The following is a 72,089-nucleotide window of genomic DNA, read 5'->3' as shown; positions in this document are numbered from 1 at the left end:
CTCCACCCCTATTCTTGTTCTCTCTAACCTCTCATATTTCAAACCCCCAACTAACATTAATAAAAGAGTTCAAAAAACAGGTTTCTGGACTTAATTGAAATAATGTACTTTCTAGAGTGTTGGCCTCAGTCAAAACATTTGCTTTGCTGTTACTGTTGCTGCTTAGTTTTCCTATTACCCAAGTGAATCTTTAGGCAGGTGGCAAAGGGTGGAATAGAATCTAACTTTATTGTCATCTGCAGTTTTATAGTATAAAAACAAACAAAACCTTATAAACCTTTGCTACTCATTTTAGGGCATTCCATGAAATATTGTTTGTTATTTTGAGATAAAAATCGAAACATAAATAATTGTAGATTCTTATTTCACATATGGAAAAATTTCTCAGATATCATTATTCTCTTAAATCCCAGCTGACCTCCCTTCATGAGACAGTATTGATAAGCAAATTTAGATCCATATTTCCCCCACCTAGGACTTTGCTTCCTTGCTCACTGTTTTTTTCTATTCATGGTTATTTTCACCCCTTTTTTTTTTTTTTGGTCCGGTTGTGGGGCCTGAACTCTGGGCCTGAGCACTGTCCCTCAGCTCTTCAGCTCAAGGCTAGTGCCCTACCACTTGAGCCACAGCGCCACTTCCGGTTTTTTTTTTCTTTTTGCTTATGTGGTGCTGAGGAATCGAACCCAGGGCCTCAGGCATGCAAGGCAAGCGCTCTACCACTGAGCCAACTTCCCAGCCCTATTTTCACCCTTTTTTATTTCTTTAAAAAATTTTTTTGGGGGGGTCCAGTCGTGGGGCCTGAACTCTGGGCCTGAGCGCTGTCCCTCAGCTCTTCAGCTCAAGGCTAGCACTCTACCACTTGAGCCACAGCGCCACTTCCGGCTTTTTTCTTTTTGCTTATGTGGTGCTGAGGAATTGAACCCAGGGCCTCAGGCATGCAAGGCAAGAGCTCTACCACTGATCCACCTTCCCAGCTCCACCCTTTTTTTCTTTCTAACCAGAACAAATAAATAAAATGTCCAGACATAAAAAGACTAGGCCTTTCTCTCTATTCTTGTCAAGTTTAAGATTTCAATCTATACAATTGTATAAGAGTTTAGTAAAAGTTATGGGAAGGGTAGCTGTGTCTTTTCTTTGAAAACTAAGTCTTCATTATGCAGATTGATTCTGACATTTGACATTTCTCTGCCCTTCTCCCTGTTCATCAAAATCTCTATCCACAAAATTCATCTCCTCCTTGCTCACCACTCCAAAAGGCCAACATCCTGATATTTCATAAAATGTACTGCCAAGATCACACCTCATATTCTACAGTCAAACATCTCTACATGCTCCTTGTATGTAAATACTGCTTCTCCAATGAGATCATGAAATCTCAGAGATGAGAAAACTATCCTTTAAATCAGCACATTGTGTGGCTCAAAGTACAGAGTAGAAACAGAATGGCCTAAAGGGCCACAACAAGTCCCCAAGGAGAGTGTTGGATGCTTCTGGAATGACCTAAATTGCCTCTTTACTTTCAGTTTTCCAAGTGATTTTCCAAAATGGATACCCAAAAATAACCCATTGGGTTCAAAGTAGGTAAGAGTCAATGAACACATTAAAACATAAAACTCCAAATGAAATCAGTGAAATAGTTCTATATTCTTTCAGTTATCTGACATTTCCTAAGTCCATGTACATTTATTTCTAGGAGTAAAAAAGGATAAGTAAATAATAAAAAGGAAAAGCTAGACATGTGTCATCAATTTAATCTTTTTAAGTTTAGTTTGTTATTGTTATTATAAAGGTGATATATAGAGGGGTTTATAGTTTCTTAAGTCAGGTAATGAGTCCATTTCTTTTTGGACAATGTCATCCCTTCCCTCACTCTCTCAGGCTCTTCCCTCCTGTTCTCATTCACAAGTCGTAGAGTTCATGTTCAACATAGTACCTACTAAGTACCACTGCTGTATTTGTTCACCCTTTGTTCCTTCAAATTTAACCTTAATCATTATGATCATCAGTTTGAGTTTATTTTGGTGGCAAAAATATACAAACACTTTGAGATTATCACAGTGGGTTAAAGCATAATAACCCATATAGAAAGCCATTGCCTTTCTGTGTTTACAAAGAATGGACCACAGTTCAAATTATCATATATTGGGTTGCAAGTACAGCTCAGAGGTAGAGTTCCTGTCTAGCAAACACAAGGTTCTGAGTTCAAACCATGTTACCACCAAAAATAATATCATTAAATATTGAACACCCAGATGGCAATGATGAAATAAAGAGTGTCTATCCATGGGATCATTTAAATATTAATTTGGCCCACTGAGGCAAAAAAAACAATTGTGTACAGTCAAGACAATCTTCATGGCTGAAAAATGCATTAAATTTCTTTATCTTTGAGCTGACTTACTTCATATGACTCTTTAAACAGAGTCACCACAAGCCAATGGAAACAAAATAAAGTAGAGCATGTTATTCTGCTTGCTTCTGCCCTTTGGGAATCAGTTCAGATCTGGACATACTGATGAAAGCTGTCTGGCCCTGGTAGCTGCTGGGGATCAATGTAAAGGTGTTGATGGATTCTGCAGAATCTGGTCGTGGACTGAAATCAGAAGGAAAATAGGCAGCAGCTAACACAAACTTGTAGGTGGGGAACAAAATGCTAGCAATACAAATTACTGATTATCTCACAGTGGTGTTTGGATGTTAGTAAACCCTTCAGGACAGGAGTAGAATCTGAAGAAGTGGAATCAATTCTACATTTTAGGCACAAACAGGGCTCTATACAGGTCCAGAATAGTCTCTCCAGAATGGTCTTAGTCTACGTAGTCCATCAGGCCATACATTCTTTTCAATAAAGTCTCCCTTCAAAAATACCTTTTCAGAAGAGATTTCTGGACCTGTCTATAACTTCAGCACTCACTTGAAAAAAAAAGATATTGTAAATGTGATGTCTGGAAGGGATACAGTCAGATAATGAGCATATTTCTTTTTGATAAGTGTTACCTCTTCCTTCGTTTTCTCCTAGTTGTTTTCCTCTTGACCCCCATCCCCTACAAGCTCATTTTTAACATAGTGTCTGGCGAGTACCACTGCTGCATTAATTCACCCTTTGTCTCACCATTTCTGGGCTCACTTCTACTACTACTGACCCTCAACTATGCTTTCAGTCAGAATAATCAGGGTTAAGCTGCCATAACAACCAATCCTCAGATCTCAGTGGAGTTTTCTGTTTCTGTCTCTGTCTTTTGTCTCTCTCTCTCCCACCCTCCTTCTCTCTCTTTATCTCTATCTCTGCCTCCCTCCTCCTTCTTTTCTCTCTCTCTGTCCCTCTCTTTCTTTCTCTGTTACACACATTTGTTACCATGGATGTCCCACCCAGAAAGTCTGGCAGGCACCTCTCCACTGTTAGTCCTTTTCAGTATGAGCAAACTCACTTGCCACAGCAAGGGAAAGCGAGGTGAAATCCAAGGCCAGGAAACAAATGTTTCCACCCAAAGCACACAGATTCCATCCACTCCCATTGCATTGGCCGACACCACACTAAAGTACAATCCAAGGGAATAGAGTAATATCTGGCACATGTCACTTTACTTTTCCTTGGAACACTTGTCACTCAATATCACACGCTTTGTTATTTTTCCCTTCTTACTAGAATAGAAGCATGGTAAGGGCAGGAACCTTGTGCATGTATACTAACTGATGTTAGAACAGAGCTTCTTGACAAATGTTTGTTGAATGAACAAAGGAGAAATTCCCTTTAGAAAGGGAATTAGAAGCCCAAACAGCTAAAGGATTCTGCCGTTAACATAACATAATGAGTGAAGCCAGCAAGTTCAGAACTGTGGCCAAGTAGAGAGATCATGTCACTACCCTAAATCTGCCAATGGCTGCCTCCAAGTACTCTGGGCAAGGGTAGGTACATCTATTGATTGTTCATGAGACTTTAAAATATGGAGTTTTAAATGAAAGCTCAAGTTTCCTATGTGCTTCAAAAGTTTTCAGAGCTAGTTGGGCACCAATGGCTCTGGCCTATATTCACTCAGGAGGCTAAGAGCTAAGGATCACAATTCAAAGCCAACTCTGGGAAGAACAGTCTTATCTCCAGTTAACTAGTAAATGGTCAGGAGTGGAGCTGTAGCTCAAATAGTAGAGCTCCAGTCTTGATTTAAAAAGCCAAACAAGATTGTGATACCTTTAGTTCAAGTCCCAGTGCTGGAGTGTGTGTATCACCCCCCACCCTCACCCCTATACACGTAGGGTGTACCAACAACAATGCTAGTAGACTGTGCCTTGGTATTGTTCAAAAGACTTTAAAAGTGTTAAGAGATTTACAAAAGACAAGTGGAGAAAGAAGAGGAAGAGAGAGAGGGAGAAAAAAATAAAATCTCCACATCCATCTCTTTATTACCTAAACTGTGATTTGAGGGATAGCTATTCTATCTCTTTGTCTCTCATCCCTATCTCTATTTACCCAAGAATTTAAGGAACTCCCTCTTTTCATTTATAAAGTAGTTTTATTTATTTACTTAGGAATCCTTGTGAAAAGTAAGAAGGCATCAACCTTGCCTTCACAGACACTACTAGATGCCTTACATAACAGTATCTAATTAAGAAATAAGTAAGTGACTATGCTAAATGTCTCTTAGGTGGATATATTTGGACTAAGGTGGATATATTTGGACTAAAGACTAAAATGAAGACATCAGTATCTATTTCCTGTGACAGATGAGCCCCCACCAGGATCTCCTCTTCATAGCCAATAATTTGATCTGATTACATAATGATGCTTCTTTCCTTTGCTTTAAGGTTGAACTTTGTATGTAATGGGGCTGCCAAACACATTTTCACTGTAAAGAAATGTCTTTTTCCAGTTGTATCCCCCAAGAGGATTTAATTCAAATAGAAATGTCCTAAAAATCAAATTTCTGTGTTTCTTGGGACTTGGGATGGGATGATTTAGCAAGTCATGTACATCCTATTTTTCTTCTCCAGGGGGAATGTGGCTAAGCAAGGTCAGACCTGAAGTGTAACTGTTCACTTTAGAGGTCCCAGGCCTACACATAGGAGCCTTCCAGCTGTGAAATCGATGGAAACGCCCCAACACTCTAGTCAGAGACATAGTGCTGGACTCAAGCAAAGGGCTTTGCTTTATTATTATTTTATTAGTATATCCTTATTTTATAAAGTGAAAGGTTTCATCTTGATTACTTCTATATGCACACATAATAACCGCTAACCATATTCACCTATTACTTTCTTATCTTCTCTCGCCCCAACTCTCCCTTTTCAAATTTTCTTACAAAATTTGTTTTGGAATGGATTTTCATTTTGTCCTTTTCATAAGTGTATATAGTGAGCTCCAGCTACATTCTTCTCTGACAAGCTCTCTTTGTCAAACTGCTTTTCTGAAAAAAAGTGCTTGAATTAAAATGAGTTTGCTTTTCCTTTCTTCTAGAGACTTCTTCCTTCCTCCACCAGACTCCCAAATACCTTGAGGCACTGCTCTTACTGTAGGAAACTGCCAGATCTCTTTTGGGATAGTCTGTCACACATAGGCTTTAACTAGCTTTTTCCCTGTCCAGTCCCTTTCTGTAGTTGAAATCTTCACTGAGGTGGACTTCTGCTGGACCTCTGACATACCTGCACTGACCTTTACACTGGATCCACCCATGTATCATTGGACATCATGTAGGTTTTAGTATTATTTCAAAAAATAATGCCTCTAGTCCATGATTTTAATACAAATTTATTGACTAAAATTGGAAACCTTGTCCCCATAGAAGCTAAGAAAAATATAAAAAACCTCTGAAGAGAGCCAATGAGCAAAATAAAATTACTTTATAGAATTCTAGAAGTCATTTATTTTAGAAACTGAAATACTGACCTGATTCTGAAAATAATTCACGGTTCCTTTTCAAAAAAAAAACCCAAACTTCAAAATGTTCTTCCCCCCCATACTCACACTGCAAAAATCAATTTTAATCAAGATGGTATTTTAATGTTATGCTTTGATACTGTCTTTTGCACATACATACTTGCTGCCAACCAAACAGAAATTGAGACATGTCACTGACTTGGTGTATGGCTATATCTTCAACACTCCCTAAACTTGTTCAGATTGTATGTTGTGTGTGTGTATGTGTGTGTGCAAGCATGCAAGCATGCATACACTCTAGGGCTTGGATTCAGGGCCTGGGTACTATCCTTGAGCTTTTGTGCTTAAGACTAGCTTTCTACCACTTGAGCCACAGATCCATTTCTGGTTTTTTGGTTGTTAATTGGAAATAAGAATCTCAGGAACTTTCCAGCCTGGGCTGGCTTCAACATGGTGATCCTCAGATCTCAACCTCCTGAGTAGCTAGGATTGCAGGAGTGAGCTACCAGCACTGGGCTTGATCCAGACATAATGATCCCAGCTAACTACATGATAGCAGGCATGAAATGAATCCTGAATGAGAAGAGAATCATGAAGGTAGGATGGAGATAGGGGAAGAACTTAGGATACCTGAAAAGGTTCCATATCCAAGTCCTTAAATATACCAGGAAAGAAAGATTTCGCACTGGGAGATTGATTCAATACAGATCAGTTTAGAATGGTGGGGAAATGATTTTAAAAAGTCAGAACATGTGTGTTTTTATGTTCTGCAAGTGGTAAATAAAAGAAAAAATTAAAACTAACAAGAGACAATGAAACTCAACAGGCAGAAATAAAGCAGTAACAGGCAAACAAGAAAGAGATAAAATCAGAAATTAGATGAAAATGAAAAACATAGCTAAGATTTAAACCACCAGTTTAGTAGATTGGACCAAGACTGCAAGGCTGTCCTGAGGAATTCACCAGGTATGCAGCATGAAGAAATAAACAGGTTAAAATTATGAAAGAGAAGCCCAAACCCTTGAAATCTAACACAATTCATCTCAAAATATCTATGCTGATTAAAATATGCTTGACCAAAAGTGCACAAATTGCATGATTCCATTTACATCATATGCTAATATGACATCTCAGTGCTGCCTGAGATGGCTGGAGTTCAGATGGGAAGAAGGGGAAGGTATACAAAAGGTCAGCAAGCAACTTTTAGAAGAGATGAATAGATCCACTAACTTGATTGTGATGATGGTTTCACAGATTCACAAACAAATCAAACATGTGCAGTTCCTTAGTGTGTCAGTTTGCCACAATAAAGCTACTGTAATTCCCCCCTCCTTTCAAGGAAACAAAGAAAATGCTACAGGAAGTCAAAGTACTTAAAAGCCATACCTTGAAAAGATACATCGGGCAAGCTCAACGAAGAAAAGAACAAATAGAAAACAAATAAAACTCAAATATTTAAATTTAAGATTTAAAAAACCCTCATAATTTGGATGTAATAAGATGCAAACTAATATAAAAGAATTAATTTTGGGGGGCATCAGTCATGGGGCTTGAACTCGGCTTGGGCACTGTCCTTCAGCTCTTCAGCTAAAGGTTAGCACTCTACCACTTGAGCCACAGCACCACTTCCAGTTTTCTGGTGGTTTATTGGAGAAACGAATCAATTTTTAGTGGTATATATACACAATGGAATTCTATGCCTCCATCAGAAAGAATGACATTTCCCCATTTGTTAGGAAATGGAAAGGCTTGGAAAAAATTATATTAAGTGAAGTAAGTCAGGCCCAAAGAAACATAGATCCCATGGTTTCCCTTATTTGCAATATCTAGTATAGGTATGAGTCAAGCGGAAAAGGTCAGATAATGTGATGTTAGGAAAACGAACCCTTAAATATGTATTTTAATGTTTTCGTTTCTTTCATGCATGTGTTTCTAACGCATTTATAAGATTATTTCTTTGTTGCTTTGCATGTCCCTCCCCCACAGTGTAACCCCCGCTTTCACTATATTTGATGTCAGTATAACATGTGGAGGAGATGGGGACAAACAAGTCGTTTAAGGATTCAGGTGGACCTGTTGCAACAATGAGAAGTACAAAATGTCATGTCAAAACCAGCTTTACAATGTCGGTGTGGGGGGGGAGGGGGGTATGATTGGGTGGGGGGGAGGGGGGAGGCTGGGAAGGGAGGTGAAGGGTAAACAAAGGAGGAGGCTGCAATGCTTGGTAAGAAATGTATGCATTATCCTGCCCATGTAATTGTAACCCCTCTGTACAGTATGTTCTCAAATAAAATAAAATAAAATATAAAAGAATCAATTTTTAGAGAAGTAAAATTATCAGAGTGATTAAAAAGAATGTAGAAAATGTAGAAAACACAAGGAATATAGCAACCACTTACTTGTTATTGATTGACTGGGATACAAGAGAGACAGAGAGAGAGACAGAGAGAGACAGAGAAGATGTCCTAATTCTCAGTATGTAGCCTTATTTGGAAAAGGGATCTTTTTTAGAGGTAATCAAGCTAAAATGAGATTTTGGTAAATAACTGGTATCCTTATAAAAAGGGAGAGGCTGAGTCTATAGCTCAGTGGTAGAGAATGTTTTTTTTTTGTTGTTGTTGTTGTTGTTGTTTTTAGCATGCAAGAGGCCCTGGTACAACCCCCAGCTTCCCCTCATACTCCACAAAAAAAAAAAGAGGGAGAAATTGTCTATGGAAGGCAAATGTGCAATGTGTGCAGAGAAAAGAGCCAACTTCAAGTCTCTTGAATTCCATGTCAGGAACATGGAGACTCTTGTTCTGTACCCAGTATTGTGTAAGGGCCCTTACATGCTCTTAGATCATAGACCCAAAGCAGGGAGACTTCTACTGTGAGCATAAACACAATGAGTTTCTCTTCTACTACACAATAACACCATACATTGTTATTTATATAGATTGAAATATTTGTAAGTTAGGAGATAGGAAAGCATACATTGCTACCAAAGACACTAATTTGCAACCTGCAATGCTGTTCACAAAGCATCCTGCATACCAGCAGATGACTGGAGCCTCATTCACATTGTTTTTTCCTTACATTCTCTGTGTAGGCATCTGTGCTTTGACCAGACAGACAAGTTGCTGAGGCCATGGGTTGAAAGCCAGTTGCATGTCTCTCATGATCTACCTGTTATGCTACCAGGTAGTTTACTTGGAAATCACCCTTATTCCCTGTGTCAGCAGGGAAGAGAGCTAACCAATCTTGGGTGACTACAGAAGAAATTCCACTTCTGGTGATGTAAACCAAAAGCAATTCATGAATATCATCCTAAGTCTTCAAAAATCACCAAAAATCAGATTTGAATGAGTTTCCACTGAACAAAGCTAGAAAAGTGATTTTTATGGTGTACAGAACATTTTATTACTTCAAAAATCTGTGGCTAATGAGCTGTAGAAAACTTGTCTTTAAAAGGTAAAATTGGAAGAGCTTTTGATTGCTCTTACATAGACCACAGCTGAGTTTCAAGCTAATGAAAAAAGAAAATGCGATGCACAAGCACAAGCTACTAGTGAGGAAATAACGTTTGGATACACTAGCATATTTGAGCAAGCCAAAGCTAATCTCTTAAAACTTCAGGTCAGCCATGATAGGAAAAGTATCTGCAATGATAGAAATGTTCTAATCACTATTCTCTCTTCTGCTTAGGCAATAGATGCATGTAGCAACAGTTAGTGAAGCAATGTGTGACTGAGGAATTGAGGGGTTGTTTTTTGTAAATATGATTTAATTTTAATTTAATATAACTTTAATTTCCAGAGCCACATTGTCTAGTGGCTTCTATTTGGGCAGGGTAACTTGGGTCCATGCATTGCATGCTAACTGAAATAAATTAAGTAATTGTTTCATTGTTAGTAGAAGAAATGTCACCAAGAATGTAAATATCATAGTAGCATTTACACTTTCACTATTACTCCTTGCTTCTCTAGGCAACTGTTTGAGGTCATTGGGAGGTATATGAAATTATCTTTCCCATGACAGAGGAGAAAACTGACACTCTAAGGCATATCACATGATAGATAGGACCTGTAAGTCCAACTATTTGCTCTTTCCACAAAACTTGAGAAATTGTGAATGAAGAGGGTCACTTTCATGGAGCTTCCCAATAAGCTAATCTGAAATAGACCTTGAAAAAACTTGGAAAAGGAGAGAGAGGGAAAGTAAGAATGCAAAACAAAAAGCCAACAATGATACTGTGGCAAATAATGAATGAGGTCAGATTCTACCTGAGGATGCTCTATGGCTCCCAAAACCTAATAAGGGTTTCAGAGAAATGTGAGGTTCATGTCAGAACCAAGCAGTACTGGTGATGTTTCAGCCTGGAAAAGCTGGAGATTCCTCCCCCCCCCTCATTCTTCCAGTGGCTATACTACACTTTTTCTCTGTACTATGTGATCTCAAGTCAGAAATTTTACTATTTTATTGAAATGGAAATTCTTATACCACAATCGAATCAACCAATGTAACACAAAGTGGTTCTCTTTGTCTTGGGAAAATGTGTTGGAATTCTCAAGGAGAGAGAGAATAAAAAAAAATTCTTTTCAGAATTAGCATGATGAAATATTCTACACTGAATATGTATGTGGGACCCTCGCTTGAAGAAAAATGAAGTGTACTTCCTACAGTCTAGTCACTTTGCAGACGTATTAATGAAGAGCCTCTAAATCTGTTTTTGTGATAAGCTCTCATGCACCACTCTGCTGGAGAGATGGGACCGTGTTACTGAGCAGAACCCAGGTCCTCCTGAACAGCTTATATTTTATACATTTGCCTTGGAAAGGCAAATGTTGAAATGGGTCCATCTAAAACCTCAGTCTGTGGTTTCATGGATTCTAGATAATTGAAAACAGAACCCCAGTACACTAAATTCCCTTCTTCCGGGCTCTTTGCCATGCATGCTCCAATCTGAAAACACTTATTTTAAAAGACACCTCTTGTCCAAAGGCAGGAGTAAGAGAGACAGAGAGAAAGAAAAATTACCATCAGTATAGAAAGCATACTTGTCACTGGATAGAATACACTTTGCTCAGGTTGCTCTAGTAGTCTATCTAAGCAAATAATAGGGATCCTAAGCCATCCAGCCTGCTTTTGCAAACAGCACAAGAAGCCATCCAAGTGTGTAGGAATGGGGCTACTAATTAACAATCCCCTCAAGGGACCCAAATTTATGAACCTGGAATGTCTGACTGAAGGAAGTTTCTGCTCTAGTCAAACAATACCAGAAAGTATTGTTTTAACTCCAGTGGCTAGAATATTCTACCAATACCATAAGCTATTAAGTGTTGGGAAAAGAGTATTTACTCCAATTAGAATAGCTATCATAAGGAAAACTGACAAGAAAAAAATGATGGTGAGCATGCCAGGAGGGGTATTGGCACATTTGTACCCTGTTGTTGGGAAGGTTAAATAGTGCAACCACTGTGGAAATCCTTATGGAGGTTCCTCAAAAATTTATAAATAGAACTTTCATATGACCTACCTATACCATTCCTGGGCATATATATGAAGATATAAGGTGTAAGGCCACAGCCAACCATCATAGAACAGCAAGTAGGTTACAAAAGCAAAGCACAGAAAGTTTATTGCAGCAAAATTTTATGTGACATGGGAGGCTTAGGAAATGCCCATCCAAGTAATCAAAGACTACTTTTCTATTGGGGTTAGATAAAGAACAGAGCGCCATGTAGAATGTGGTAGGATGAAGGGGTAATCACATGATCTAATGATATTAGCTTGAGGGGGGAGTCCCAGCAAGTTCTGTTGTTCACATTCCTCTGGCCTTTCTGTGCCATGTTTCACCCTCCTGGTTACCAACAGGACCTTCTAGAATGAGGGTCTTCATGAGAAGTAGTAGAGTGAACTCCCAAAGGTTTAATGGCTGGCTGGGAGATGGTGGGGGTTGGGGGGGATTTCTAGTGTCCACAACTTGTCATGGCGAAGAATTCTTGTTTCTATGACTCACTTCAGGAGAGAAAAAGGGACTGAGAATAGACAGATGGGACAAAAATGAATAAGATCTTGCTACGCTACTAAGGTCTATAGTCTCCTACATTTCAATATACTCAGCATGGCCCTGTCATGCTTTGGGGTATTAGGTTTTGAATCTCAGTCTAGGGAATCTATAGTTTTGATTGGAAATACCAACAAAATCCCATCTCTGTTCTCTTATTTGTTTTAGTGAAATACTTGTGTTTGTTGTTAATTCTATCATTTTTAATGAAAAAAATATACAAACTCTAACATTATCATATCTTTCAAAGTTGGATTTTTTTTGGTGCCAGTACTAGGGCTTGAACTCAGGGCTTCGATGCTGTTGCTTAGCTTTTCTGCTCAAGGCTGATGCTCTACCACTTGAGCCATGGCTTCACTTTTAGCTTTTTGGTGATAAATTGGAGATTACAATCTCCTGGACTTTCTTGGTGAAACTCTCTTTAAACTGCGATCCTCAGTTCTCAGCCACAGGCACCCAGCTCCAATTCTTTCTAGATCTTTTCAGAAATCCTTTTCCCTCTTTCTCCCTCCCTAAATGCAATTATCATTAAGCAGGTATCCTTTATTAGATCTTATAACTTTTTAACTAAATATATGCATAGCCATAAAATAAATGGCATTGTTGTGGTGTCTTACAACATCATGTTGTAATTATCCTTCTGCAACTTGATTTTTATGGCCTCCTTTTTATGTTTGAGGGATTTATCCACCTTGATAACATAATTCTTTGCTGGAGGGCATTCCATGGAATTAGTGAACCATAATTTATTAATTCATTCTCCCACCAATGGGCATCCGGGCTGCTTTGATAATTGCTAGCAATGCCACACAAACATTCCTTGAAGATGTCCTTGTGTACATGGGAAGTGATTATCCCCTACTGCCTGGACTTACAGGACAATCCAGGATGCACATCCTTAGCTTTTCCAAGTCTAGATACTGTCAAATGCTACGGAAAGCGGTGTCTTCCATCCTAGTGTCCTTGCAGTCTATTCAGTGGAGCAGCCATATTGACCCAATAAACACATGTCACACCAAGTCATTGCCAGGCTTTCCTATGTAATGCAAAACAGCTTGGAAGCCTAGAAATAACCTCACTGACTCTATGTCTTTCTTTCTTTTGTAGGCAACACATCAACCCACTCTGCTTTTATGCTCTTTTTTTTTTTTTTTTTTTTTGGTGAGTCCTGTGGCTTGAACTCAGGACCTAGATACTATTCCTGAGCTTTTATGCTCAGGCACCTGTCACTTGAGCCATATCTCTACTTCCTTCATTAATTGGAGATAAGGGTCTCACTGACTTTCTTGCCTGGGCTGGCTTTGAACTGTGGTCCTCAGATCTCAGCCTCCCAGGTAGCTAGGATTACAAGTATGGACCATTGGTGCTCAGAACCCTTACGGTTTTTATTCCAGCCACCTTCTCAGCTGACCTGTTCCCCCTTAACCAACCCTTCACTTTAAGTCTTCCATAAAAATAAATAGCTGGGTGCCAGTGGCTCACGTCTGTAACTACTACTAGCTACTCAGGAGGCTGAGATCTGAGGATCATAGTTCAAAGCCAGCCTGAGCAGGAACATCTATGAGACTCATCTCCAGTTAAACACTAGATAACCAGAAGTGGTGCTGTGGATCAAAGAGGTAGAGCACTAGCCTTGAGTGAAAAAGCTCAGGGACAGCACCCAGACTCTGAGTTCAAGCCCCACGACTGACAAAAATAAATAAATAAAATAAATAACAAGAAAATAATCCAGAGTAATTAGGCAAGCAAATTGAATATTGAAGTCTCAGCAGGAGAGATACAAATAACCAATAAATAAATAAATATCCAACATCCTTAGTCATAAAGGAAATGCAAATCCAAGCTCTCATTCCAGTTGGGTGCCTGTAATCCTAGCCACTTAGAGCCTCAGATATGGAAGTCTGGAGTTTGAAACTAACCCTGACAGAAAGTCCACAGGTTCAAAAAAAACAGAGCTAAACTAGAAGCATGACTCAACTGGTAGAGCATCAACAGAGCAAGCTAGCTGAACTAAATGTGAGTTCAAATCCTAATATTAGCAAGCAATGGGCTGGCAAAGAAAGAAGGTTGGACCAGGGAGAAAGAAACCCTTATACACTGTTGGTGGCCCTGTTATCTAGTAACAACTGCCATCGCTGCTTGAAAGAGGGGGTGAGGGAGGGAAGGAACAGACACTGGTGGAAGGGGTGAACTTGTTCCAAAGTGTACTGTGTACATTTATGGAAATATCACAATAAAATGCTTCATATTTTAAACGTATGTTGGCTGAAAAATAAAATAAATATGTTTCACCTTTACATTAAGGTTTCCCATAAATTCCCCTTCTGGTGCATGCTGTTGGTCTTTACTTACTGGATTTTTTTCTTTTATAATACTAACACTCTTTGAATGCATGATTTATATCAGTTGTTTTGTTTTGTTTTGTTGGTTCTAGGGCTTGAGCTCTGGGTCTGGGCACTGTTCCTGAGTTTTTGTGAGCCACAGCTTCACTTCCAGGGTTTTTTTGGTGCTTAATTGGAGATAAGAGTCTCATAGGCTTTCTTGTCCAGGCTGGCTCTGACATGACCTTCAGATTTCAGCATCCTGAGTAGCTAGGATTACAGATGTGAGCCATCAGCATCCAGCTGAATGCATACTTTATTTGATGTACTTTCTAAGTGTCTTATCTCCCCTAGAACATTAGCTCCATAAAAACAAAGATCTTTGCTCTGGTGTGTTCACTGGTGTACCCAGAGCACTTGTGACACAATCTGATACAGGGCAGACATCTAACAATATACTATCTAGGTGAATTGATATATGTTATATATTCCAGAGCATTAACCAAAATGGACAATGCTGCCCATTAGCATTGGGATTGGTAATAAATGGAACTATTATTTGAAAAGGACTAAAGTCTTTTTACCCTGATCTCTCTGCATCTTCTTAGTGCCAGAAAGCATGCTGGGCATACCTCAATTTGGCACACCATTCATTTGATAGAGGAATGAATGAATATGAACAAATAAACATTTCCATTAAGAAGCTTACCTCAGAATTTGAGAGTTAATTCTTTTGTAAATTTAGGTTTTTTTCCCCCCCAAAGATTTGTGATTCAGGAATGTCCATCAGACAAAGCTATAAATTGCCCTGTTGGAAATCTTTTCCTCCTAACAGTTTTCTTTTAAAATCCCTTGAAAGGACAAGAATGGTGATTTTCTGAATTGAAGATGCCCTAGTGAAGTGTTTCTTGCATGTACGGCATCATAAGACTCTCTTAGAGTCTTACTGCTGGAACCTAATGCTTAGATCAGAAGCTCTGGGAGAGAAGGTCCCCAGGAACTGTAATGAGCTGGTGAGTTAGGGAAACAAAACCTTAGTAAATGAGGTGCTGGACAAAGAGCAACAGGGGGCCTGAAATATCCACAGCAGGGGAATTAGTGCCTGTTTTAAACTGTGCTTGCCATCATCTGTCCCTGTCCTTGCAGGAACTGACAGAAGGAGTTTCAGTGTTTGATTTGGATCTCAGAGCCTCTCTTCCAGGCCTACCTAACATGGTCATCAGGGGCTTGCGGAATTTGGGGTGACTCATAGCCCTGTGTTTATGCATTAGTCATGGAGCGCCCAACCAAGAGAAGGGCAGCTGCTGCCCACTAGCTAAGATCTTGCTCACTTGTATCACATGGCTTGATGGAGCAGAAAGAATATGAAGAGAAAAACACAGTAGAAACACGAAGAGGATAGGTCCATGGTTTTCCTTATCTATAATAACTAGTATATGTCTAGGACAAGAAGAAGAGGTCAAAAGCGATGTACATATGACCATATAAGCTGATGGTAAGTGAAATGAACCCCAAGATAGGGACACAAGAGGTTTTATCTTTCTTGCTGCCCTTTTAATGTACTTACAATGTACTATGTGATTTTTTTTTTTGTTTCTTTGTATGTTCTTCCCCTATAGTCTAATCCCTGTTGTCACTGTATTTGATTCCGGTGTCCTGCACCTTGTACACACATTTTTCTATTTGGGAGAGGGGACGAGAAACAACAAAATGCTGAAATAAGGATACAGGATGACCCACTGTAACAACAAGATGTACAAGACTCTATGTTGAAAATGAACTTTACAACTTTGGAGGAGAAGGGAGAAGTTGGGGAGGTAAGAAGGAAAGGGATGGTAGGGGGAAAACAAAGGATGGGGTAACAATGCTCAATAGGAAATGGACTCATTACCTTGCTCATGTAACTGTAACCCCTCTGTACAGTATCTTTTATATAAGAAACACAAGGAGGAAAGATGGAGCGAAGTGGGTTCATGAAGGAACATGGCAAGGATGGTTTTAGCATTCTGCAAACATATCTTTCTGCATAGACAGGTGACTTGGTAAGAGGACTTCCTCTATGCAGTAAGTTCTACCAGTGATGAATACAGGCAGATCTAACTACAGCCAATGTAATCCTTACTGCCTGTACACTTCACTTGGGCTCCATCAAAGTTGCTGGTAAAGTTGGACTGTGGTTGTAGTTTGGGTACTTCAGCTTTCAAATATCATCTTTCAAGAACTTTCCCAAAAGAAAACACTGCATTAAAACTTATGGTAAAGTGGGGAGTGGAGAGGAAGAGACCTATAATTTGATCAAATGCAAACTTTCTTCATTTTTAAATTTGGCATATCTCTTAGACACTCAGATATTTGGGGTCATTTTAGTTATTTAAGTCCATCTTCTTCCGCCTGCCCCCATTTTGGCAACCAAGTTGGATTTCGCTTCTGGGATGACCAAAGAAGGGTACTCAAGAGACCCTGTAGGGTTTCACAACTCTTTGCCGAAATCAGCACATATTTATTAAGGGTGGGCAGAAAGCTTCCCATCTGTTAGCTGTCTCAAAGTGCTGACAAGGGCATTCTAAGCACACAGGAAAAAACAAAAAAATAGCTTGAGTGCTGGGATTTTTCCCCCTTTCTCTTTCTTAGTCTCATCTCTATTTACCCTGAGAAGGTCATCAGTTGTGTTCAAAGAAGATGATGCTTGAACTCTTCTAATGTAATGTTGTAAGAAATGGAACTACCCCAAATTTCAGGCTCAAGGGTATTTTCATCAACTTGCAAAATACATGTAAGACCCACTCAAGACCTCCTCCCAACGCTTGTCTTGACCTTGTGTGGCTTCTCATATTTCTGTCATAGGGGAAATGCAGACCTGAACTCACAAGCCTTGCTTATAAGTATGGTGAAAGGAATATCATGCCTATGATTATACACTTTTACATGGCAAAAGTGAAAGGAGTTTGCAGATGTAATTAAGGCTCCTAATCAGTCAATGAGTTAATCTAAGTGATATCATCTTGGGGAGGTTTGATCAATTTAGATGAGCCCTCCAAATGAAAACCCTGAACATGGTACAGCAAATTTATTATACCAGCCCTTGGGAAGCAGAGACAGAGGCAGGATGATCTAGAGTTCCCAGCCAGCTTGAGCTACATAGCAAAACTATTCCAAACATCTAAATAAATAAATAAGAGTTCATATTTTTCCTAAAGTCTGAGACACTCTCCTATGAACCTTGAGAAAGTAAACTGACCAGATTTTTACAGCTATATGGGAATATTTTCTACCAACAGACAAATTTAGAAGACAACCCAAAGCCAACAGTGAGTCCTGGCCAATGTCTATACTGCATCCTCAAAAGATCATGACCAGACAACCCAGCTAGCCATGCCCAGATCTGAGCTACAGAAGTATGAAGTCATAAATGGTTGGCAACTTGTCTTACAGTTTCCAATCAAAACCTGAAACACTCTCACTCCTCTAAACAGGAAAAGGTTTGTATTGGACATTGAAAAGCTCAATTAGTACTTACCAAAAGACGCATGACTGAAATAAATCACTGGCTGGGTTACAAAGTATATATCCAAGTTTAAAGGGAAATTTCATAAGGATAAAATACAAAGCAAGCCAGCGTGGTGAGTCTGGCTGATCACTTTTGAAGTCAGTCTCCTACCTGATAAAAGGGATCAGGTGTGAGCAGAGATGGAAGGCCTTTAATAAATCTTCCTCAGATTTGTGTCTGCTCTTAGGTCAGCCTGATGAATTTCAAATGGTTCTTCAAAACCTTCCTGCATTGACTGAACCCACTGCCAAGTAACTAATGCTCTCCACTGCCACCCACCATGGTCACCCACCATCACCCACCTCCTGATGTGAGAGACCACCTGTTCTGCCACATCGGATTCAGCTGTCAGCTGGGGAATGGTCTGGATCATTAATGCTGGGAGAATTATCCAAGCAAAACCCAGCAAACTCCGGGATGGGCTCATGACTCAATAAGAAGCAGTGTTTCTCCCTGATTCAGCCCCAACCTGGCCACATCTGAAGGAAATCATGGCCACGAGCTCAGCCATTGCCCACTGCCTGTGGACACATGGTCTAACACTGTCTCAGATGAGAAGACACTGTCTGCTGATTCACTTGCACCTGGGAGTTCCTGGCTAGACATCTGGAAAAGGCTTCTCTTGCAAGCTCAAGTTTTATTTATCCGAAGCAATCTTTTAAAAGTCATCTTACATTTCTTCAAAGTGTCTGGACACGGTGTGGAATGTGGTTTCTTTTGCCCACATTTCAGCAGACTGTATAGTGTAACTTGCTGAATTTTTAGGTCTTCCATCAAACTACAAACAGACATGAACTTGTGCTGAGGAGCAATGGAAAGCTGTTGGGGGGAAAGAGAGAAATGAAGGCTCTGCACATTGCCATGCCAGATTAAATGCATGCACAGTTGGCCTCCATGTACCACCCTGGCACTGCAGAAGTCGTAGATTATCAATCCAAGTGTAGGTTCAAGTGGATGGCATGAAATTGGACTGGTTTCACCGAGCAAATATTTCTTTCCTATGCCCAACAGTTTATAAAATGTTGTATATGCAATGGATCATTCCCTCTTACAGCAATGCAGGGAAATAGGAAGGGCATGTCACTGTAGCCCTGTTTTGTAGATGAAGGTAGAGAAACACCAGCATGCTGTGGAAAGAGAATTATATCAGGCTTGGCATTGCCATGCACTGGCAAAGTTAGCCTTGTGAGCTTCTACTTCTTCACCTGGTAAAGACAGTTAATAGTTTCTTTTCAACAAGGTTATTGTTAGAATATGAACATAAGTAGGATTCGGGATCCACCCATTCTACTGTGCAGTTCAGTTTCTTGAACCAAAGGTTCAAAGATGTTCCCTTCTCTACTCCATGCATTCTTTTTTTCTTTTTTTTTTTAAATTTAATTTAATTTAATTTGTGAACATACTGTACAGAGGAGTTACAATTACATGGGCAGGATAATGCGTACATTTCTTACCAAGCATTGCAGCCTCCTCCTTTGTTTACCCTTCACATCCCTTCCCAGCCTCCCCCTCCCCCCCAATCCCAATCCTTCTCCTTCCCCCCTTCCCCCCCCCCCCTGCACCAAAGTTGTAAAGTTCGTTTTCTACATGACAACTTGTACTTCTCATTGTTGCAACAGGTCCACCTGTATCCTTAAACAACTGGTTTTCCCCATCTCCTCCACAAGTTATACTGATATCAAATATAGTGAAAGCAGGGGTTATACTGTGCGGGAGGGACATATAAAGCAACAAAGAGATAATCTTATAAATGCATTAGAAACACATGCATGAAAGAAAAAAACATTAAAATACACATCTAAGGGTTCATTTTCCTGACATCACATTATCTGACCTTTTCCGCTTGACTCCTACATATACTAGATATTACAAATAAGGGAAACCATGGGACCTATGTTTCTTTGGGCCTGGCTTACTTCACTTAATATAATTTTTTCCAAGTTTTTCTATTTCCTAACAAATGGGGCAATGTCATTCTTTCTGATGGAGGCATAGAATTCCATTGTGTATATATACCACATTTTCTTGATCCATTCATCTACTGAGGGGCATCTGGGTTGGTTCCATATCTTAGCTATAGTAAATAATGCTGCAATAAACATAGTCGTGCTGGTAGCTTTAGTGTGGTCTTGTTTGTAAACATTTGGGTAAATGCCCAAAAGTGGGATTGCTGGGTCATAGGGGAGTTCTATGTGAAGTCTTTTGAGGAACCTCCATACTGCTTTCCAAAGTGGTTGAACAAGTTTACATTCCCACCAACAATGAAGTAAGGTTCCTTTCTGTCCACATCCCCTCCAGCATCTGTTGTTGTTAGAGTTCTTGATTTTTGCCGTTCTAACTGGAGTGAAGTAATATCTCAATGTTGTTTTGATTTGCATTTCTTTTATGGCTAGGGATGTTGAACATTTCTTCATGTGTCTATTGGCCATCCTTCTTTCTTCTTCAGAGAAGTTTCTCTTTAAGTCTTTAGCCCACTTATTTATTCTTTGAGGATTTGTTGTTGGGGGGTTTAATTTTTTGAGTTCCAAGTATATTTTAGATATGAGACCCTTGTCCGTTGTATGGCTACTAAAGATCTTCTCCCAATCCGTGGGCTTTCTATTGATCTTGCTAGCTATGTCATTTTCCCTGCAGAAGCTCTGCAACTTTATGCAATCCCATTTGTCCAACCTTTCTTTGATTTGTTGTGTTTCCGGGTCTCTATTCAGAAAATTTCGGCCTGAGCCAAGGAGACCTAGGGTTTCTCCTATTCCATCCTGTAATGTTTTCAGAGTGTCTGCTTTGAGTTCAAGGTCTTTGATCCATTTGGAGTTGATTCTGGTGCAAGGTGATATATAAGGATCTAGCTTTAGTTTTCTACATGTAGTTAACCAATTTTGCCAGCACCATTTACTGAAGAGGTTGTCTTTCTTCCATTCTATTGTTTTAGCTCCCTTATCGAAGATTAGATGGCTATAGGTCTGTAGGTTCATTTCTGGGTTTTCAATTCGATTCCATTGGTCCTGAGGTCTGTTCTTATGCCAATACCAAGCTGTTTTGATTACTATGGCTTTATAGTAGAGTTTGAAGTTTGGTATTGATATTCCTCCAGCAGTGTTCTTTCCATTGAGGAGCGTTTTTGCTATTCGGGGTCTTTTATTGTTCCATATGAATTTTTGGATTGCCTCTTCTATTTCCTTGAAGAATGAGGTTGGAATTTTGATAGGTATTGCGTTGAATTTGTAGATAGCCTTGGGAAGTATTGCCATTTTCACGATGTTAATCTTTCCAATCCAGGAGCATGGGAGGTTTTGCCATTTTTTAAGTTCTGTGTTGATTTCCTTTTTTAAGATTTTAAAGTTTTCATCATAGAGGTCCTTCACTTCTTTAGTTAAGTTAATTCCTAGATATTTTATTTTTTGTGGGGCTATTACAAATGGAGTTGCTTTCCTAATTTCAGCCACACTTTTCTCATTGTTGGCATACAGAAAAGCCATTGATTTTTGGGAGTTAATTTTATAACCTGCTACTTTGCCAAAGTTTTGAATCAGCTTGAGTAATTTGGGAGTGGAGTCTATGGGATTCTTTAAATACAAGATCATGTCATCTTCCATGCATTCTTAAATCCCTTTTTTTCTGGAAATTTCTTTCCAGATGTTTAGGATATATTGTTAAAAGTATGAAGCAGTTTCAAAATGGCACATTTTAGAGGAAGGGTACTGTGCTTATAAAGAAGAATAGAGTGATTACATATAGGGAAAAGACATTCACTATGTATGAGCATAATGGTGGAGATATTTGGTAGTGTTAGGAACAATTTTTATTGTAATTTTTGCTTTTCTAGATGCATTGCTTTAGTAATAAGTGGAAAAAATCCTTATTCTCTTAGTGTCTCTAAATTTTCCTTTGAACAAAGATAGATCTTTTGTCTTGGCATCAGAATCAGTTACAAACTGACTTTTAAAAAAATATTATATTCTCTGCAGAGAATGTAACATCACTTTCCACTCTTAAAGCCTTCTTAAATTTCATTCTTCTACATTAATCCATACGCTTTAAGAACCTGACGCTTTTTAAAGAGCTCAAGTCATGGAACCAGCTGTCAGCTTTTCCACTAAAGGTGTTAAATCCTTCCTGAGGTTAAAGGGGGGATTCTGATACTTGCCTCTGAACACAAGAAGCCCAGCATGGAAGATGTCATTTCTAATAAAGCCTCTCAGTATGTGCTAGCTCTCTGTCACTAATGTTCACTAGCAAATTATGCATCCTGATTTCTATTCTTCTCCCAGAATGCAAGAAGAAAAAAGAGATGTGTCTATCTTCTATAAATTTCAAGACTACATGTATCTTGCTTAACATCAGATGTATTTATGAACTGTGAGTAAATTATGCCTTGGCAAATTAGCAGATTGGAGTGTTGACTTTCCACAAGCCCAGACTTAAAGTTAGCCACCATTAACTTTCAATAAATATTTCTCCTTTCTCCTTTAAGGATAGGGTAGTATTTCTTACTGAGGACTTATTTAAGCCAAATTTATCATTTTTAGCTCCAACTAACAGAAATCAACCAGCTGGATAGCCAAATGCCTTAGTGGGAAGCATTTCCCAGATTTTCTTCTCTGTCTTATTTAATTCCCTCAAAAGTTGCAGATTTGGAATATAGCTCAGTGGTAGAGTACTTGCTCAGTATGAAGTAAGGAGGTCAGGTCTGGCCAGCACCATATTGGCCACATGGTAGATGGGTCTGGGATCTTGTCTTCATGCTGGGGGAAGGAAACGCCCCCACCCATCACCTGCCTCCCAGGTGAAGGGTGTGCCTGGAACCCTGGAGGGGGGCTGATAGGCTGCCAAATCTGTCACTTCAGTGCCTGGGACTGGGAATTTCCTGTGGCCCTGCCCCCCGTGCTGACCCTATTTAGGCCAAGACCAGCACAGACATACCATGTGTGGCTCCATGATCGTGTCCTGTGTCCTGTCTGCTGGCTTGTCTCCAGTCATCATGGTGTCCCAGTTCAACTTTCCCTCAGAGCTGAACTGGTTTGTGGGTATTGTTTTTGTTCTTTCTTTCCTCTCTGGCTTTTTACCTAACATATTATGTGTATTTGGGGGCTGCAGGCCTTTGTAACAATGGGCAGCTGCAGCCTGCTAGTATTGTAATAAAGACTCCAATATTCCATCTTCCAAAATGTGTCTTCTAGGATAATTCACCTTACAACAAGTATGCACAAATTCCTGGAATTAACCCCCAGTATGAATGGTGCAGGGGTGGGAGAGAACAGTTGAAAGCTGTTTATTTTCAAAATTCTAAAAAGTTGCCTATTCTATGTATGGCAGTTTTACACACTGAAAGCTGTCGACCACAAAGAAGGAAAAGTAGAGGTGCTACATTAAACTGTCTGGTTAACTCAATGGGTGCCACTTAGGCTGCTTTTAAGGAAGGTGTTGCTATGAACCAATGAAAGAGGGAAAGCAGAGCAGCTGTGACATGGGGGGAAAATACATATCTAAAAATATTCTGAAATCAACAATGGCCTGGTATAAGAGTTAGCAATGAGTCATGCTTCTTGAGAAGCCACATAACAGAGCTTCTGTCGTCGAGAGCTAATGGGCACCTGACTGCTCTGAAGATGTATTCCAAAACTATGTAAGTTTCAGAGCTAAGGAGAAGAGAAGTAGCCTGCCCTAGACAGAGTAAAGTTAGTAGTCATCTGAAAGCCATGTTTTATGGAACGAAGACCCACCCATTTATAGATCATAAGGCAGAAAAATTTCCTTTTCATTATTAGGATCAATCCTTGAAATTAAATAGCATAGATTGGAAGGATTTTAGTTCAAAGCTAGCCTCAGCAAAAAATTCATAAGAACCCATCGCTATCAATAGGCTGAGCATGGTAGGTTATACTTATGATCACCATTCAACGGAGGCATTGGTAGGAGAATCATGATACAGGCTTGCTTGAACAAACAATAAAATCGTACTTGAAAAATAACTGAAGCAAAAAAGGACTAGGGTTTGGCTGAAATGATAGAGGGCCTACTTAGCAATGCAAGACTCTGAGTTTAGACACTAGTACTGCCCACTCACCCTCTCCCAAAAAGCAAGCTCTTATTGACCTTTTAAATTAGATGTATGTAAGTAAGATATAACCATCCCTTGAAATCTTATCACCAGTGTTTTATCAAGTTTACCTACTTACCAGTCACCCATCAGGAATTTGATAGCCACAGTCAATTTTGATGGCACTTTGAAGAGCAAAATGCTGCCTGGGATGAAGATGTCAGGTATGAAAGATGCTCACCAAAGAACCAAAGATCTTGGAAGTGCAGATAGCAAGAAAGCCTCAAAGAATATGGTGCCTAAGTTGGAAAATGTGGAGCCAAAAGGGACAGGAATAGAGGTACCAAAAAGAAGTTTTACCTCATCATCAGTTTTGCCTGGATTAGTATCTGAGAAATTTCTCAGCAACTGAGAAATTATAACAGAAGAAAAGGGAAATGGGAGATACCAGAAAGGATTTTGATACTTGGGAAGAAGTAGATTCTCCTACTGTGGATCTATTTAGTCTATTGTGATTTGTGTCCACATGACAATGTTGAGAAGCAAGCCCTGTCTTTTCTCACTATGAATTACATTGTATTGCCACTTTCTCTGCTATAGGAGGGTCCTCTCTTGTACCTTGGCATTCTTCTATCAAGAATCTAAAGTCATGAGGAAGAATTATGAAAGGAATGATATTGATCAAAATGCCTTGTATTCATAAACTGACATTGTGAATTGAAACCCCTTTGTAAAACTACTTAAAAAAATCAGCCAGGCACCAGTGGTTCATGTCTGTAATACTAGCTATTCAGGAGGCTGAGATCTCAGGATCACGGTTCAAAGCCATGCCAGGGAGGAAAGGCCATGAGACTCTTATCTCTAATAAACTACTCAGAAAACCAGAAGTTGCACAGTGGTTCAAGTGGTAGAGCACTAGTCTTGAGCTGAAGAGCTGAAGGACAGCATTCAGACCCAAAGTTCAAGCCCCATGACAGACAAAAAAAAAAAAAATCATCTGGGCACCAGTGGCTACGCCTATAATCCTAGCTACTAAGGAGGCTGAGATCTGAGGATCTTGGTTCAAAGCCAGCCTAGGCAACAATGATTGATAACTTGCCCATGTAATTGTAACCCCTCTGTATGGTATTTTCACAATTAAAAAAAACCAGCCTAGGCAGGAAACTACACAAATAAACTACTCAATAAAATACTCAAAAAAAACAAAAAACAAAAAACCACAAGCGTAGCTGTGACTCAAATGGTAGAACACTAGTCTAGATCAAAAGAAACTCAGAAATAGTATCCAGGCCCTGAATTCAAGCCCCAGAATGGGGACAAAAAGAGAGAAAGAGAGAGAGAGAGGGAGAAAAAGAGAGAGAGAGAAGGAGAGAGAGAGAGAGAAAGGAAAGAAAAAAGATCAAATTGAACAAAAAGTATCCAAATTCAATAGCAAATTTTCCCATAATATTCCAGAATAGTTGGCCAATCAGGCTGGCAGGGCCTACTGAAATTAAATATATAATCATTCTAGATGTTTCAGAATATAATAGACATGATCAGCATGTATGTTATATAGAATATGAACAATTAACTTTTTAAAAAACTTAGTTATTAAAAAAATTTTAGAAGCCAGGTGCTCATTGGCTCCTACCTGTAATCCTAACTACTCAGTAGGCTGAGATCTGAGAATCAGGTTCAAAGCCAGTTTGGACAGGAAAGTCCATAAGACTCTTATATCCAATTAACCACCAAAAAAGCCAGAAATAGAGTTGTGGCTCAAGTGGTAGAAGGCTAGCCTTGAGAAAAAAAGCTCAGGGATAGTACTTAGGTCCTGAATTTAAACCACAGGACCAATGTGCACACCTGTACATGTGCACATACACACATACATACACACACAATACTATTAGAAAATCATTGTGGCAATCATGGCTTTGAAAGTTCTATTTGTTATTCTCTTTTACTTAAGTAAAAATAAAATGTTTACTGAAGACATTAATCTATGCTATCATTAGTCAACTGTGTAAGCCATGCTGAGAAGATCCCTTTTAGAGAAGTTTCTTTCATTAGCACCTTGCTTCAAAGCTTCCCAAATGACTCACTAAAATGAAACTGGGTGCTTTGGCCTAAGAGAAATTGCAAGGTGAATGACTAATATTTAACAGTCAAGAGAGAATGGGAAATTAACTCCATTTATTGTTGGAAGGAAATATTAAAGAATTTCAATAAAGCCCTAAGAAATTCTTGAGTCTAGGAAATATTGTTCACTCATGGAGGTATCTCAGTTTCTAAGTGAGAATTGGATAGTGTTCTCATAATACACAGTAAAATAACTGACAAAAGTCTTGGGTTTCAACATTTAAAAACACAAGAGCCAGGCACTAGTAGCTCAAAGCTTTAATCTTATTTACTTATGAGGCCTCAGGATCTCAGTTTGAAACTGCCTCAGGCAGACAAATCCAAGGAAATCTTAACTCCAATTACACAGCTAAAAGCTGGAAGTGAAGTTGTTGCTAAGTGGTAGAGCAGAAAAGCCAGATAAGTGGTTCATACTTAAGTACAAGCACATGAAAAATAAAACAAAGAAAAAACAGAAAAAAAAAAGAAGAGAAAAGAAAAAAAATTGAGTCCTTAATTTTATTTTGACCTTTTTGCTCTGGTCAAATGGAGTACAATTAACAAGATCTTCCTAAAAATTACAATTAAGTGTGCTACCTACAGCCAAGCCAACAGTAAAATTTCTCAACTATACACATGCTATTTCTTTCATAAAGATTTAATTGAAATTCTTGCAGAGAAAGGTGGTATACATTCAACCATGATAACAATTCATGAAACATAATGGTAATCTAGCCATCCTTGCCTTCTACAAAGTGTCTGTATTCAGTACTATCTCAAACTACAGGAGCTCAATCCCTCCTAAACAAAACCCATTATTTTTTAGATATATTGTTTCCATTAGGTCCAGACTTATCCAGTTAATCCACATCAAGTGCAAGAAGAAATGTTGCAGTTCACTTTTTATTGATTTTGATGAGAAGATTATTCATAAAATAGCAATTTCTCTTGCTTACAGAATTCAGATAGTCTTTTCATCAAAGAATATTTCTTTTTTTTTCTTCATGTTCAGCATTTCTCCATGAAACACCTCACTGCAAAGTGATAATAACTGTAGTCATGTATCAGCCAACTCTTTATTGTCTTTGCTATCTTGGAGAAAGCCTAGTGAAATTACATCTGCTGTTCATTCCAAATTACACTTTTGTTGAGGGTTAGCATTCTTTTTCACCAAACCTGGTGACAGCATCTGAAAATATATCTTTTATTCTCACCTTTCTTTTTTCCTTTTCTTTTTAGATTCACAATTGTCAAACAGTCAAATGGGAAACACAGATTCTCTAGTATATTAGACCAACAAATAATCCAAGCTATCATCTGATTTTCTGTACTCATTAGCATAATTTTATTCAATACTAACTAATAGTTACTGTTGCTTCAGATACATATCTGTGAGCTACATACTCTGTTCACAAGAATTTTTCTCCAATACTCTCTTTTATGTGTGAATAGGAAACAAATTCTGATTTTTCAGCTTATAGGCCAATACAGGATAGCAGCCACCCTTCATATCTTTGAAGATTGGTTTATACACAACTTACTAGGGCAAAAGACAAACCTATTGTAATTTAGATTAGAAGCAGAACCAATTTATCAAAATGAAACTGGAATATTTTTACTTCTCTACTTTTAGATTCTTTAGATGATAAAATATTTAAGGTATCTATTCATGTATATGCTCAGAAGTGTGAACTTAAGACTAGATCTCTAACAAAATTATGAGTAAGTTATCTCTCATGTAGTCTCCTTTTTTTTTCTCTCTTCCATCTTTCCAAAAGAACAGCCATGGCTTTATACAGAGGCAATATCATAGCCAGTCTCCTGTGATTATTGCCAATTGAATGTCCAAAGTAGTAACCCACAAAGTAAGCTCTTTAGAAACTGAGCCTCAAGTATATCTAATCCCATTCTTTATCCCACTTCCTCAGAACTCTGTATTCTAGGGATTTCCTCACACCTTAGAAGGCTGATAACAAAAATATATAAGTAGATGAATACCAGCAAAAATGCTGAACCCACCATTTTTCTTTTCCTTCATGAATGTGCTGGGGATGAATTGGGGTGTGTCATGAGGTATGGTTCAGCTTATTTGCATTTTCACATTCTCCTAGCTTTCCTCTTTACCTTAACCAGTTGTTTTTTTCTCAGCCTACAGTCATTTCTACCATCTCCTCCTTCTTAATTTTTTCCTCAATTACACAAGTTACCAGAAGTAAATGAAAACACTGGAAACTAAACTCTCTGTTCCTTGTGTAGTGAAAGAACAGAAAAGTAATCATCCCAACTGAGAGGATCATGTGATTTCCGAAAAAAATAACTGTATTTTAGATTAGCTGGTTGCTCTGAGGGAGACAAAATGAAGAACTGGGAGGTCTAAGACAGGAGAACTAAAAGATTTTAAGACTTTCTGTCATAGTTCATAAGGTCAGCCTGACCTACTAGCACTGCAAAGAAATGCTCATCCCCAAAGATTTCAATGATAATCAGACAAAAGATTCTGTGAACGTGTGAACTTGTGATAGTGATATTTCTCGGCTTGCACAATGGTCCCATTGCCAGCGATTCAAGATTTGCTGGCACCACAAGGAGCTATCCTTCTAACATTTCCCAACAGTCCAGGGAGACTCTGTCCAGCCTTCATAGGTGTTTGTACTACTGACTCCCTAAAAGGAAAAAGAAGGGCATTTAGTCCTACAGCAGCAGCCCACATTCACCCACAAGTGACATTACGTTACAAAACAATTTTGGAAATTAAAGGTGCAACTGAGAAATACTACATTGCATGGGAAATCACTGCCAATGTCAGTGACTAGTTACAAGGAAACACATTTAAAGAGAGTGTTGCTAACATTTCGTTCTCATCTCTGACAGCATTCCTGTCATGGATGTAAGGCTGATGTTAGGTTATTTTTATATTATACTTTAAAATCACATCTGGTAACTTCATCTCCGGGAATATGTAAACCCTCCTCTGCTAAGTGACTTTCCAAGTTGGCAGCCTTTAAAGGATGTGGAAACAATACAAACCAAATACCTTCTCTGGTTTTCACACCCAAGAGGTGTTTTCTTCCTTCCCCCTAGTGTTTTTCCCTCCTACAGTGGCCCCATAGCCCCAGATGTGAGAAGGTATAAATGATCACTTGTGTGGATGATGAGGAATTCAACAGAATCCGTGCGAGTATCCTAAATGAAAATGCCTCCAACACTGCTTTGAGGGCTGTGTGGAAACTCGATGAGGTGCCCAGTGGATGTCCAAGGCACACTAGGGAGAGTGGCTCTAGTCACTGTCCTGGGCCTTCTGTGTGCTTGCTTCCCTCCTAAGAGGAAAACCAGCTGTTGTGACACATGATAACAATCCCAGGGTAATCATGGCTTTGGAAATGAAGGTTGAAAAAAGAGTCAATGATGCCAGTTTGTTTTTTTTTTTAACCCAAGGACACCAAGATTTCTCAAATGTAAAGTTGTTGGGTTTTTTTTTAAAAATCATTTTCATTTAATTTTTTTTTTAATGTAATGGGACTCCAAGCACTTTCATCTATGGAGTCAACTTTTGCTCTGAGCTTTTTGGGCAATGGCAATACAAGAGTTAGGAAGAAAGCCATAGAATGCAGTGTCTTTTCTCAAGGATTTTTTCCCCTCTAAACTATGACAGGTTGCACCAACAATTGCTAACGTAAGCAGGAGACCCCTCAGATTAATGCCTTAACTGAGACAGCAAAACGGATGGGGAATTTGTGAAAAAAATATAAGAGGATCTGAAAAAAAATTACCACTCAGAAACTCTGAGGTACTCAGCCACAACAGAATAATAGGGTTTGGCCATAAACACAGTAGGAGTAAAAAATCAGGAAGAATTATGATTCTGTACAAATTTTCTACCAATGCCTAAAATAGTATACGTCGTCTCCAGGGGAGAAAATGCAACTTGAAGATAACTTCAGAGGCATAAATTGGCATGATGTTGAGGCTCCCTGGCTTTGGCGTAGCTTGTGTGGCCTTTTCAGTTCATCAGGACAAGTTGTACCAGGACAGGTGCAATCACAAAGAAGAGAAAAAATGGATGTTCAAGCTGTATGTAGACACCAGGGTGTTGGTTGGTCAAGGTGTCGTGCCTGTTAATCAGGTAGTTTAATCAGGCGAAACGTTACAAATCACTGTATTGAAGGAACGAGCTTCAAGCTCATTCTGCTTTATTAGCTACTAGTAAATCAAGGGGCTGAGAAGGGAGAGGCATGGAGATGTAGAAGAAGAACAGAGGCAGTAAATCTAGACAAAGAAGTGGTCTTTTGAAGAAAAAAGACATTTTAATACAGTCTGAATCTAATGGCCAACTAGGATATCCCTTCAATTCCAAGCTGTGATCATCACTATCAACACAAAGCAATCTCATGGCCCTGCCACCAGCCTTTCATTTCCATCCAGCTCATTCTCCAGGTCTGGGTGTTGCTCTTCTATGTAGTTCAATGCATAGGCTGTGGTCTCTAATACACAGAATGTCTTCCACAATGACTTAGTCCTGGTGCCTGGCATCCCAAACTATGCTTAATGGTGATGATAGGATACTCTGTTACTTGGTCATTTGGGACTTAGAAAAAAAGAGTCCCTAACCTCCACCACTGTTTCCACATGACCACCACAGGCTGATCATCTTTTCCCATCTCTTACTATAAGAGGGACCTTATCATTCTAGTCACCTGGATGATAGTTATAAAAAGCTTTAGGGAGTCTCTGTCTCAAGGTATCCACAATTACTCTCTTTCTGTCTTTCACTTGTAGACCATTTTTGCTTGCAGATCACACAAGCCCATGATGAGAAAACCAAATGGAGCTGCTTTGCAGAGCAAAATGAATGGAGCTATTAAAGTAAGATAAATGAGACTACATTCAACTGCAAAATTTGGCTTAGAGACTCTGTTATCTCCACTTTAACACTGCCTATCAACATTGAAGCTCAACTCCTAGCCTTAATTATTATACAGACATGGCTATACCCGAGCATCTTGAGTCAAAGTCTGCTTTGCCTGTTGGCAGTGTTAAAGAGACTTTTAAAAAATCACTCTAAATATATTCTGAGATTTCTGTAGGAAGCTTAGATTGGTTAAAGACTGCATTTTCAATTTTGCTGTGAGCTAGGTTCTGAACAGTAAAACTTTTGTTTCTAGCAAACACACTTTTAAAAAAAAGTGCTGAATACATTAAGGGAGTTCTTGAAGACTCACCTCTCCCAGGAATTCCATTGTCTGAACAAGCAATCAGTCTGTGCAGCCCCCACTTGCTCCATCATCATTTCCAAGAGCGTGGTGATAGGGGATGTATTACCGGATGAAACAGAAACAGCTATTACCCAGGGTTTTGAGTTATGAGTTTGGTGAACTGCTCATCGCAAGAGATGTCTAGGTCACCTGTCCATTACTAAAACCATATAATAGTGAACTTGACAGATCCTGACCCTAACCGTAAATGCAATGTCTGCTAGTACTGTGGTAGCCTTCTCAGGTCCCTTAAGAGATCTTGTCTATTCATAAATATGATGCAATAAAACAATTCCCCTACGTTCTCACTCTGCAACAGCAAGGTAGAAGATTATGTCTATGTTCCTATAATGACTGAAGTAATCTATGCATGAATACATTCCTTTGTCCTGTGTCTTTACCATCTGGCACCATCAAAAGCATTCATGGCAGCTTGTAGTAACAAAACAGCATGTACTGACACCAAAAAAAAAAAAACAGATTAATGACACAGAACACAAGAACTAGAAGGCAGCATATATAGTCATCTGATTCTTAACAAAGGTATAAAAAGTATACACTGAAAAAAAGACAACCTCTTCAACAAATGGTGCTGGGAAAAACTGAATAGCCACAGAAGACTGAAATTACATCAATATAAATATCAACTCATAATTGATTAAGGACCTTAATGTAAGACCTGAAACTTTAAAACTACTAGGTATAAATAATGACATTTAGAATAAGACTTTAATTGCTCAGGAAATAATAGCAAGAATTGACAAGTAGGATTCTATCAAATTAAAAGATTTTTTTGTACAGCAAAGGAAACAACTACCTGAGAGAAGAGACAGAATGTGGGAAAAAGTCTTTGCCAACTATCCATTTGACAGCAGATTAGTACCCAAAATCTATGAAAAACTTCAAATAAACACCCAAAGAGCAAGTAATGTGAGTCAATAGATGGGCAAATGAATTGAACTTCTCAAAATAAGTACAAAAGGCCAATAGATGGATGTACAAAAAAGAGAATATCTTTAGTCATCATGGAAATACAAATAAAAATTACAGTGAAGTGCCACCTCATCTGTAAGAATAGCCATCATCAAGAAAATAAGCAACAAATGCTGGTGGAGATTTAGGAGAGAAAAGAACACTTATATACTATTGGCTGAAAAGTACTCCAGTCTCTATGGAAATCCATATGGATGTCTCTAAAAAAAATAAAAATTACCATATTAATCAACTAGGAGGAGTGTAAATCAACATACAATAGAGACACTTGCACACCCATATTTATTGCAACATTGTTTACAATAACCAAGTTATAGAATTAGCCTATTGGCAAAAATAGCTGAGTGGATAAAGAAAATGTGGTATATGCATTCTGAAGAGTTTTATTTAGCCAGGAAGAAGAAAAAAAATTATGTAATGTTCAGGAAAGTAAAAGGAAATGGAGATTGCCATGTTAAGTGAAATAAGCCCGATTCAGGAAGAAAAATGTTGAATCTTTTCTCTTATATTCAGAATCAATGGTGTGTGTGTATGTGTGTGTGTGTGTGTGTGTGTGTGTGTGTGTGTGTGTGTGTGTGTGTGTGTGTGTGTGTGTGTGTGTGAGAGTACCAATCCTAGAGTTTAAACTCAGGGACTGGGCACTGTCCCTGAGGTTTTTGCTCAAGGCTAGCACTTTACCACTTGAGCCACAGCTCCCTTTCCACCTTTTTAGTAGTTCATTGGAGATAAGATTTTCACAAATTTTCCAGGCTGGCTTCAAACCACAATCTTCAGACCTGAGTACAGAGGCAAGCCACTGGAACCCAGCTAGAATTGAAATAGTTTTTCTAAAAGACATGAAAATTGAAGAAGTACTCTTTGGATGTACAAAAGGGACCAGCAGGAGAAGGGAGAGGGACAAAAGAAGGTAATAAGAGGTGGTTATGACCAAAGTACACTCCACACATGTATCTAAATGACATAATGAAGTTCATTATTGCATACAGTGAGCTTATACTAAGGAAATGAATTTGTTTTAAGTTACCATTGACTTTCTAGGGCTAGTCACACTCATTCCTTGCTTTCGAGAGTTTTCTGTCCAACTACTCTCCTGTCTATTAGTTGGCATCAAACTCTGGTTCTTTCTCCCAGTTGCTTACTTCTACTTCCTCCTCACTAATCTCCCATTCATAAACCAATAACTAGTGCTTGTCAAATGCTACCACAAAGATGAATGATGTAGAAATCTTGTGGATTCCTGGTGATTCCTGGGCTCTTCCCTTTAGAGTTTCTCATGCAGTAGGTTCAGAAAGGGGGTGCAAGAATTTGTTCTCTAACAAGTTCCTAGGTTCTGCTGCTGCTGCCATCATTTTAAATAGCATTGATGGGAGGAAGAAATTTTTTTTTACTACTCATGATTGTACTGAAGGAAAAGAATAGAATGCTGAGAGATGGGGGAGGAGAGTGCAGGGAATAAGTAAGCAGTAAATGCTAGGAACTAAGAACTCTTTTCCAAGAAGAAAGAGGAAATACATAGTGTTACTCTGGTGATAGCAGACTGAATAGTGGATGACTTTCCAAATATGAAACACAAATCAGCAAACACAGCTGAGTGTTCTAGTTCGCAAACTCATAGCTGTTGTGACCTTATTATTCTTTTTACTGGATGTTACTAATTCTGGAGTATCCAATATGTCACAATGAAATAATTTTCCAGACATTAGTTGTCTAACAAGTAGACCAGAAAAGTAAAAGGAGAATTAGAAATGTTTAAAGTGACAACTATATTATGGGGATAAGGGGTATATAGCTCAATGGTAGAATGCTTGCCTAGCATTCACAGGGCCCTGGGTTCAATCCCAGGACAATACCACCACAAGAAAAAAAAAACAGAATGGGAGTTGAGTATATAATTTTCAAAATAAAAAATACCATTCAACTTATGATTCCGAATTAGAAGCTTTCTGGGGTTGGAGTCGTGGTTTAGTTGGTAGAACATTATCCACTGAGCAAAAGCATCAAGTACAGAGTTCAAGTCCAGATTTTGAACCTAAAGAAAAAGAAACATTAAATAAGAACATTTAATGTAAGTTCACAGCAGAAAAATGTAAAATCTGAAAAAGAAAAAAAAGTTTAGAACTGAAAATCTGTAGAACTTAATAACAATGAACAAAATAGTTCATTGGACCAGCTCAATTGCTTAATGAGGATGAGAACAGATAGTGAACTAGAAGATAAGTAAATGTAAATTAACCAATGACCAAATTAGCTAATCCAATTATCCCTATCCAATTATAGAAAGGGGAAATCAAGGATTTACAAAAACAATGCAACCCCAGAAACCACAGGACAAATATACAACATTTATGTCACTGGAGTCCTAATTAAAATGAGAAAACCATTGGTGCAGGGGGAAAGAAAAACATCCCCAAGTAGAAGACATACATTCATAGGCTTAAGAAACTCAGCAAATGATTATCCATCCCACTGCACCTCAGCCAGTGACTCAAATTGCAAGGTAAATTAGAAAAGATTTCTTTCCAGAAGATTGCAGAAACTGGACATTTCTTTGAAAGATAGCATGTCAATAGCATTGCCAAAAAATTTAATAAATCAAACTAATACATGGTTTAGCCAAAATAAAAACATATAACTCATGGGTGTCACACAAAACTTCTGGAATGTCGGAGGTTTTATTCTCCCCTTCTTAAATTTTGGTTTCCTGAAGGATATCTCTATGGCTTTTCAGTATAATTTTCTTTGGAAACCTTTATATTTTTACTTAAAAGAAAAATCATATATGATAGTTTACTGTGAATGCTCACTTTCTTCACAGAAATAGTCTTAATGGTCAACTTTCCAATGCAAACATTTAAGAAAGTGTCCAGAGATGGGAAGAATTTGAGATATTGTAGCATACTTCTAGGACTTGTGAGTCACAAATAGCATATAGAAAGTAATACAGATAAGGAACTATATTATAAACTGAGACGAAAACTCAAGAGGAAGGAAAAAAAACCTAGTCTAAATTCTTAGAAATAAATCAGTCTGTTCATTTTGTTCGGCTAAAGAATAATAGGTATTTGTGCTCATCTTTCAACACTGTGAGAAATGCCAGACAGAAACAACTAAAAGGAGGAAGGATTTATTTTGGCTCATGATTTCAGAACTTCCAGTTCATCATGGCCAGAGGAGCCATGATGTAAAGGAGCCGACGTGAAGGCAGCCAGGAAGCAGAAGGGCAGAATGGCTGTGCTGGTGGGCTCTCTCCTTTTACTTGTTTGCTTCTATCTGGGCCCCCAGCCTATGATGGTACAGCGCACATTCAGGGTGGGTCTTCCCCACCTTCAGTTCATAATTTGTGTCAATTGAAAATAAGTTACAATAATAATAAAATAAAATTCATCTAGCTGGTATTTTTTTTAATGAAGATAAAGCAAGAAGCAAAATGATGTGAATGAGTTGTAAATCTAAATTACTTGACCTCACCCACGTCCAGAGTGGACAGATGACTTTCTTAGGATTACCCAGAGGGGTATAGTCTTCTGCACATGTCTTTTGGCTGAAGCAGGCAGGGTATGATGGCATATTATCTGTAATCTCAGCACTTGAGGCACAGAGGCAGAAGATCATGACCTTGCAATCGGCCAATACCCTGTCTCACAAAAACAAAATACTGTATAATGTAGATATTATTTTTGTCCCCAGTTATCACAATTTGGGCAAAAGTGGATTTTGAGTCATTAATAGAAATTAAATTAAATAGGCATATGCAAATTTCTGAACTTCTTTGATCAATTACACTAGAAACACTAGATATCTGGACTTCTACTATTTATATATATATTTCGGGGGGGGGGTCCGGTCGTGGGGCCTGAACTCTGGGCCTGGGCGCTGTCCCTCAGCTCTTCAGCTCAAGGCTAGCGCTCTACCACTTGAGCCACAGTGCCACTTCCAGCTTTTTTCTTTTTGCTTATGAGGTGCTGAGGAATCGAACCCAGAGCCTCAGGCACGCAAGGCAAGCGCTCTACCACTGAGCCACCTTCCCAGCCTCTATTTATAATTTTTTTGTCAGTTATAAGGCCTGAACTCAAGGCCTGGATGTTGACCCTGAGCTCTTTTGCTCACAGATTACCGCTCTGTGGCTCTTTGAGCCACAGCTCCACTTCTAGTTTGCTGGAGGATAACTGAAGATAAGAAGTCTCATGTAGTGGGCTGGGAAGGTGGCTCAGTGGTAGAGCGCTTGCCTTGCATGCTCAAGGCCCTGGGTTCGATTCCTCAGCACCACATAAGCAAAAAGAAAAAAGCCAGAAGTGGCGCTGTGGCTCAAGTGGTAGAGCGCTAGCCTTGAGCTGAAGAGCTGAGGGATAGCACCCAGGCCCAGAGTTCATGCCCCATGACCGGAAAAAAAAAAAAAAGAAGAAGTCTCATGTACTTTACTGCTCAGGCTGGCTTTTTTAAACATCATTAATACAAATTTGTTAATGGAAATCTAGGTCCTTTAAGGAGCAAGTCATATTCAGAAACTTTTAGAAATTGATATTTCTGAAACAAATGACCACTGATAACCTTTTTAAATGCTCTTTTAATTTAGCTAAGTGCCTTTTTTTAAGTTGGTCAAACAATTCTAAGTGCAATGCAAAGATTATATCTAAAATCTAAATGTTCAATCATCCTGTCAAAAACAAATATAAAGAAATGGAAAGTCTATATCAAATTAGTTCAATACAGTTTTGATTCATGGAAACATTGCTCATGGTTGCTTTTTGTTTCTTACTTATTCTTACATAGCCTACATGTTTCTTTTTAATTTTTTCTTTTTGTGTTTCCCAAGTTCACAATTCATATGAAATACCCATTGAAAGCAGGCAGAAAAGTGAAGTGGATATTTCAAAGCTCTTTGGGGATTTAAATAGGTTTTCACAATAAAACTTTGATTACTGAAAAAGGAAAGGACTTCTGGAAACAGCAGGAGTAAGAAATAGCCTAGTTCTAAAATCTCAAAAGAGACTGAACTTTATTGAGTTGAGACAGTGAGTCTTCAATCCTGGAGCCCAGGTCAAGCGCCAACCCAGCCAGACAGCACTGGACACTGGCAAAGAAAAAAGAAAACACTTGGAAAAGAGGCACAAGGTTGTGGTTTCCTGATAAATTAAGATGACACAGACAGTCCCACAGGGCTTGCTTCATTATAGGATTGTGAAATTTGGACTCAAACAGAGTGAGACAAACCCACAAGTTAGTGTTTTTAAAGTGCCTTAATAATCATTTTGAAAACAGAACACCCTTTCAGTTAGTCAGCATGACTGGAGTTTTGATCAACAAACACCAATATCACACAACCAACCTTTTCTGAACAAGTAGGGTCGAAGTAGAGGTGGCTTGGACTGTATTGCCTCTAGAGAGATAGATATAGATATAGATATAGATATATCTACGTACACATACACACACACACACACACACACACATATATATATATATATATATATATATATATATATATATATATAATAGTATGCAACCTATTTGGTTGTGTTATGTGACATATTGTTTTTCAGAGGATCTCAGAAATCTTGCCCCCTCCCACAAAGGTATTTAAGCTCTTTCACAAAGAAACCAAAGCTACTTTTTTTAATTTTTCCATTCTTGTCTCCTCACTTAAGAATCACCTATTCAAAACTAAACCTCACTTGGGCTACTTGGAAATAAATTTTTCTTCTCAATTTTTATCTTCTAAATCCTTTGAGGACTTGATTTTATATCATTTCATGGTGCAACAAATAGAACTGATTGGCTCCAAATGGGGGATTGCCAAGAAGTGAGAATGAGCAAAAGAAGAAGAGTGAGAAAGAGCACAAACCCGTCTTGACTTTTCCAAGTGTGGCTGGTGAGTTTGCAGAGCTTAACAGCCTTTTCTTACATTGTATGTAAATTCTGTCACATATAAGCTCAGCCTGTATTTACCATCTGGTACACCACCTCTCCACAGAGGTGGAGATAATTGCAAATGACTCTTGCAGGGCCCACCTGATTAGCTGGGAGACTGGCTCTTTCTCTGAATTCCACCTCATTTGTGTAGAAGCTATTATTTCTAAAGCTATTCTCATGATTATTCATGCATTCATCCTTTCAGAATAGTTTAAGTACCTCCCATGTTCAAGGTCATACAATTCAGTAGTGGTGCAGCACTGAATAGAATTAATCCTTGATTCTGATTGATTTTACTGTGTTTATGTTTCAAGGCAGGACTATGATTAGAATAGAGGAACATCTCATAAAGTTGTAACACAGTGAGGTGAAAATGTTCTGGCTAGGGCTGAGGCCATAGCTTTGCACAAGCTTCTCACATAGGGTAGGAATTTGAGTGGGACACTTTTAAAGTGCTCATTCTATTGGTTGGTGGTTTCATTTGTTTTGAGAGACTGTCTTCAAAATTTTGCCTAGAGAGCACACAAACTGTGTCCAAAAAAAAAGAAAAAAAGGGAAAGAGAAGGAGATGGAGAAAGGAAAGGAGGCAGGGAGAGAGGGAGAGAAGGAGAGAAGAAGGAGGAAAGAAAAGAGTAAGGGAACCAGGTGAAAGAAAGGAAAAGAGAAAGGGTGGGAGGTGAAGGAATGAAGGAAGAAGGAGAGAGAAGAGAGAACGAGAAAGAAAGCAAGATGAAAGGGAAATAGAGAAATAAAAAGGAACGAAGGAATTAAGGAAGGAAAGAAGGAAATAAGAAAGGGAGGGAGGGAGGGTGGGAGAGAGGGAGGGAGGGAGGGAGGGAAGGAGGGAGAGAGGGAGGGAGGGGAGGAGGGAGGAACTCTTCTTGAAATAAATGACTTTTATAGAGAAAGTAGTTTCTGTTGAGTCATATAATATATAGTAGGAAGATCCAGACCTAAGTTCAAATTCCAGTTCCTCCACAAATCCTCCTTTTTTAATATATATTTATTGTAAGGATACTGTACAGAGGGATTACAGTACATTTCTTATCGAGCACTGTTACCCCCTCCTTTATTTTTCCCCTATCATCCCTTCACGCCCTACCTCCCCAACTCCTCCCTCCCCCCAAATCCTCCTTCTTGAGTTTCCAAATTGGAGTTAATTCATCCCTCCCATATTATTGTGAGGATTACCATTATTTTATTGAACAAATTCTTATAAAGGACACTAGGGGCAGTCCTTGATACTAAGGATATAATAATTAGCAAGCATGGAAAGCCATCGCCCCTGTGGGATGCCTTATTGTCTTCCCCTTCTTCTTTGAGGTCTCCCTCATTTAGAGATGAAGGCAGTCAGGTGAAGATGCGCTGAATCATTTTCTGGATTCATCAAGTAGATCTAGCTCCAAGCTATACCTTCTGGGCTTGTGAGGTGATGATGGAAGAAGGCACATTCAACCTCTGAATTTGTTTCTCACACCGGTAGTCATGGGAAGACCCTTGCTAAACGACCAAAACATCCTATGTGTTCTAAGGGCTCCTGGATTCCAAATCTATTCATGAAACTTAAATAGTGATCATTTTGTTTGAAAGCCCTAACTATTGAAACATCAGTAGCTGCTCCTTTACCTTCCCATTCTTCTCTTTCTTAGCCTAATGATGAAACCATTCTAACACTCAATGTGTGGTCAATATCTTAGCCACCTTTAAAAGAATCTTAAGTACAAGAAAAAAGTTTGGGGGGGGAAGATGGGAAGGGATTGGAAGGGGAAAAGGAGGAGGCAACAATGCTTGATAAGAAATGTACTCATTACCTTGCCTATGTAATTGTAACCCCTCTGTATGGTATTTTCACAAAAGAAAGAAAGAAAGAAAGAAAGAAAGAAAGAAAGAAAGAAAGAAAGAAAGAAAGAAAGAAAGAAAGAAAGAAAGAAAGAAAGAAAGAAAGAAAGAAAGAAAGAAAGAAAGAAAGGAAGAAAGGAAGAAAGAAAGAAAGAAGGAAAAAAAGAAAGAAAGGAAGAAAGAAAGAAAGAAAGAAAGAAGGAAAGGAAGAAAGAAAGAAAGAAAGAAAGAAAGAAAGAAAGGAAAGAAGGAATGAAGGAAGGAAGGAAAAGAAAGAAAAGAAAGAAAGAAAGAGAGAGTTTATCTGTGGAGTGAATTTTTTTAATTGAGTTGAAACATACAAGACATTGAAAATGTTAGTAAAACACAAATATAGAATGTAGTTTAACTTCCTATTTATATGATCAGAGAAGCTTGCCCACACATTGGCCTATGACACCAGTGGAAGAGACTAGAGTAGGAAAGATACAGCTCTTAATTAATGTTCAATGGCTTCTTATACTAATGAACACCAAATTTGTTAGTGTGTTTAATTTTCTTTTTTTAAGCTCTTTCTTTACTACTTTATGCTCTCTGTGTTAGCTGAGTTTAGTGCTCTGGAATAACGACTTGCTGGATTACCTGTGTTTTTAAAAAATAAGTCCAGAAATACATAAAGGTAGATGGAGAGGAAAGGAGGGGAGAGGAGGGGAAGGGAGGGGAGGGGAGAAAGACAGAAGAACTGGGGGAGAGGGCAAGGGAGGGGAGGGGAGGAGAAAAGAGAGGAGGGGAGAGGGAGGGAGAGAGGGAAGGGACAAAGAGGAGAGGGGAGGGAGGGAGAGAGGAGGAATGACAGAAGGGAGGGGAGGAGAGGGAAGGAGAAAAGAGGAGAAGGGGAAAGAGAAGGAAGAGAAAGAAGAAAAGAGGAGGAGGAAAAGGAGAAGGAGAAAGAGGAGACAGAGACAAAGATGAAGATGAAGACAGTAAATAAAAAGAAAACTACTGAGTGAAATTGTCGTAATTCTTGTAATTACTAGCCACACTAGTAATAATCAGCTCTTAGAAGGCCAATTGCATTCACTGAAAGAAGTAAGGATCTGAAACTAGCCTTCAGTAGAAGCAGGTGATTACCCCCAAGTGGTGTTGCCCCCAGCGAACTAGGGTTGAGTTTCGGTTCCAAGGAAAACTATATAATTTCTGACCAACTGGTTCTTCAGAGCCCAGGGCGAGACATGCCATGCATACTGTTGGTCCAGGTGTGACTCATAACCGTTTTTGGTCAAGCTATGGACCAAGGATATTTTTCTGTAAAGGTCAACCAATCATATTTTCCCATCTTAGCGTGCTTTAAATGTTAACCAATCATGCAATTTCTTATGTAAAAGTTCCTTAAAGTTGTTTGTTCAATACTATAAAAACTGTGCTGATTTTATGCTCCAGGCCTCTTAGCATCACCGGTTACCAAGTGCGCTGAGGACAAGCTCCAGCTTGCAATAAAGGACTCTTTGCTGTTTGCATTGATCGTGGTCTCTGGTGGTCTGTGAGGGGGCATCTGAAAACAGGGTACTTCATCACTCTCTAGTTAAGGAAATGAAAATATCCTTATTAATCTTCCTAAAGGAAGTGTGAGAGGATGCGAAAGGGCAGGGTAGGGACCAAGACATGGATATCAATGTGGACAGTCTGGCGTTGTTGGAACAGCTATGCTTATTTCTTGGTTGTTGGGTCTTTATCCAGTTTTATATCTGCAGGGAAGGAGGATGTGATCTACAAATCTGTTGTATTTCAAATTATATTTTTACCCTTGGGTGAAGTATACACTGTGGTAGTTTGGAAAAGTATGAGTTGGATTTTCTCACGTGGGTGCATGCATGCGTGCGTGCGTGAGTGTGTGTGTGTGTGTGTGTGTGTGTGTGTGTGTGTGTGTTGGGAAAAAGAAGGAATCAGCTGTATTTTGCATTTGTTCAAGTTCCAAAGTGCTGATGCAAGAACAAGTGTCTTTGTTTCACATCAAATTATGGGTATTTTATTTTATTTTATATTTTAGCAAAAATGAGTCAAAAGGAATCAGACAAATATGAGTTGACTTTTCTTAAAGGAAACAGACAAGACTGGGGTCAGATGTTCCTCTCCTGTGTTCTATATTGATGATAGCTTAAGCTGCTTTTCTACAATGCTCAGGAAATAATTACAACCAGATTTGTTTTTGTGATAATTATGTCCCATTCCATTCATCACCCCTCACTCTTCCACCAACGCCATCTCCATGGACCTTGCCTTTTTCATTTATTTTGTTTTGTTATCCTCGAAGATAGTCACACAGGAAAACCATGGATTTAACTTCCAGAATGGCTAAGACAGTCGTTCACCAAGCAAGATGCTCAAAGCCGTCAGTTTCACGGACTGAATGAAGAGTGTTTTTCTCATGTTAAGGTTGTGAAGATCCATATTCTTAGACACCAAGCCAAAAATAATGGGTTTGCCTTTTCTGGTATGGGAGGGGACCCTGCCCTATGACCTAAACTGCCCACACAACCGTTGAGCAATCATCCCATTGGCCTCTTGAAATGGACAAGATGAAAACAAGGAGTTGTCACTTCAAACTGAGGGTTTTTTTTTTTCTGTTTCTCCAGAAACAGCTTATGTTACTAACAGCATTATGAAAATGCATGGAGGTTTTAGGAGAAATATCAGAGATATTAAATGTAGCAACAGAAATCATGTTTCATGCTGAAAATCTCAGGGTTTTACAAAAATGTGCATTGAGGTTCTTAGTTTCCTCTGTAATGCAAATGATCTTTCTCTGGACAAGTATATGGATTATGTACCAGAAAACTAATGGTAGTCAGAACTGTGTGTGATCAGAACTTATTAACTTTGAATGCTTACCAAATACAATGGTTAAAAAGGTAATCTTGTCCATCTGTTTCACTGAATTTCAGAATTTAAAGTGGCACAAAATCTACTCTCCAAACTTCCTCCTTAATTCTTCTTTTTTGATGCTAGGGCTTGAACAGAAGCTCACACTCTCTCTTGTCTTTTTCAGTCATGCTTGGTGCTCTAGCACATAAGCCATGCTTCTAGCTCTGGCTCTGTGCTGGCTAACTGGAAATAAATGTCTATTGGATTTGTCTGCCCAGGCTGGCTTCAAACTATAATCCTTCAGATCTCAGCCTCCTGTGTAACTAGGTTTGTAGATGTGAGCTACTGGCACTCAGTTAAGGTTACAATTCTTAATCCATAAGTGTTACCAGAAAAAATTACATATCTTCTCATTTTTTCAGTGTTCTCATCTCTAACATGGACTAGTTGTTCCCACTGTATACAAGCAGAATAAGAATTAAAAATACGTAGAACAATACCAGCTACATAAGAAATACCCAATTATTGTTAGCTATAATGTTTATTTAAAACTTCCCAGTTCTCACTGCAATCTGCAGAACAATTGAAAAAAATCTTTCCTCAGCACTATTGACATTTGGAGATTTTCACTGAAGTCTTTCCAATGCATTGTGGGAGTGTCAGGAGCAGCTCTGGTCTCTACCCATTAGCTGCCACCAGTATCCTAATTATGTTAAAGATAGAATGTCTTCAGGCTTAGCTAAATGTTCTCTGGAGGTGTGGAGGAAGAAACAGAGGAAAATTGCCCCATGTGAGAAGTACTATTCTAGAATATTCAACTATTTAGTGCACATGTTCTAAGTAGATGATGTTCTCTACCAATGAAATTGTCCAAAACATCAAAATTCCAAGCACATCTATGCCCACTTTTGAATCAAATTTTGAATTTAGGTGTCTGTGAGGTCTGTCACGGGTTCTATGTAGGGGCAGATGGGCCACTCCTTTGACTCTTCACTTCTGAAATGGATGTTCATGGATAAAGAAGCAAATAAGCAGAAATAAAAGAACCTTCATCAACAATTCTTTTGTTTCTTGAGTTGTGGCTATGAGTTCTGGCATTCTGTGGCAGAGGGAAGAATCAGAAGCAACATAGCTACCCTATGCATAGGGAAGGCTTGGGAAACAGGGCGGAGAGATGATCATGTGAGTGGGAGACAGTGAATTGGGTACATTGTATGTCTGTATGGACATGTCAAAATGAAACCCCTCTAAACAATTAGTTGATGCTAATAAAACCTATGATAAAAAATTCAGACTTGAACATCCAAGATGAGAAAACCTGAACTCATTTTTATAATAAAAAATGAGAACACAGATTTATCTAGTGATAGCAATCCCTCAAATATTAATAACACACCAATGAATCCACATGAAAATCCCCAAAAAATGTACATAGAACTAACCAAATTTAAGCTGTTTCTTCTATTGTTTGGGATTGGAAATGTAACATATGAAATATACCAACATACAAAATACCCAGAATAGTTTACCTAAACTAATACAGACAAAAGGCAGATTAGAGGCTTCCAAGAACTTAAGAAAATGGAAAACAGAGCAAGACTGATTAATGTATATGTATATACCTTTTGGGGTAATGAAAACATTTGAGGTCTAGATCATGTGATGGTTAAACAACAGTGTAATGTACTACATACAAATGAACTATATACTGTCATATTGTTGATTCCATGCTATGTGGATTTTATCTTAATTTTTAAAATGTTTAATCAGTATGTGCCCACTACATTTGAGAATGTCCATTAGAGAACATTTATTATAAATACACAAATACAAAAATACTGATGCTACAGGGGCCAAGTATCTAAAACCATGCATTTCCAAACATTTCAAATTGCCATTGTTTAAATTCCATTACACTCAAAACAGCAATGTTTATATAGAGACAGAATGATTGAGAGGTTTTCAGACTTAAAAGCTCAGATATCCAGCTAGAATTAAATCCGTACAACATGACCAAGAAAATGGAGATGAAGCCTACTAAACAAAAAAATTAGTTTAAATATCAGGAGGTATCACTCAGTGGTGAAGTCAGCTATATTTTCAAAAGGGCAGCCAAAAGGAAGTTATCCAAATCCCATAATTTGGGCCATTAAAAATGAACCTGAAAAGAAAAAAAAAGTTAAAAGGCCAGAAAATACTCCCTGTACACCAATTTTATACTGGCAATCATGAGATTCAATGACAGAATGAGTGTTATAACTTCTGGGTCCAACAGCCAATGGCTCCAGCTTTCTTATGGTTTGTACATAGGTGGGCCATTTGTTTGTCTTTTTTACCAAAGAATTTATTTAGGGGAGGATTTGAAACATGGAAGATGAAAGATGCCTCAGAAAACAAGAATTCCCTTGAATTTAACTACTAAAACAAATCAAATTCATATAGCTGTCACATAGCCATATATTTTGCTGTGTCTTTGTTCTGCGTTTTCACTTCTTTGTCTGGTCACTTTTAATAAAAAGCTCAAACAATTCTGTTATATGGGGTGAGTGACATTGCAGGTTACATAAACATAGGAAGTCATCAACCCTCCTTCTTGGAGAGGAGGGAGATCTAGGCCAGATAAACCCATTGAAGGCAGACAGAGTAATTAAAACAAAAAACAAAAAGGGCAGACTGAGTCCCCATAGGCCCTCCCACCATTCTTAGCTCAGAACGTGGATGCAAGAAGAAGAATAGAGATTTCCATCAGCCTCCTCACTCCAATGCTCCTCTCTTGGCCTTAGAGGATAATAATCTCTTCTCAGAGATTCCCTGGGACAGCAGGTGAACTCTGGAGAGGATTACTAGTGATACAAAAAGAAGTAGCTAACATTTATTGAGTTCTTTCTCGGATGAAGAAAAATTCCTTAAGTAACTTGACAAACATCGTATACCTGGTAAGATGTGTCATTCTTCTGGGCTAAATGCCTGAACAGACTGGGTACCAATCGTTTAGACATTCTGCCTCCTGGAACACAGTCAACTCAGAGAAGCTAGTCAAACCTAGAGCTGCAGAAATTCCTTTCTGGAGGGGGAGATGATGCCTAATCTTGCAAGACAAAATTGCATCTTATTCGTGGATGAAGAAGGGGTAGCAGTCTGAACCAGAATAGGGAATAATATAAACAAGTATTCCAAGCTGTAAAATAGATTTCTTGGGCTTTCTTCTAAGCATAGGGACGACAACGATGATCCAAATTAAACTCCATCAAAGGTCTTCAGAAACATGGGATCAATGAAAGATAATGCCAGCCCAGGACACAACTGGGTTTTCCAATGTGCAGCCATGAAGTACATCTAGATTGGCGTTGAGGCTCAGCCAATGAATAGCAACTAAGCAACAGATTGCAGCTCCAGAGGCCTGGGAGAGGAGAGAAAGGAAAAGTCTGATGAAAGAAGCGCAGAGAAGTATGCATCAGTAGAAGCAGAATGGAGGGATTCCTGGGACAGGGAGGGCATGCTGGCAAGTAGAGAAAGCTGCCCTTCAGCCATCCTACTCAATACATAGATGAGGCTACTGGATACTCTAGACCTGGTTCACAATGGCTTGGCAAACAGGTTGGGGACACGTGGATGCCCAGATGCACTGTGATTTCCTGCTTCTTGCTGAACCTTTAATCTACCAGTTGTGTGTCCTTGCCCCAGGACCTGCGCTTTTGGCAGAACTATGTGCTAGTCGACAGAACTATGTCCTATGTTTTGGCCAATTGTCGCTTCTCTGCTTCAGTCAAAACATTCCCTCTTCATTCCCCACTACATTCCATCAAGGCTTTGCCAGAGGCCTGACCAGGAAAAGAAAAGAATCTGAAGACTGAAGTCCGGGTGGGTTAGACTTTCCAGATAATGCTGACATTTTAACAAATGCCTTTAGCGCTACAGAGGAAATTTGGTGGGAAAGTTTTAGGCACTGGCAGGGTGAAGGGAAGAGCTGTTTTACGAAACACTTCTTATATGCTTGTTCTTTTCAAATGAAGCCTTGTAAATGATAGCTTAATTTGATTCTATGTTTATTGTCTGTGCTTTCTCCTCCACTCTTCCTCCCCTTTCTCTTTCTCTCTTAGTCTTTCATCTCTTTGTGTGCCTCATCTGTCTGTCTGTCTGTCTCTCTGCTTCTATATCTCTATCTCCTCTCCTCTCTGTAACATTTCCCTATACATTTTCCCAGTCATACAGAAATATTGGATTACTGCATATTATTTGTATTTCAACCTTGTTCTATAGTTGTATGCACACAGTTCTTCAAAATATATGTTCCTAATTATGTTCAGCATTTTGTAGCTATCATATGCTTGCTTGAAAATGAATGGCTTATATGCTATTTATTGGGTTCAATTTTTATTAAATCAATTATGTTATTTTTTTTCAAAGTTTCTATAGCCTATTAACTATTTGCTCTTTTATACACAAGTTATAGATGAAGATAGTTTTTTTTTATTTAATTTCATTTTATTTGTGAACATAATGTACAGAGGAGTTACAATTACATGGGCAGGATAATGCGTACATTTCTTACCAAGCATTGCAGCCTCCTCCTTTGGTTTACCCTTCACATCCCTTCCCAGCCTCCCCCCTTCCCCCCAATCCCAATCCTTCTCCTTCCTCCCCCTTCCCCCCCACCCCCCACCGACGTTGTAAAGCTCGTTTTGGACATGACAACTTGTACTTCTCATTGTTGCAACAGGTCCACCTGTATCCTTAAACAACTGGTTTTCCCCCATCTCCTCCACAAGTTATACTGACATCAAATATATTGAAAGCAGGGGTTATACTGTGGGGGAGAGACATACAAAGCAACAAAGAGATAATCTTATAAATGCGTTAGAAACACATGCATGAAAGAAAAAAACATTAAAATACATATCTAAGGGTTCATTTTCCTGACATCACATTATCTGACCTTTTCCACTTGACTCATACATATACTAGATATTACAAATAAGGGAAACCATGGGACCTATGTTTCTTTGGGCCTGGCTTACTTCACTTAATATAATTAATTCCAAGTTTTTCCATTTCCTAACAAATGGGGCAATGTCATTCTTTCTGATGGAGGCATAGAATTCCATTGTGTATATATACCACATTTTCTTGATCCATTTAGATGAAGATAGTTTTTAAATTTCGCCTTGCATTTGTGCTAAGTTTTGCTTCATGTTTCTCAAATTTATATGATTAGGTATATTAGTTTATAAATAACCCTCTGTTGGCTTTTTGGTTTTTTGAAAGAGAAAAGTTTGAACTCTGGGATCCCACTGGCTAGGCAGGCATTCTATCATTTGACCCACACCCCAAGCTTTTTCTCCCTTTCAGTTAGTGTTCAGAGGGGGTTTGGAACCTTTGCCTGGGCGTATCTCCAACCAAGATCCTCCCAATCTCCACCTCTAACTAGCTGGGATTACAGGATAAACTCTGGCACCCAACCTTATAAATTCTTTTCCATTATGTGGTTAGCCATTTATGTATACTAATACTACTTGGTCTGATAATAATATAGCTATACCACATATATTTCAATAACATTTGTGTAACATATTCATTCTTTATTTCTTTGTAACAGATCATCCCCAAAAGCAGTGGTTTAAAACATCAATTCCACTTTTACTATCATACCAGATAATGTATGTCAGGAATTGTGGAGAGACTTCACTGGATAGTACTTGCTTGGGGCTGAAGTTAAGACATTGGCTGCAGACCCAGTCTACTTGGAGTTTGGGGATCTGTTTCCCATATGACTCCTTGCTGGCAAGCTGGTGTTAATTGTTGGTGAGAGGCTCAGTTCCTCCCCACAGGGGCCCTTCCTCAGGCTGCTGAGCTGAGCACTCTCACAATGTGGTGGTTGAGTTCCCCCAGGGGGGATGGAAGACGAAGGATCCAGTGGGATGCCCCTTCCTCCACTGCACTAGTTCCTCCACTTCCTGTTAGAGCAGGACTGGAGCCTGCCTTGTAGAAGGGAGCTTTGCCAACTGACACCAGTGCTCGCCACTGCCACCTCTGTCTTTCTCTACTATTTTCCGTTCTATGTCTGTTCTTCAATTTTCTAAGGGTGCCTCTTGGACACAGATAGAGGTGAAATTTTATTCTGCATAATATCCATTAGCTTTCAATTGGATAATTCAATTTATATTATCTGTTGATTAATAACAAATTAGGGCTTGTTGCTATTATCTTTCTCTCTTTCCTCGACATCTTTGAAACTAATTTTCCTTAGATTCCATATTTTCTGTTGTATTCAATGTGAAGTTATGCATCCGGTTTACACTCTTTACAGGTTTTTCTATAAATCTGAGCATTGCTATTTTACTTCAAATACTAAAGAAAAGAAATATCTATCATGTGAATTCACATTCTTCGGAATTTTGTCTGTGGAACTTAGTTAAGAATTAGGGGTGAAGTAAGCTAAGTGAGAAGAGGAGAGCTATGGATCAAGTCTGCATACTGACTGGCAAGAAACCTTCATTGGGTGAGAGGATTTTAGGTAGGAGAAAAGATGAGTGAAGAGGGACACAAAGGTTCCAGCCAGCCTGCTGAGGCAAACCAGATAACTCCTGCTCGCATGATTGGTTCAACATTAGCCAGATGTTCTCAGAGCTGTTCAGTTTGATGACCAATGCACAGATTGCCACAGATGAACATTTCAGGATGTTGAAAACCATGGAGTTACAGGGTCAGTCACTGAAGGAAAAGAGTTGTTTGGAAGCCATAAATAAGCAGTGAGAAAGTATAAGCCACTAGACCCCCACAGTATAACCCCTGCTTTCACTGTATTTAATGTCGATATAATTTGTGGAGGGGAAGGGAAAAACAAATCGTATAAATAGGGATACAGGTGGACCCATTGCAACAATGAGATGTACAAGTTGTTATGTCGAAAACGAACTTTACAACTTTGGTGCAGGGGTGGGGGGGGGGCGGGGAGGGTTGGGGGGGGAGGATGGGAAGGGATGGGAAGGGGAAACAAAGGAGGAGGCTACAATGCTTGATAAGAAATGTACTCATTATCTTGCCCATGTAATTGTAACCCCTCTGTACAGTATTTTCACAATAAAAAATAAAAATAAAAATAAAATATAAGCTACTAGATGGTCAAGACTGCCAATTTCCTGTGGACTAAATCTATTCCCTACCCTGGGCCTCAAGAATTTGCTTCCTGTCACCTCTGGAGGTGATGTCACACATGGGCAGAGTGATTTTAAAGTAACAGTTCTCAACCACTTCCTATCCAAACGTGGGAGTGCTCTCTTAGACACTTGTCTCTCCTGGTTCCAGAGCTACGAGGCATACCCAAAAGACAAATACCATGAGGACAAGAACCCCTTGGGCTTCCTTAACCCTGGCACCATGAGAAAAGCTCTGCCTTGATCTGATGACTGAAAGGTTGTGTCAGAGTGACATGAACTCCATCGAGGAGGACCAGCTACAGTACCCCAAGTACAGAGGACTTCGGGAAGAAGGGGCTGGGTTCCTCACCTACTACTGCAAGGCACCTTCTCGCCTAGATCCAGAAAATGTGGTTGTCCTCAATGGCTGCTCCTCTGTCTTCTCTGCACTTGCTATGGTTCTGAGTGATCTGGGGGAGGCCTTTCTAGTCCCAGTTTCCTTCTATGGTGGCTTCGCCTTTAGCTCTGTTTGCAAAAGTTGAGTTGATGATTCCTGTGTTCCTGGAGAGCAAGTTCATTTCTGAAAAGGCCCATGTTCTCCAGATCACTGTAGAGAAGTTGGAGGTGGTCTTGCTTGAAGTGAGGGTTAAGGGAAAAACCATCAGCGGTATTGTACTAACCAACCCTCAGAATTCTCCGGGTGGTGTCAATTGATGGAATACTTGTCCTTTGCCAAGAGGCATAGCCTCCACGTGATCATAGATGAGAGTTGCCTGCTGTCCATGTTCGGTGAAGACATCACATTCCACAGTGTTCTGAGCCTAACAAGTTGGCCTGACCCTAAAAGGACCCATGTGATCTGGGATGCCAGTTTGGATTTCGGCATCTCCAGCTTCTGTCTTAGTGCTCTGTACACCCACCATAGTCTTGTGGCCTCTGCCATGTACTCCTTTGGCTGCCTCCATGGTGTCTCTGGCATCACGCAGTACAAGCTAGGCTGATTGCTCCAGGACAGAGGATGGATTGATGAGGTGTACCTGCCCACTAACCACTCCTGGCTGCGGGAAGCTCACAAGTATGTCACTAGCAAGCTAGAGGCGCTGGAGATCCTATTTCTCCCTTGTAGCTCTGGCCTCTCTGTGTGGATCAACCTGAAAGATTACCTTTACAACCCAGCTACATTTGAAGAAGACCTGCTCCTCTATCACACTTCCTGTAAAGCAAGCTGATATTATCCCATGGCAAATTCTTCAGGTGTGAGAAACCTGGCTGGTTCCACCTTGTCTTTGCAGAAAAACACAATCAACTCAAAAAGGCTGTGAGTCGGTTTCTTCAGGTGCTACAGGAGCAGAAACAGGATTGCTTAGAGAGACTACTGGAGGATGCCCTGAGGGAGTAGGTTATCTGCCTTCCATCCAGCAGCTTGAGTCAGGCCAGCCACATGCTCAAAGGTCCCAGGAAGCAGCCTCCAGCTCAGAAGGCTGTGGTTGAACAGTGACTCCTCTGCAAATGGTCTCAACTGACCCACTCATCAATCTCCTAAGCTGAGCGTCTACCATCTTTGGAAGCTTTGCATTGTTTTAGTCTTTGCTAGCCATGTGTATGCAAAAGGATGTATTTCTTTTTTAAAAATTGGGGTTAGGGTGGTAGGGTCTGGAGAAGGAGAAAGGGAGCTTTCTGGCTTCTTATTTAAGTGGTTTATTTTTTTATATTTTAATGCCTAATAAATTCCATATTCTTAAAAAAAAAAAAAAGAATTAGGGGTAAAGCAGCTTTTCCAGAAAAAAAGTTGTTTTGCTTCTTCCTTAGGGCATCACCAATCTAATACCACTTTAAAAAATATTATTATTATCTTTAAGTAGTTGTACAAAAGGGTTTCAATTCAAGATGTCAGTTTATAGGTATAGTGTACCTTGATCAATATCATCCTTTTCATAATTTTCCCCATCTCTCCCAACCACACCTACCCCCTCAAAACGATTACTTTAAGTATAGGGAGTTAGGGACCATGAAGACAGTATGAATTCAGCATACAAATCTACATAATGGCTATTATTCATGAGGAGTTTTCATAAGGGATTTTCTGTTTCCATTTGTGATTTAAAAAAAAAAGTTTTCTGATTGTTTTGGCTTTTTTTTGGTTGTTTTGTCTTAGTATGGACATTGGTCTTGTTTGGTACCTCATCCCATTACAAAAAATAATGAGCCATTGAACCTTTATAATAATAAAGAGAGATTGTTATTGCTTGTTTATTCAAGTCCCTAATTTCCTGGGGGGGGGGGTATTGTTTGTTAGTTTTGTTTTTCTTCTCTGACTTTTTTTGTGTGAGGAGATTGTTGTTTTGATGGATTTTTTTTTTTTGGATGAGGATTTCCTTACTTTCTTCTTAGCCTAGTGCTTCAAAGGCTTTTCAAATCTGTATTTGCTGGATGCAGATGGTTCATGCCTATAATCCTAGCCACTCAGGTGGCTGAAATCAAAGGATTGTATGATCCAAAGCCAGCCTAAGCAGGAGAGTCCATGAGATTCTTTTTAAAAATTTTTTATTGTAAGGATACTGTACAGAAGGATTACAGTTACATGAGTAAGGTAATGAGTACATTTCCTATCAAGCATTGTTACCCCCTCCTTTGTTTTTCCCCTATTATCCTTTCCCCCATACCTCTCCAACTCCTCCCTCCCCTCCCCCAAGTTGTAAAGTTCATTTTCAACATAGTATCCTGTACATCTCATTGTTACAATGGGTCAACCTGTATTCTTGTTTCAGCATTTTGTTATTTCTCTTCCCCTCACCAAATTAGAAAAATGTGTATATAAGATGAAGGGCACCAGAATCAAATACAGTGACAACAGGAGTTATACCATGGGGGAAGAACATACAAAAAAAAAAAAAAAGATTCTTCATCTGCAATTAACCACAAAAAAGAGGAAGGAAATGATGGTGGAGGAGGTGGAGGAGGAGAGACCAGAAGTGGAGCTGTGGCTCAAGTGGTAGAATACCTTGAGAAAAAAATAAAACAAAAGAAAAGCTGGGGGGGGGGGGACAGCATCCAGACCCTGAGTTAAAGCCCCAAGACCAGAAGAAAAAAAACACAGAATTATATTAGCCAGAGAGGTTTCAAAATACTCTCAACTAACTCTCTGTGGCCATCAGCCACAGAACACTGGTAAAAATCTGCAGCCTGAATCTAATCATGTTGATCATTTACTAACACAAAAATATTGACAGCCCCATGGAATTTAAATAAGCCTCAGAGCCTAATGATACAATATTTAAAATTCCAGATAAAACTCAAAATTAAATAGTTTATGAGCCAGTAAAATATTAATTTAAATATAATCAACTCGAACCAGGTCCAAGATGATACAGATGCTGCATTATCTGGAAAAGACATAGCAGCTCTTTCAAAATGCCTCCATACAGAAAAACAAATCCTTTTGAAACAAATAAAAAAAACTGTCCTCAATCAAATAGAGATACAAAGAAGAATCAACTGGAAGTTGATTCTGGAAGTTGATATACAGTAACTTAAAATTAAACTTATGAGGGGCTGGGAAGGTAGCTCAGTGGTAGAGTGCTTGCTTGCTTTGCATGCATTAGGCCCTGGGTTTGATTCCTCAGCACCACATAAGCAAAAAGAAAAAAGCCGGAAAGTGGCGCTGTGGCTCAAGTGGAAGAGCGCTAGCCTTGAGCTGAAGAGCTGAGGGACAGCGCCCAGGCCCAGAGTTCAGGCCCCACGACTGGACCCCCCCCCCAAAAATTAAACTTATGAGATTGTTTGGGTGTAAATTATATTAATTACCATTAAAACTTTGCATGTACAACATTTTTCAAAGCATCAAATTGCCATATTAGTAGAACTAATTTAAAATTTTGCTCTTAAGTCATTTAGAATTATTATTTGTAAAATATGAAAGCCCTAAAAATATATGTGTTCTGGGTGACTCCAACATATCTGGAGCTCTACAAATTCCAATATTTATAAGAGGGAATATATTTCCCAAGCTTTTATCAATTCCCTCAGCTGTAGTTTATGGTGCTGGGTAGGTAGTTCCTAGAGTAGTTGTGAGAATTAAGTTGCATAATGCATGTTAAATGTAAGCATTCATTCATTATAAGGTACTACTATTGTTATTTTGGTGCTATCACATGCCTGTTATATTGTATTGAAATTGCTTTGGCAATGAACATGGTTTAGGCTGATGGCTATACTGTATCCTGGTGTGTAATCTTTTGGGTAAATGCCCAGTAGTGAAATTGCTGGATCATAAGGTAGTTCTATGTTTAACTTTTTCTTTATTGGTCATGGGGCTTGAACTCTGTGCCTGGGTGCTGTCCCTATGTTTATTTTTTTGAGGAACCTCCAAACCCAAGATATGGAATTAGCCCAGATGGCCCTCAATGGATGAATGGATCAAGAAAATGTGGAATATATATATACAGTATGGAATTTTACTCATCTATTAGAAAGAATGATATTGTGCCATTTATATGGAAATGGAAAGACTTGAAACATTTCTATCAAGTGAAGTAAGCCAGCCTCAGAGAAACAAAGGTTGCATGGTTTCCTCAATTTGTGATAGATAGAATATTCCTATAAATCTAGAAGTAAACACATTGGGATGGAGCATATGCAAGTGGTTACAAATGAATTAACTAAAGACTCCATGGAGAGCTCAAGTGGAATAATCTTTTAGGAAGACTAGGTCAAAACCCAACAAAATCAACACCAGGAAATAGATACATCCAAGAAGGGGGTGGGAAACCAAGAGGAAAGGGGTAGATTAATGAAAGGGTGAGTCAAAGTGGTGTGAGATTGTTGAAAGGTTTGACACTGATCAAGGTGCATTGTATAGAGGCTCAGGGACAGTACCCAGGGCCTGAGTTCAAGCCCCAAGATTGGCAAAATAAAAAGGATGCATTGTATTCATAGACTGCTTTGTTATATGGCACCTCCTTTGTACATTTTTTTTGCCAGTCCTGGGGCTTGAACTCAGGCCCTGGGCACTGTCCCTAAGCTCCTTTTGCTCAAGGCTAGCATTCTACCAATTGAGCCATAGCGCTACTTCCAGCTTTTTCTGTTTATGTGATACTGAGGAATCAAACCCAGGGTTTCATGTATGCTAGGCAAGCACTCTACCACTGAGCCTTATTCCCTGCCCTTCCTTTGTAGTTTTAAAGATAATTTTAAAAAATTAATCGGTTTTGATACTTGTCACCCAGCTGGACTATTGTCCTTGTATTTCTAGACCTAGTATAAAGGTAGACAAGTAGTAAATATTCAAGGATAATTGATTAAACTGAATTGGTGACTGGAGTGGAAAAAATAAGCTTCATAACTTTTTAATAGCTAAAAAAATACTAGGTGCAGAGAACAAACTACAAGCCGGTGGGAATGGAGTGGACCCAGAAGTCGTAAGATATTCCAATGGTGAGTTCCATAGTCCCTTTTGCTCCCTGTTTGATGTTTTGTTTGATATGGTTGGGGTGTGGGGAATCCTTCATACAAATTAAATCCTTCTTAAGAAGCTTACACAAATAAAAATTAATTTCAAAAAGTCACACAGATATCTCTCTGGCTGAGGATACCTTTTGTGCTCTCTCTTCTTCCACTGGAGAAAGCAACTGAGAGGACTGCTGTGGCTTCAGTTTGAAAATCTCTGGACAAGACAGCTGGGAAGACCATTTCCAGCTCTGAAGTTCCACACATGAAATCTTCCTGTGGGAGAGCAGATGGAAGTTCTGAAGACACAAAGCAAAGGCATTTCTAAAGAAGAAGAAAAAGAGACCACTCAATCCAGCCCTCAAATATGTCTTAAATAATGTATCTTTTTTTAAAAAAAAAAAAAGTCTGTGCACTTTAGAAGCAAAGAAGACAAGGGGGAGTTAAGACATTGGACGTGTCAGTTAGGATACTTCCTGCTGGTGGTAACAGAAGACTGAACTAGACATGACTACAGATTTGGCAATTTGTTATTTCATAGGAAAAAGAAGGCCAAAGATGGACCAATATCAGGATGAATCAATGCCATACTGACCTTGTCGAGGACCCAGGCCCTTTCCCTCTTTCTTGCTTTGCCATCCCCAGCAGACAGGAAAGGTCTCATGCTGTTGTTGCAAGATGATTCAGTAATTTCACATGCAAAAGTAATCGAAACCCGGGAAGAAAAGGAGTATTGCTTCTCATGAGGCCTTTCTGGAAGAGGGTGACTTTGAAGAAGGAAAGAAGAATCTCTGTGTTTTCTTCCATTTGTAGTAAAAACAGAGAACCAAAGTCCAAGTCAACTTCCCACTACAATTACATTTGAGAAGCGTAAATACTTAACACACCAAGACTCATCTGAAGACCCTGACTGGGCAAGAATTATCAGCAAGGATTTAAACAGCAAACAGATGTTAGACTCCAATGAGGATAAACTGAGTTTAATATTGACTAGTTTTGAAAAGATTGGGGCAGAGGACTGGGAAACAGAATATGAGTGAATACTTGAGAACTTCCACAGTACCTCCCTACACACACACACACACACACACACACACACACACACACACATACTTCAAGAGAGGAGGGATGATAAGAATATTATTAGGACTTGGAATGAAAGAGTCCTATGAAGACAGTATCTCCAAACTTCCTGTAAAGAGTCAGATAGTAAACATATCAGTCTTTGTGTATTTCCTGTCTGTCTTCTTCAATAACTTAACCCTATCATTATGTCACCGAAGTAGCCGTAGGCAATATTTAAATGAGAATATGTGACTTTCTTCCAATAAAACTTTTACAGACACCGAAATTCTGATTTTATATAATTTTCATACACTATGAAATAATATTTATTAGAATTTGTTTTCAACAATTTAAAAACATATGCAACTTACAAGCTAGACTGGGTGGTGGGCTAGATTTACTCTCGTGGGACATGGTTTGTTAAGACCTGTATTAAGGAGAACTGCAACTTTAGCACAGGCAAGCAACCAACCTAATTGGCACTATAGGGGAAAAGCTGCAGGAATAAAGACCTGCACCCTATTTTCTGGCCTAACCTAAACTCTGCCATATTCCTAGTTAAAAACCCAACCAAAATCCAAACAGTAAACAAGCCCATTAAAATTTTCCACATAATGGTATCAAGATAGAGAGAGACTCAGTAAAGAGGGGTAGAAAGGATCTGAAGGAATAAACAGGACATATCTGGCATAGTAACTTTCTCATGTTGTCGGTATATTATTTCCTCTTTTGTTCCTTTAGTAGTTAACATAAACTTATAGGTGATTTATTGTGCTTTCCTCTTTGGGGACAGCAGGGCAAAGAGATATCTTACTCAGAATGCAGGCAGAACTCTTATGCATTGATATGGATAGCTTTAGATCTAAAGAGAAATAGAAAACAGGTTCTACCCTTGGTGCTCTGAACAAATTTGAAAAAGGAGAGCTAGCCATGGAGTGGGCTTGTCAATTGGCTTTGAAGTTACAAAGTATTTGGCTTCTGGAATAAGCCCTCTCCAATAATCCATGTCAACCCAAGAGCCATTTGCTTTTCCTTTGGGGCTCTGTAGACTTACGGTCATTTTAAAGTAGATTTAACTACAGTTGTGTGTGTGTGTGTGTGTGTGTGTGTGTGTGTGTGTGTGTGTGTGTGTGTGTGTGTGTGTTACTGTATTTACTATAATTCTCTTACTTCCAAGTGAGAAAAGTCCAACTTAACTCAGCTTAACCCTTAAAAAGGAACTTAAATGAAAAGTTCTAATTTATAATGTCAAAGGAGACCTGACTAAGCCACAAGACTAGCAAAGAGTAGACGGCTTTTATTCCTGGAAACTAGAGATTTGCACACCAGCTAATCTCTGTTTCATGTGTGATTTTTATATTTTCAAGATCTGAAATGTAGATCTCAAGTTTTAGATCATAGAATCAAAGTTCTCAGAGAAAAGAATCTTTGGTATAATTTTGATCACATGACACTTCCTGGACAATCAGTTGTGGCTGGTTGGTTGGTTAGCTGGCTGATTGGTTGGTTGGTTGGCTGGCTGGCTGGCTGATTGGTTGGTTGGTTGGTTTGCTGGCTGGCTGGCTGGCTGATTGGTTGGTTGGTTGGTTGGTTGGTTGGTTGGCTGGCTGGCTGGCTGGCTGATTGGTTGGTTGGTTGGAAGCTATGGGCTTATTATGCATTTTTTTCTCCTAAAAAAGAAGGAAAGAAAACAGTGCATTTGCTTCTCACCTTTCTGAATGTGAACATTTTGAGGACAGGGTCTTTTCTATGCTATCACCACAGGACCTGAACATAGTACTCCATCATAATCTTTGGAATAAAAGAACAGATTTTTGCAAATGACATTTTCCTTGGTTCACTTTAAATTTCTCCTATTTTTAAAACCATTTAAACTTTGTTTTAATGTGATTGCACATAATCATCAAAGCACAATTTTTAAAATAAAGTAAATTCCAATATCAAATTCTGGATATCAAGTCATAAAAGTAGTATAGTTATATCATATTATGCTCCATTTTGCTGAAATTGGATTTCTATTTTTCCAGATCACTTCATTTTAGCATGAAAATAAGAGTAAAGTTAGGTTAATAGTAAAAAAAAAATTCAAATCCAAATTATTCCCTCTTACTATAGACTACTTATTATCTGCTTCCATTCTTTCCCTATTTATTAAAATTCTTCTGTGGTCTCATCCTGATCTTCAGTACTTCAATTCTGAGTCTATATCTTACATGGTTTTAATTGCTTCCTACCAAATGGCATTCAGGCTCAGTCTTTTTTACTAGAATGGGTTGCATCCAAGATTTTCCTCTATCCCTTACCCTCACATTCATAAAAATATCCCTAACACCACATTTCCAACATTAAATTCTAAGCATGCATGAGTTGCTGAAGAAAATTATAAAAATAGTTATGTAGGAATGCATACCAAATAGTTTGACTTTTATGTTCTTTTCTTCTATTTTTAGCTTTTCTTGCCTACAGAAACTTTCACATACTCATCTTGTCTTATGACTGCCCACAGAACCAAATAATCTGACTTAATTAGATTTAAATCATATAGTATTAACTCCCCTGTGTTCTTTTATCTTAATTTCGAAACTGTACATTCTCAAACAATAATGTGCCTTTCAGTTTTACTGAAGAGACTGCCGTTTTATTTTCTCCTATCCCAAAGCCTTACATATATTAGTCAGCTTAAATGCCAGAACAAATGACAAAGGCTGGAGACATTAAACAATAGAAATTTATTTCCTCACAATTTTAGAGCCTAGAAGTCCATTGGATTCCTCTGAGCTTCCTTCTTCACTTGTGTCCTCTCAGTTTTCTTCTATGAACCTGTACAACCTTGATGTCTCTCTGTATATTTTATGAGTACACTGGATGAGTAACTACTCTAATGCCCTCATTGTAATGCAATCATCTCTTTAAAGCTTACAGTCTGAGGTACTAGGTGTTAAGATTTCATTATAAGTTGTGGGAGGACATAGTTTCTTGAAATTCATTTCTCCCATCCAAGTAGTAACCAGGCCCGACCCTGCTTAGCTTCCGAGATCAGACGAGATCGGGTGCGTTCAGGGTGGTATGGCCGTAGACTTGAAATTCATTTCTAAGCATGCTCTTTCCTAAAATGTCACATGTACAAAATTACACACTACATGGGACGACCTCTACTGACTCTCTTCTTACCTTCTTTCTGAGTTTCTTGTTCCTGTCCTTTGCCCACAGATTTCCCCCAGCAGAGGAGCATTTTTTTCCTCAAGTATTTTAAGTCTAGCCCTTATCTCTCAAGTATCTACGAAATTCTATCTTTCTAGTCATCCTTTTCCAACTGCCAACAATACTTCTCCTTATCCATACCAATCTTTTACTCTTACATGTCTCAAATGTTTATGTTGTGTATGTGCCAGATTAACCCCAGTAGGTTTAAAGCCCTTTTAAAAAATTCATAATTTCCTACCTATAAGGGAGAAAATAAATACAGCTACTTAAAATTGCAGTTGTTTCTGAAGGGATTAACACCTATAAGAAGGAGATCTCAGGACTCATGCCTTTTTTGCCTATTAAATAGAAATTGTGGACATATTGGTAGGTTTAGGCCATGTGTGAGTGGCCTAGGAGCTGTGTCATATTCATCTTTCCCAAGATTTTCACTTAATGCCTATGAAGTGAAGTTGCAGATCAAGACTGGAAAGACCAACATTGTTCTTCATTAGAGGGCAAGAGGAATTTGGAATTTGTGAATGTAATCTGGGAAAGAAGGGATAAGAAAACTAACAAGGAACCAATGTGGGCTGTGATAAAATTGGGTACATTCTGTTTTGTTTTGTTTTTTTGTCAGTTGTGGGGCTTGAACTCTGGGCCTGGGCACTGTCCCTAAGCTCTTCAGCTCAAGGTAAGCGCTTTCCTACTGGAGCCACAGCACCACTTCCAGTTTGCTGGTGGTTTATTGGAGTCTCACAGACTTTCCTGCCCGGGCTGGCTTTGAACCGCAATCCTCAGATCTTAGCCTCCTGAATAGCTAAGATTACAGGCTTGAGCCACCGGCACCTGTCTTGAGTACATTCTTGAGAATGCAATGCATCCATCTTGGCAAGCTTTGGTTAGGACTTGTGAGTTCAGTGTGTGTGTAAGTCATTGAAAAGGACTGAATCTCCTGCAGAAGGGAACAAACTGCTAAGCAGGTGGGCTGCTTTCTATACCAAGCACATGCAGCAGAAGTAGAACATGGGAACCAAAGGTAACCATGGGAGTTATCACACCCAAGAAGCCCTCAAAACAGTGACAAATAAATTAGACATCTCTGAAGTTGTGTTGCATAACAGTTATCATACCAAAAAGATAGATGGGATGAATTTTCATGCATACACCAATCAACCTAAGAAACACATTACCTTATATTTGAAGCTCCCCACAGATCTCCAAACATATCTCCCCCGCAACTCCATTCTAGAAAAAACGTCATTTTCAGTTAGATATTTATCATTCCCAAAGGCACTGAACTTTTCACAAATAATAAGTTAAAGTTCCAGTCAATCATCCCTACATCTAAAGAAGAATGGCAATTCTAACATGCATGATATAAATACACAATTTCTTCACATATTCTCAAGGCTAGGCAGACACTTTAAATAATAGGTAAGACCAGATACTCAAAAAATATACTTTAATACACCTATACAAACATATACATATATACTTACACCAATGCACACATTAAAATGCTTTAGTTATACATGCACATGTGTATCTTGAATATTTATTCCTCAGCTACTTCAGATCTACTTAATCCTTTCATTTTAATAATTAAACAAAAATCAATATATTCACTAAAACAGGTATCTTGAGCATAAAACAATTAAATGTGTAATATATTCCATGATTTTTTCCAAAAGCCACAAAACCAATTTTCTGTTTGGCACTGGACATTTCATTACAGCATTTAAAATTAAAAGCTTAAATTACTTTGGGTTTTCTGCTCAGTTGAAATCAATTTTGAAACTCGTGTTCATAAGGACATGTTTTTTCTCCTCTAATCTCTTGCATGTTAACTAAGTATGTAAGTACTATTATCCATTGGCTGAGGTCCTCTAAAACACCTTTTCCCCTGGGGACACTGAGAAGCTTATATAAGAAGAAATCACACTTAGAACTCTGGCCTGAAGGACAGGAAATAAACAAAATTCATATAATTCAACTTTGTCCGGTGTATTTAAAGGAATATACTCAATTAACTACCATTTAAAAGATGATACCAGCAACCAATAAAATATATCTTTGAACAGTGAAGCAGGAAATAACTGCCGATAAACAATGCTGTTCCTAAAGGTAATTTTTCAAAGTCAGAGCTTAAGGTAGAAGTGCATCGAAAGGAATTTAAGGAGAGAAGCTCCAAAAGAAGAGGAAAGTTCATACTAGCACATGAACTGCAACATGCAGGTATTGTGCTTAATACCAAAGATATATTAAGCAAGTATCATCTTTCCACAAGACACTCACAAGGCCATTAGAAGAAATAAGGCACTTCACAAGTTTGAGTCAGATCTAGGAGTTGGAATGGGTAGGTAAAGCTGTGCATTTGGAGTCTATCTTGGTTCATTCTTTCATTCTGTTGCTATAACAAAACGCCTAAGACTGTGGAATCTATTAACACCAGTTCTAGAGCCTAGTATCCAGTATACTGGATATCTCCTAAGGTTTGTTCTCTGTCTCAAAGACATATCTGCACATGAATTCATGATCGAATCACATCCTGAAGAACTCATCTCTTGATATCATTGCATTGGGAATTACATCTCAATATATGAATTTTGGAAAGATACTAACACTCGGACCATAGTGGAGTCTCTGGCACTACAGAAGGAAACAAGATTCTGATCTCATGAGATCATTTTTAGGCAGAGAGAAAAGTCCTTATATACAGAGACACCTAAAGTTTGCATCAGAAGGAATACAAACTGGTTTGAAATAAAGAGGTCTTGTACAACAATAGAGAAAAATTGGAAGGTCAGGAAAAGAGGTTGGATCCAAAGTATAAGTGTTGAAAGCCAACACCAAAGTAAGCCATGGAAAATCTTTTTGTATCTCCTTCTTTATGATTAAAAAAATTAAACAATTTGTATAGAAAAGTGATAATGTAGTAAAGACACTTCTTTTCATGTTTCCACTCTTGGATAATGATGTCACCTTCTTCAAGTAGCTTGGTATCTCAAATTCTCATTTTAACTTCTAACCTCCATCCAATTCTTCATAATCTCATTTTCAAGCACCTGTGTGTGTGTGTGTGTGTGTGTGTGTGTGTGTGTGTGTGTGTGTGTGTGTGTGTGTGTGTGTGTGTGTGTGTGTGTGTGTGTGTGTGCTGGTCCTGAGAAATTCAGGGCCTGTATACTATCTGCTTTTTTGCTCAAGGTTTAATGCTCTACCACTTGAGCCACAGCTCTTCTGCCAACTTAATCTTACTGAGTTTCTTGCCAGACTTGCTTTGAACTGCAATCCTCAGATCTCAGCTTCCTTAGTGGCTACGATTACAAACATGAGCCACAGACATATGTGGCCTATTTTTAAGCACTTTCTACAACACTCTCTTACCTCACAATTTCTTGAAAAGTGTATCTTAAATACAAACATTGTACTGCATGTAGCACCAGAAAGGTTGTACTGAACAGTGGCAGAAACTTCCTCATTTTCTCCCATACATTCTCCTATGCTTCTAATGGGTCAAGATTTAGGGATCATAAAGTATCTTTATGAAGCTGATGTTTCTGGTTCAGATCATAAAGACCATTTTCAGATAATGGATTCATCTTTATAATGTCAGCAGAAAAGAGCCAGAGGATAATTAGGGGGGAAAAAGATACAAGAACTATTATTTCCCAAAGAATAGGTTTGATGGCAGCTGGAGGGAAAAACAGGTTTTGCTCACTTAGCAAAGAAACAAGTACTCACTGTGGGTGTGGGGGAGGTCATGGTCACCCCCCCCCCATCATGGAATAATGGAACCATCTTCCTCCCTTACTCTGCTAGATCTCAGCTCACCTGTTGGATTTTTAAAGTCAGAAAAACAAAGGCAGAGCTATCTTTTGAGCCAAATCTATAGTCTAGAGTTTTATAAAGCAAAGGAAACCATTTTTGTCTTGGGAAATAAATGGAGAAGTACAGAGAAATAACTATCAGTGGAAGGTCCGGGCACAGAGGATAATCAGATAAAGTTAATCAATTCTCAACCCTCATCTTCTGTGCTCCAATGCTATCTATCCATCCTGGAGCAAAGGAATCAAACAGCTCTTCCTTGTAGTTCATTTGTGTCTGGTTTGAGGAAGGACACAAGAAGTAGATACTACCAGATGCTTGTGGCTCATGCCTGTAATTGTAGCTACTCAGGAGGCTGCAATCTGAGGATCACGGATCAAAGCCAGCACAGGCGGGAAAGTATGTGAGACTCTTATCTCTAATTAACCGCCAAAAAGCCAGAAATAGAGCTTTGGCTCAAGTGGTAGAGCATTAGCCTTGAGCAAAGTAAGCTTACAATTAGTGCCTAGGCCCTGAGTTCAATTCCCAAGATCAATACTCTCTCTCAGAATCAGTGCCTAGGCCCTGAGTTCAATCCCCAAGATCAATACTCTCTCTGTCTCTGTTTTTCTCTCTCTTTCTCTGTCTCTCTGTCTCTCTGTCCTCTGTCTCTGTTTCTGTCTCTGTCTCTGTCTTTCTGTCTGTCTGTCTGTCTGTCTGTCTGTCTGTCTGTCTGTCTGTCTCTCTCTCTCTCTCTCTCTCTCTCTCTCTTTCTCTCTCTCAGACACATACACATACACACACATACACACACACAGAAATAGATACCACTTCCTACATGACCAACACACAGGGCACCTGACAAGTTGAGCTGAGGCAGCCTTGTGGCTCATCCAATGTGACTTCCCATGTGTAACACAGAAGAAAAACCTGAGCTTCATCTGCCATGAAACCTTTAGCTGGCAAGAAGAGCCATAAAAGACTGACCCCTAGAGATAATCTTAGCAGATGAGCAGAATAGCTCAATAGCTATGTACATATGACCATATAAGATGACGCTAAGTGAAATGAACTCCAAGACATGGACACAAGAGGTTTTTCATTGTTGTTGCTGCTGCTGCTGCTGCTGTTGTTGCTGTTAATGTACTATGTGATTTTTTTTGTTTCTTTTGTACATTCTTCTCCCTATGGTATATCCCCTGTTGTCACTGTATTTGATTTTGGTACCCTGGTATTGTATATCCATTTATTTGAATTAGAGAAGGGAAGGGGAACAACAGAATAGTGAGACAAAGGACAAGGTGGGCGGAGAAAGGGGGAAGAGATACACAAGACAATATGTTGGAAATGATCTGGACAACTTGATGGGGGGTGGGAGGAGGGAAAGTGGGAGAAAAATGAAGGAAGGGGCAACAAGTTTTACAAGAAATGTACTCATTACCTTACTTATGTAACTGGAAGACCCCTGGAGCTAATAAACCTTATCTTTTGAATCTTTGCATGATTATGTTCTTGCGGCAGGTCCATTAGGGGATAGAATAGCATTGAGATGGGGTGGGGGTGGGGAGGGGTGCTGGACCCATAGGATGTCCCCATGTACTTGAGTCCACCCTAGGTAGAATAATAAGTCAGCCCTTGCTTGTCAAAGCACAACTTTGAGCAATGCACTGATCATTTCAGCTCTCCATTTCATCCTCCGAGTCCAGAAGGAAATGGAACCGTGGGAGTGGGGCTTCCCGGAGAACGTACTGCAATGCACGTTCCTTTGCAATCGCCTCCGTTTCTTGACATCGTGGGAAATGGGGAATTCACCTTGTGAAGCAGAAATACGTGTCACCTAAAATCTACCCTCAAGGAATGCTAAATCCTCTTAGAATTCTCCATGTCATGGCTAAGGGAATGCCTGAAAGGAAACCCAGAACATCCTTCTGTGACCTTTCACATCAGCCTGTGCATTCTGTGAAGGCAGGAGCCATGTTCCCACTACATCTGGGAAGTCTGTGTGCTGAGCAAGTGCTTAATCATCTGTGTGGTGCTACTAGATGTTTCTAAAATATTTGGCAAGGCTATCAGATGTTTGCTTATGTCATCTGACTCCAAAGGCTAGAGAGGGGATAAAATGGTTCCATCATTCTCAAAGGATGAACAAGAAATTTATAAGCTCTCCGTCATCTTCCCTTTGACCCAGCATAGGACTTCAATACAATTCCTTTCTTTGTACTTATTGTTTTTTAATTTGATAGAGGAGTGTTGTTTTTGTTTGAATTATTATTGTTGATGGTACAGATGTTTGAGTGTTGGGAACGGAACCCAGGGCCCGGCACATTCTAAACAAGCACTCTATTTGAGTTACACATCCTTTCATATCTTTCTTATCTGTTAACTGCTAAATATTTGTCCTGAAAAGTTGAGACTTCTCTAAATCACACAGAACTCAATTCAGTGTCGCTAATAAATTCACTGTAGCTAATCAACATGTATCTGTCCCTTTCTATTTGCAAGCGTGTACAAGGTTTGGGGTGGTGATGAAAGGGCCATCTGCAGGTCGGTGGTTTGTATCATTGATCAGCTGCTTCTTCACTGTGTGATTGCAAGTAAGTTAATGAACCTCCCTGAACCATTCTCTTGTACATGTAGAATGGGGATATTAATACTGCTCACTCACAGGACTCCTGTGGGGTTTGATTAGATAATGTCTGGACTTTGCACACAATTTCACTCCTGTATATAACTGGGTGAGTGACACTCTAATTGCTGTTTTCATTGTTCTGGATTTTGGACTTGTTCTTGTGACTATAATGACCAATTTTTAAAAAAGCTTTCCTGAGATACTAGCAATGATTAACCCCTTAGGTCAAATTACTTTAGCAGAGTAGCTGCTCAGTCATTTATCTTGGCTCTGAAGGACAAAGAGAGAAGTCTTGGCCACATGATGTGAACTTAGGGGAAATTACACTATATTGAAAAATATTGGCATAAGTCATGGCCACTGGGCATTAGGAAGAATCTAGGTGCCAGGGCTAAACACATCCCCAGAAAGGACTAGAGATCATGCTGAGAGAGCCAGTAACTATGCTCCTTCAGTTAAGTCCAGCAACACTCTTGACCAAGTAAACACTTGTCACTCACCGAGTTCTGGAGGTTTGAGAATAAGAGGAGTCATTTTATGTTGTTTCTGTCATGGTTTGGTCTCCTTCATTTTCTTACTTACAGGGAATTCTACAGGAGTGCAATTTGAGGTTAGAAAAAAAAAACATGTAAGCATTTAAGACATTGCTTTTCTTCAAATCCTTGAACAAATATTAACTCATTCATCATCTCATTACCCCTGAGAGTTGGGAAAGTAGAACCCAAATAGAGATTGGAATGTTATAATCCCATCTATAAATTACAGTGCTTGTGATATTTATTAACTGAAGGGCTTACAATTTTAGGGAGCTTTTGTAAATGTGATCTCTCAATCTCTAGAATAGGATTTGCTCAAACTGCATTTGTGAAGTGAGTAACTATGTTAATGCCACATTATCATGGCAACTCAACCATCCATCTCATATATCAAAGAAGAATGACAAGGAGAAAGGGGTGGGGAGAAGGAGGTGTAATTAGTGAGAAGAAAAAGAGGAGGACAAAATGAGAAAGAGGGCTAGGAATTTGGCTTAGTGGTAGAGTGCTTGCCTAGCATGCATGAAGCCCTGGGTTCAATTCCTCAGTGCCACATACACAGAAAAATGCTGGAAGTGGCACTTTGGCTCAAGTGGTAAAGTACTAGCCTTGAGCAAAAGAAGCTCAAGGACAATGCCCAGACCCAGTGTTCAAGCCCCCGGACTGGCAAAAACAAAAACAAAAACACCAAAACCAAGAAAAAAGAAGTAAAAGGGAATCAAACAAGGAAGAGAAAGGGAATCAGGAGGGAAACCAAGAGAAGAAATATCTTCTTACTTTAGATTTATGTTAAACAGTTCATTTATTACTATGTACATGTACACATGTGTGGGGGGGTATTTGTGTGTATTGCTACTAAAATTTGAACCCAAGGCCTTTTGCTCTCACTAGATTTTGTTTTACAATCAAGGATAGTGTTCTACTGCTTGAGCCACAGGTCCATTTTCAGCTTTGGGGGGTTAATTGGAGATAAAGGTCTCACTTTCCTGTCCCAACTGGCTTTGAACTTCAATCCTCAGATCTCAGCCACCTGAGTAGCTAAGATTAGAGCCACCTGCACCCAGCAGTTTATTACTTCTTTTCTTTTTTGTGATGGTCTTGGGCTTGAACTCAGCACCCGGGAGCTATCCCCGAGCTTTTCTGCTCAAGGTTAGTGGTCTACCACAATGAACTACAACTCCACTTCCATTGTAGTACTTCCATTGCCTACTCAGGCAGGCAAGCCCACCTAGTTGTCCAGAGTGACAGAGCCTACTGCAACAAAGTTGTTAACAAAGAAGCAACTTTATTGACTGGCCAGGACCACAGCACAGGCTCGGGAGCTGATACTGCGACCCCTAGCGGCCCATGTACTTTGGTTTTTAAAGGCAAAATTCACGAAGTCAAGCCTGGTCACACAGGTAACCAATGAGATTGTAACACACACAAAAGATTGCACAGTCATACCAGCCCACGTGCAGGTGGCCAATGAGGTTACAGTTTGTCACATAATGGCTGTTTAAACCAGCCTATCACTTTTGGTTTAAATGACTCACAAATTCAGTGGGCAAGGTGGAGCTTATGGTAAACTTGTGATGTGGCCAGTTTGAGCCAGATTACAACCTATCTGTTTTATCTGTCAGTCCTTAACTGAACAATCTATGTGGGTTACGTTGTTAAGGGGAGGAGGACCTAGAGGCATTCTTTCCATTCCAGGAACTGGGCTGGTTGGAGCCACAGTCTAGTTAACCTTCTTTAAAGGTTTTTTCTAAAATCCCTAAAACAAAGGCACAGCCTGGAAAGAAGCTGTACCAGCTCAAGTCTCCTCTGCTTCACCATTTGTTTTACTTTTTGATAGTTAATTGTAGAGAAGAGTCTCACAACTTTCCTGCCCAGGCTGTCTTCAAACTACGATCCTTGCTCTCCTGAGTAGCTAGGATTACAGATGTGGACTACCAGCACCCAACTGGTTTACTACATCTTTAAATGGGGAAATAGTCACTGAAAAGATATACCCATAAACACTGGAAAGCAAAACATTCCAACAAGTTTCCACTATGGATGGTCTAATGACAACATGTGTCAAAAAGCTGTGGCTGAAAGTCCTTTTGAACAAGAGTGATGGCGACTGGTGAGTTAGGACTGGAATAGAAAGTGGAAACAGAAGGTTGGCCAATCCCTGTGAATGTTTGCTGGGCTGGGTCCACACTTAAAACATTTTACCATTAGGAGAAATTGATGCCAAGTGTTTGGAGAGTCACCCTGGGTCCTCAACTGGGAATCACTTCATGTAGACTGCTTCTCTGCCCCAGGTGTATGCCTCTGACTTTCCTCTCTGAAGACATGAAGACCTGCCATCCTTCAGGACCTTGCTTCATGGTTTACCCATTGTCCTAAACAATTTGGCAATGAGCCAGGTCCCCAGACTTCCCTACTTTCTTCTGTCCTTTTCTTATCCCTCATGCATCCTCAAAAGTCTTTCCTTTTTTAAGGATTTTTTTTCTGTGATAACTACAGGAAGACAGACTAGGAATAACAAAGGTGGAGGGTGATGAAACTAATATAAACTTTAACACTATGTAGTCATTGTCTTGATCATATAAAGAACCCTTTACTAAATCGTAAGGTCCATAAGGAGTTACCTTTCTCTGCCAGAATCCAATAAAGGATCAGCCCCCACAATGCCCTTAGGAGACTCCAAATGTCCCAGTAATGAGGGAATGAATAATGGGGAGTTCTGATATCCCTGATTATTAATTAGTGTAATACTTTTATCAAAGGAATTCCAGAGAAATGATTCCCCAAACCTTCTTCTAGAGATGATGATGATGATGATGATGATGATGGTGATGAAACCTAAATAAGTACTGTTGTATTTACCCCAACAGGGATAAATCTTTTGTACTGTTTCTTCAGTTCAGTAGGTAAACTTGAATTGACACTTGATGCATCTTTGTGGCTCACAATAATGAGACTTCCCTAGTCCATTGAAGGGACAGAGAACAGGTCTTCCCTGCTGGTATTTGTAACCAACATTCCTCCACCTGTCTGAACAGATGATGCACTGGAGCCTGGAGAAGTTTCCAGAATTCAGGAAAATTGTTCAAAAGCTATCAAGGAATAAGAAAGTAAAATGTGAGCACTCATGTCACAAATAAAGAGCCCTCTGAGTCCTCCCTCCAGGATTCAAACTTATTAGTTTTTCTCTGTCTCTGTCTCTGTCTCTGTCTGTCTGTCTGTCTGTCTGTCTGTCTGTCTGTCTGTCTGTCTGTCTGTCTGTCTGTCTCTCTCTCTCTCTCTCTCTCTCTCACACACACACACACACACACACACACACACACACACACACACAACTTCACAGCCCTGATACCCATGTAGCCACTATTCTCATTCAGTATATCCGATACATTCTTCTTTTGCCTGTTCCTCTGTTTGCACCTATGCTGGTCCTTTTGTGTGTTTATAGAAAATTCTGGAGGCTCAGAGAAAAAGTTAATAGCTTTCATGTCTGCTCCATCATAGACAGTAATAGAACCTAGACTTGAAAGGAGGAGGATGGAGCAGGGCACTGGTGGCTCATGCCTGTAATCTTAGCTACTCAGGAGTCTGAGATCAGAGGCTGAGATCCTGCCAGACTGGGCAGGAAAAGTCCAAAAGACTCTTATCTCCAATAAACCACTCATAAAACCAGAAGTGGCACTGTGGCTCAAGTGGTAGAGCACTAGCCTTGAGCTGAAGAGCTGAGGGACAGTGCCCAGGCCCAGAGTTCAAGCCGCACGACCTACCAAAAAAAAAAGGGGGGGGGAGGAAGATGGGAGAGATGGTAATGGGCAAAGCCCTAGACTGGGGTTATATTTTCCCCATCATACCTAAAATATTCACACTTTATCATCTGCAGCACTTATATCTGACTGAAGACACCCTGATTAACTATCTGAAAAATGTTCATTCTTTTTCTTTGATCTTATTGAGGAAATGCTAATTTCCTTTGTATGCTGAGTCTGAATTTCTTTATGACTGGAGTTTCCTAAGAAACACTCCTCACCTTCATGAAAAGTGAGTGATGTAAATCTAAACCACATGCCTTTAGTTCAACGGTTCCTCATTTGACACTAGTTAGCTTTTACCAGTGATAGGTCAAAGAAAAAGAGCAAACCTGCATTATTTTGCTTCATTGTTACCACAGATCTGTCCTTTTCTAAATAAGAATGTTGAACTCAGAGGAGTTAGTCACTCGCTCAGTTTAACTGCTTATACCTAGGGTAGATCTGATGGAGGCCAGATCCATCTAATTACCATGACTTCTGTTCCATTGTAATATGGTACAAAGCCACCATTTACCCCCTCACACTAGAAATAAAGTTGGCGATGACACTTCTCTTGAGCTAGGTTGCTTACCTCAGACTCCTTCTCAACAGTCATTATAAATCAATTACCTTGGGTTTGCCATCCTGATCTTGGGTTATTTGTTCACCCAATCCATTTAGTATAAGTACTGTTTCTTACCTTCTACTAGAGACGGACAGCCATTACATACCCTTGAGAGAATAGTTTTCCTGGTTGGAAATTTGGCATGGAGGTTGAGAACACTGGCCAGTATTGCAGAAAAAGTCTTGGCTACCTTCTTCTCAGTTTGGCAACAGGGAGTTTCTACTTTAGAGAAATTTCAATAGCACCACTATCTTTGGCCACCTTCAGCTTCTAACACTCCCGCTCTCTTGCTCCTTCTTTCTTTCTTCCCCTTCTTCTCCTCCCTCCCCATCTCTCCCTCACCCCTACTCCCTTTCCCTCTTTCCTCCTTCTCTCTCTCTCTCTCTCTCATTCCTCCTCCACTCTCGCATATACACACACTTCATTACCGTTGTTCTTGCTTCTCCTCTTACTTCATACATGATATGCATAGAGGAGAAAAGTCGCCCCACTCTTGCCAAAATCAGTCCAGGCCTGGTGTCATCACACTATGTGAGACCTCAATAAGCACAGTGTATGTGCAGCCCCATTAGTCCCTCCTTACAGGAGGAAAGAAGACTGAGACCTAGGAAGGCAGAGAATTTCAAAGTCACCACCAGCAACCAATGACATCAAGGCCATCACAAAATGTAAGCCTCTACTACTGAGCCTTCTTTTCCTTACTCATAAAATCTACCAGTCTAGATGGTCAAGAAAAGTAATTTACCTTCTTATTTTTTTCAGAAAATAGAGTTCAATACTCTCACTGATGACCAGAGGAAACCTTGTCTTCCTCTGAATTGGGACCTATTCTAACAAAACAAAAGCCAAATAGCCAAGATTTTGTTCCTTCTTGAGATAGAAAAATTTTCCTAGCAAAAATGAATTCCACATAGTTCTGATTTATATATTACAAAATTCCACCAGTGTGCTTTTAGTTTAACAATTATTTTGATGCCTAAAGGAAGTTTGAGGGATTTAGTTTTTTTTAGGAAAAAAAAAAAAAAGGTCCTAGGAACTTTTCCCCTTAAATATAGAATAGCAAGTTTCACCAAAGCAACTTTGACCAGGACAAAGTGTCCTTGAGTCCCTAACACTGAAATACATC

At 39.2% G+C, this 72,089-nt stretch overlaps 1 pseudogene; it reads left to right on the top strand.

Annotated features, from left to right (window-relative positions):
* Nucleotides 1–29,878: 29,878 nt before the first annotated feature.
* LOC138834666 (probable inactive 1-aminocyclopropane-1-carboxylate synthase-like protein 2 pseudogene) lies at nucleotides 29,879–51,290 on the top strand (annotated as a pseudogene).
* Nucleotides 51,291–72,089: the final 20,799 nt, after the last annotated feature.

The sequence above is a fragment of the Dipodomys merriami genome, unplaced genomic scaffold (assembly GCF_024711535.1).
Source record: "Dipodomys merriami isolate MVZ:Mamm:240054 unplaced genomic scaffold, mDipMer1.0.p SCAF_1, whole genome shotgun sequence".
Classification (NCBI taxonomy): Eukaryota; Metazoa; Chordata; class Mammalia; order Rodentia; family Heteromyidae; genus Dipodomys; species Dipodomys merriami.
Note: the sequence above shows the minus strand (reverse complement) of the source record. Positions and strands in the feature narration are given on the sequence as shown.